The sequence below is a fragment of the Homo sapiens genome, chromosome 1, assembly GCF_000001405.40.
Source record: "Homo sapiens chromosome 1, GRCh38.p14 Primary Assembly".
Taxonomy (NCBI): domain Eukaryota; kingdom Metazoa; phylum Chordata; class Mammalia; order Primates; family Hominidae; genus Homo; species Homo sapiens.
Genome location: NC_000001.11, coordinates 157656810 through 157728898, shown reverse-complemented (window position 1 = coordinate 157728898; position 72089 = coordinate 157656810). Strand labels below are relative to the sequence as shown.

Genomic DNA, 72089 nt, shown 5'->3' with positions numbered 1-72089 from the left:
CCACCAACAGTGTAAAATTGTTCCTATTTCTCCACATCTCTCCAGCACCTGTTGTTTCCTGACATAGGACTTTTAGTTCTTTAAGAAATCTCCATACTGTTTTCCATAGAGGTTGTACTAATTTACATTCTCACCAGCAGTGTGTAAGTGTTCCCGTTTCACCACATCCATGCCAACATCTATTATTTTTTGACTTTTTAATAATGGCCATTCTTGCAAAAGTAAAGTGGCATCTCATTGTGGTTTTAATTTGCATTTTCCTGATGATTAGTGATGTTGATCATTGTTTCATATATTTGTTGGCCTTTTGCATATCTTCTTTTGAGAAATGTCTATACATGTCATTTGCTCACTTTTTCATGAGTTTTTTTTCTTGCTGATTTGTCTGAGTTCCTTGTAGTTCTAAATATTAGTCCTTTGTCAGACGGATAGTTTGCAAATATTTTCTCCCAGTCTGTGGGTTGTCTGTTTGCTCTGATGATTATTGCTTTTGCTGTGCAGAAGCTTTTTTAGTTTAATTAGGTCCCATTTATTTATCCTTGTTTTTGTTGCATTTGCTTTTGAGGTCTTAGTTATAAATTCTTTGCCTAGGTCAATGTCCAGAAGAGTTTTTCCAAGGTCATCTTCTAGAATTTTTATGGTTTCAGGTCTTAGATTAAGTCTTTGACTCATCCTAAGTTGATTTTTGTATGAGATGAGAGATAGGGATCCAGTTTTATTCTTCTACACGTGGCTAGCCAGTTTTCCCAGCACCATTTATTAAATAGGGTGTCCTCTCTCCAATTTATGTTTTTGTATGTTTTGTTGAACATCAGTTCGTTGTAAGCATTTGGCTTTATTTCTGGATTTTCTGTTCTGTTCCATTGGTTACGATATGCCTACTTTTATACCAGTGCCCATGCTGTTTTAGTAACTATAGCCTTGTAGTATAAATTCAAGTCTTGTAATACCTCCAGGTTTGTTCTTTTTGCTTAGGATTGCTTCGGCTATTTGGGCTTTTTTTGTTGTTGTTCCATATGAATTTTAAGATTTTTTTTAAGTCTGTGAAAAATGGTGATGGTATTTTGATATAATTTGCATGAAATCTGTAGGTGACTTTGGGCAATCACAAAATTGTGAAAATAACCATTCTTCCAATCCATGAGCATGGGATGTGTTTCCATCTATATGTGCCATCTATGATTTCTTTCAGTAGTATTTTGTAGTTCTCCTTGCAGAAATCTTCCACCTCCTTGGTTAAGTATATTACTAGGGTTTGTTGTTATTGTTGTTGTTTGTTTGTTTTTACAGCTATTATAAAAGGGATTCCATTTTTTATTTGATTCTCAGCTTGGTTGTTGTTGGTGTACAGCAGTGCTACGAATTTATGCCATTGACTTTGTAACCTGAGACTCTATGTCTTAAATTATACTAGTGCCCTGAAGATGTGGAAGCTGCAGTGAAAGTAATAAATACTGGAGATGCTGAACATGTGAAAAATGAAGAGCTCTTGGTAATGGGCAAGGCATATGTTGGAAAGTTCCTTGTGAGCATAAAATAAAGCATGGGTTATAGTGTTGTTGGGAAAGGTGTGGCTTTTGGGGATATATTAAATATGGGAGAAGGAATTTGAAAAAAAGCAGGGAAGTAGGGTATGGACGGGTGCCAAAAAACCCTCAGAATTACAGAGTGAAAAAAGATGATGTACTGCTCTGTGCTCACTTTTCATTCTTCTCTCGCTTGCAGCTTCATTCAGTGGACAATTTGCTATGTTTCCCTGCTGGTCCTTTCTCATAGATTTTCAGTAACACTGTCCTTCTGACCAGCTCAGGAGGCATATAGATGCTGTCTCAGACATGTGAGGTTGAGAACCCTCAGATATGCAAATGCTCGGTGGTTTCCTCAGGCCCTGATTGTTCTGCTTTCACATACACCTGCTCTGAAAATACACAGTTTTTCTGGTTGGGCAGACACTGTCTGGTCTTTTAAAGCCCTCTAATCGGCCGGGCGCGGTGGCTCAAGCCTGTAATCCCAGCACTTTGGGAGGCCGCGGCAGGCAGATCACGAGGTCAGGAGATCAAGACCATCTTGGCTAACACGGTGAAACCCCGTCTCTACTAAAAATACAAAAAAATTAGCCAGGTGTGGTGGGGGGTGCCTGTAGTCCCAGCTACTCTGGAGGCTGAGGCAGGAGAATGGCATAAACCCGGGGAGGCAGAGCTTGCAGCGACAGAGCGAGACTCCATCTCAAAAAATGAAATAAAATAAAATAAAATAAAAATGAAAGTAAAAAAGCCATCTAATCCTGTTTCAGCCCACAGATTTATTTTGTTTTACTTGCACTTTTTTTGCATTAACAAACTTACATTTGTTGACAAGATGGCTTCAGGCTCTTACTATTAAACTGTACCTTGGAAATACCAAATAAACAAGAGACAAACTTTTGCCTATCAAAAAACCTGTAAAATTGTCATAAATACATGAGGAAACAAACACAGGGAAGCAGAAGCTGCTTAGAGAGGAAGAGGCAAATTAGAGGTAAGAGAATGCTTTCTGAATGAGATCTTTTCTCTCCCCCAGATCTTTCCAAGCTGCTCATTTCCTATTCCAGCAGGGCAATTATTCTACCAACCAGTGGTAGTGGAGTAATTACTAGGATGGTATTAGAACCCAGCCACTGTGGGAAGCAGATAGCAATAGGCACAAATGTACTGCTCCCAAGAATTCCTGTCTCACCACCATACACAGTGGGGTGGGCAACTAGGGAATGACTGTGTCCAGCTAGAGCTCTAGAGGTTTTCTGCCCGAGACTAATCCTCAACACTCTCTCAACACACCAATTCATGACAAGTTAAATAACAGCCAACAAGAGATAATAAATATGAAAATTATAATTGTCAAAATAAGTACCTGACAGATGAATTGATTAGCATACAGAATAATACTAAAGAAAAAAACATAGTGAGCTGGAAGGCCAGGAAAAACTCTCCTAAAAATACCAAGAAGAGGTACAGAGAAGGAGAGTATACAAGTTAAGAAATATGAATGATGGCATAGGAAGTGTCAGTATCTGTATGATTCATGTACTGCATACAGGTACAAATAAGAGAAGAAAACTTATGGAAAAAATAATAACCCCAAATTTTACAAAATCAGAGAAAGACTAAAGATTTCACAATGAAAAGTATCATAATTTGCTAACTGAATTGATTTTAAAAACCTAAATATTAAAGTAAAATTTGGGAATATCAATGAACAAGGAAAAATTTTGAAATACTAAAGAACATAAAGCATTATCTATAAGTCACAGGAATGAGAATAGCCTAAGACTTCTTAACAATAACATTAAATGTAAGAAGTCAATGGAAAATGTTTTCAAAGTGTTCAAAGAAAAAAGGCAAACTTGTTATTTTATATCCATCTAGACTTTTATTTAATTGCGAGGGTGAATGAAGATTTTTTCTTTGGTATTACAGCCCTCAAAATCTTAAGACACACACGAACATGCACACACACACACACACACACACATGCAAACCACTAAAAACACTTTTAGAGGAAGTGCTACAGCAAGATGAAAAATAAATGCAGAAATAGGCCACAAGATAGGGAAAATGAGTTTGAATAAATAAAATAATAAAATTTTGTTCTTTAAACCATGAGAAACACACATGGAAAGAAGAAGTAAAATAAAATTCTATTATTTAAACTCAAGAATGATAATGTGATAGAAGAGTGGGGAGGAAGTTGTTTTGAAGACATGTAAATGAATGTTGTTATTCATCTTAGTAAGTGAGTAATTACCACCAGAAACAAGAATAGAATGACCTTCAAAGCAGCATAGGAAAATCCACCCCCTTACCCTGTTGAGCCTCCTGTGGCTGCCACTGAGCAGAATATGGCTGTCCCTCCCATGTACACTGATCTTGACAAATGTACCAGGGATGTCTTCACCAAGCGGTATAGATTAGGATTAATAAAGCTTCATTTGAAAACAAAATATGGGAATAGACTGGATGTTACAAGCTCAGGCTCAGCCAATCCTGAGGCCATCAAAGTGACAGGTAGTCTGGAAACCAAGAACAGATGGATCAAATGTGGCCTGACATTTACAGAGAAGTGGAACACTGACAAGACATTAGGTGCAGAGTTACTGGAGAAGATGAGCTTTTTACATGGACTAAAGTTGACCTGTGATTCAGCCTCCTCACCTAACACTGGGGGCAAAATGCTAAAATCAAGACAGGGTACAAGTGAGAGTACATCAACCTGGGCTGCAACGTGGATTTTGACATCTCCAGGACTTTCATCCAAGGTGCTCTCATGCTGAGTTACAAGGACTGGCTGGCTGGATACCAAATACATTTTGAGATCAAAGAGTCCCAGGTGACCTAAAATGACTTTTTGTGGTTGGCTTCAAGACTGATGAATTCCAGCATCACACTAATATAAATGACAGTGTTTGGCACCTCCACTTACCAGAAGGTGAGCAAGACTTTGGAGATCACTGTCAATCATGCATGGACATTAGGAAACAATAACACTTGCTTTGGAACAGCAGCCAAGTAGCACATAGATCCTGACAGCTTCTTCTCAGCTAAAGTGAACAACTCCCATGAGAGGATTAGGATACATTCAGACTCCAAGGCAGTTATCGAACTAATTCTGTGAGTCCTGAGAGATGACAAAAACGTCAGTGCTGGTCTAAAACGAGCTTGGTCTAAGACTGGATTTTTTTTTTTTTTTTTTTGGAGATGGAGTCTCGTTTTGTTGCCCAGGCTGGAGTGCAGTGACACTATCTCGGTTCACTACAACCTCCACCTCCTGGGTTCAAGCGATTATTGTGCCTCAGCCTCTCAAGTAGTTGGGATTACAGGCATGCACCACCATGCCCAGCTAATTTTTGTATTTTCAGTAGAGATAGGGTTTCACCATGTTGGTCAGGCTGGTCTTGAACTCCTGACCTCAGGTGATCTGCCACCTAGGCTTCCAAAACTGCTGAGATTACAGGCATGAGCCACCACACCAGCCTAAGACTGGAATTTTAAGCATAAATCAATACTGTATAATTATTTAATTTTAAAGTATTGTGCAGCATAGCTACCTTCAAAATTTAATGTACCCTCTTATGTTGTATGTCTAAGATTCAAGTATTGCTAGGTATCATGATAAATCTCTAGGTTAAAGATATTTGATCTTTAAGATGTCACCTTTTCAGAGGTATAGAAGGAACCTGATTCCCAAAAGGTCCTTTCAGTTAGAAATTTGGGAGGAATTGGTGGTCCCTCTAGAGATATCTGGTTTTTTTTTTCTTTTTTTTTTTCATTTAGAAACAGCTGCACGTGGAAACTGATAACATGCAGGCACTTTGTAAAATCATATTGAGTAAATGAACTTGTGACTTCTTGAGAATTGAACTTTGGTTTCCTATCCTAATGAGAGGCTCATTTCTTGAAGTCATGTACAAATATATCTGAGGGACACTTTTTTAGATGCATGTTTATGATCTATTTCCACTCTACTCTATCACCTCTTTTATACCAAAAGTAGTTTTCAGGGTGTGGTAAGTTATTTCCTTTGTGACATTTGTGGGCAGCAAGGGTGATGAAGCCAATAACTCAAGACTGATATGATTTAGATCTGTGTCCCCACAAAATCTCATGTCGGATTGTAATCCCTAGTGTTGGAGGTGGGGCCTAGTGGGAGGTGATCGGATAATGGGACAAAATGCTTATGAATGGTTCAGTAATATCCCCTTGGTACTATATAGTGAGTAAGTTCTCATGAGATATGGTTGTTTAAAAGTGGTGGCACCTTCCCTGCCTCTTTTTCTTGTTCCTGCTCTGGCCAAGTACAATATGCCTGCTTTCCCTTCACCTTCCTCCATGACTGAAAGTTTCCCGAGACCTCCCCAGAAGCAGAAGCTGCTATGCTTCCTGTACAGCCTGCAGAACCATGAGCCAATTAAATCTCTTTTCTTTATAAATTACTCAGTATCAAGTATTTCTTTATAGCAATGCAAGAATGGACTAATACAGAAAATTGGTACCGAGAAGTGGGGCATTGCTATAAAGATACCTGGAAATTTGGAAGCAGCTAATGGTAACTGACAGAGGTTAGAAGAGTGTGGAGGGCTCAAAAGAAGACTGAAAGATGAGGGAAAGTTCAGAACTTCCTAGAGACTTGTTAAATTGTTGTGACCAAAATGCTAATAGTGATATGGACAATGAAGTCCAGGCTGAGGAGGTCTCAGATGGAGGTAAGAAACTTATTGGGAACTGGAGAAAAGGTCACTTTTGTTATGCATTAGCAAAGAACCTGGAGGCATTGTGCCCCTGCCCTAGGGATCTGTGGAACTTTGAACTTGAGAGTGATGATTTAGGGTATCCAGCAGAAGAAATTTCTAAGAAGGAAAGTATTAAAAATGTGATCTGGCTGCTTCTAACAGCCTAATGTAAAACTGGGACTTATATTTAAAAGGGAAGCAGAACATGAAAGTTTGGAAAATTTGCAGCCTGGCCGTGTGGTAGAAAAGAAAAGCCCATTTTCAGGGGAGGAATTCAAGCAGGCTGCAGACATTTGTGTAAGTATAAAGGAGTCCAGGGCTGATAGCCAAGACAATGGGCAAAAAGCCTCCAAGACATTTCAGAGACCTTCTTGACAACACCTCCCATCACAGGCCCAGAGGCCTAGAAGGACTAAATGGTTTTGTGGCCTAGGGTCCAGACCCTGCTGCGCTGTGCAGCCTTGGGACATTGCTCTCTGCATCCCAGCCACTCCATCTTCAGCCATGGCTCAAAGGGCCCCAGATACAGCTTGGGCCACTGCCTCAGAAGGTGCAAACCATGAGACTATGCAGCTTCCACATGGTGTTAAGCCTGTGGGTACATTCTTCCAGAGTGCAAGACTTGAGTCATGGGTGCCTCCACCTAGATTTCAGAGGATTTTTGGAAAATCCTGGTGTTCAGGCAGAAGCCTGCTGTAGGGGTGGAGCCCTCATGGAGAGATTTTACTAGGGAGGAGAAATGTGGGGTTGGAGCCTCCACACAGGGTCCCCACTGGGGCACTGCCTAGTGGAGCTGTGAGAAGAGAGCCACCATCCTCCAGACTCTAGAATGGTAGATCCACTGACAGCTTACACCATGCTCCAGGTAAATCTGCAGGCACTCAATGCCGGTCCATAGAGTAGCTGTGGGGTCTGAACACTGCAAAGCCACAGGGGTAGAGCTGTCCAAGGCTTTGGGAGCACATTCCTTGCACCAACATGCCCTGGAGGTGAGGCATGCAGTCAAAATAGACTGTTTTGGAGCTTTAATATTTAATGACTTCCCTGATGGCTATAGCCCCTTTCTTTTGGCTAATTTATCCCTCTTGGAATGGGAGTATTTACCCAATGCCTATACCTCCCATTGTATCTTGAAAGTAACTAACTTGTTTCTTCTCTTACAGTCTCATAGGTGGAAGGGACTAGGCTTGTCTGAGATGAGAATTTGGACTTTGTACTTTTGAGTTAATGTGGGAATGAGTTATGACTTTGGGGGTCTGTTGGGAAGGTATGATTGTATTTTACAATGTGAGAAGGACATGAGATTTGGGAGGGACCAGGGGTGGAATTATACAGTTTTGATCTGTGTCTCGACCAAATCTCATGTTGAAATGTAATCCTCAATGCTGGAGGTGGGACCTGGTGGGAGGCAGTTGGATCATGGCAATGGTTTCTAACGGCTTAGTGGTTTAGCATCATCCCCCTAGTGTTGTTCTCGTGATTGAGTTCTCAGCATATCTGGTTGTTTAAAAGTGTGTAGTACCTCCCCTGTCTCTCTCTTCCTTCTGCTCTAACCATCTGCAACATCTCGCTCCCCCTTCACTGTCCATTATAATTGAAAGCCTCTTGAGGCCTCCCTGAAGCAGAAGCCATTATGCTTCCTGCAGAACTGTGAGCCAATTAAAGCTCTTTTCTTTATTAATTAGCCAGTCTTGGGCATTTCTTTATAGCAATGTGCAAACAGACTATGACAAAGACTTAATTTCCTCTCAAGTTGTAGTTTTATTGTCCTTGCATCAGATAATGAAATAGATTCCAAAAATACTAAATGCAAGCCTGGAAGAGTCTCTGTGGCATAATCACACTTAAAATCTAAAGTGGACTTCTGCTACATTCTCACTAACTTATATTCTTAACAGTTTAATGAGTACGGTTTACAGTCTTCCATTTTGTGTGGAATTAGATTCTCCCTTTCAAATGCTATAATTAATGTCACTTAAATAAAATTTAAATAAAATATTAAAAATTCGAAGTCTATAATAAAAACTGGTAGGCATAAGTAGACATTTTTAAATAGGTAAACAGAAATGACCAAATAAAGCAGCAGAAATTAGGTCCCATTAGCCTAGTAATTACAATACTGTAAATGAGTTAAACTTAACAATAATAAAGCATAGACTCTTAGATTGTATTTTCAGAAATCCAACAGTACATTGAGAAACATATCTATAACAACACTAAACAAACAAATAATATCAATTTCGTTTGATATAATTCAATTGAAATAATACTATTTGGGGTACTACTTCTAATTGAAGCTATTTTTGCCTCTCATTTTACCATAAAAATGAATGTCGTGGTAATAAAATTCTCTTTCTCCCAGAAATTTAAGCAAGTTCCATGGTTTTTCTTAGGTAATAGGTAAGGTAAATATTTAACTCTCAATTGGCTAATTAGGACATTAAGTTCAAGCCATTAACCAAAATTTGAAACTTCCTCTTCTTTCAGCCTAAGTTTATTTTATGCCAAAAACCTACAGTAAAAACAGAGTATGAAATGTGCTTAATTTCAGCTCTTTTCTCCATTTTGCCCCTCTAGCTGGCATCAACAATTTTTGGCATAGGAAGGCAGGATTAGAAAAGCTCAGGTTTCTGATGACATGACGTAGGCATACAAGTATTTAAAACTGTTGTCTTTCCTTTTTTTGGAGGCTCTAATTGGTAGAAAGCTCTCTCCCAGGCCCATCATCAAAACACTTAATCTGCCCTTTCTTTGCCTTTAGATTTCTCAGAAAGGAGTCAGATGAGAGTCCACTGTGCTCCTCTGAATACAAGAAACACATTTCAACTCTAAAGAGTATCAGACCCAAGGCAAGGGAAGTATCACCCCAAACCAGTCCTCTTGTAGTGGGGATAAGGGAAAGAAATCCAGTACAAAAACTCTGCCCAAGGAAGTACATTTAACAATCTCTTTTTTCTCTCTCTGAACCCTTTTATATTCCTTAAGCAGATGAGGAGTTTAGGAGTCATGGAACATATCAGAATATAATTTAAAAGTCCCATATGGATATTTGCCATCTTATTGTGAAAATTAACAGCTATTGAATCATGATATCGAATCAAAACTTTTATTTTAACCACTTGTTATACAGTTAAAACACCCAGAAAAGTTGAATAAAAAATATAAGGAACCAATATTCAAAGTAAATATTGGTCCAAAAAATATCATATATCATGCGTATATACTCATGTAACAATATAGTCTCCAAACATACAGTAACAAGTCAGAACTACAGGAGAAGAAAATTTAAATCAACAATTGTCGTTGAAGATTTTAATGTAACCCTTCTGGAAACCAATAGATAAAATAAAGCTAAACAAAACTATAGATATGAGTAATAAATTCAAATATAGATAAATTTATATGGAACCAAAAATTCACTTTGTTTAGGAGTACACATGGAGCATTCAAATGAGTCAATTATAAATTCAATAAAAAGCTAACAATATATGTTTTTAAACCATAATGCAATAAATTTAAAATTGATTAAAGAAGATAGTAAAAATAGTCTCATAACTGCAAAAGGAAAAAAATTACTCAAAATTATACTTTAATTAAAGAGGAAATCATAAAGAATATTATAAAATATAAGAGAATGATAATAAAAGTGTGATGTGAAAAAATATAGAATACAGCTAGAGCAAGACTTAGAGGAAATTTTATTGAATTAATTCACAATTATTTATTGAATTAATAAAAAAAGAAAAATTAAAGTCAAGAGACCTACCATTGAACTCAAAAAGCTTGTAAATGGAACTACAGAATTCTTCCCTCCAAAAAGGGATGGAATAGTAAAGAAATAACAAAAAATAATAGAATACTAAAAAAGAGCTCAAAAGGAGAACCAGCAAAACCAGTAGCTGTTTCTATAAAAAGACTAATAAAATTAACAAACACCTAGCAAGACTGATTAAGAGAAAAGAAAAAGAAAAAATGCAGGTAAAAATTACCCTTTAATAAAATATTAGAAATTTAATATTTAAAAATTAAAATTTGTAAAATGTAAAATGTAATATTAATATTAAAATTACCCTTTAGTAATATTAAAGGTTAGCTAGCTACAACATATAAAGATTTAACAAAAGATATAATAAATAATTGCATGTCAATAAATTTGAAAGTTTTACTGTTGAATATATTAGGAGGTACCCCTGGAGAGGTCCTGAATTCCAGGCTTTCTTCCAAGGTTTCTAAGCAGAGCCCAAAGTCATAGGTATGGGAAGAAAATGTTGGCAGTGGGTCATAAAAAAGACATGTCATAAGTTGTGTCCTACTTCACTCCTTAGTTCTCAAATCTAAGTATTCTGACTATGGGAGAAACAATAACATATATTGGAATAGACAAAATAACGCTGGTCTGTGTCTTAAAACATAATAATAAGTTCCCATGTAAACCTAGAAGGGAGAAATCTGAGGAAAAGAAAAACAAATCCACAACACCACAGTGGCCCAGCACTCTTATCAACAGTGCCTGGAGGCCCTTTCATTGCAGAAAGACAGGAAAAATAAACCAAAAATAAAGATTAAGCAAGAAGTAAAAGAACAAGTATTATTCACAAATAATATGAATGCAAATGTAGCAAATCCAAAAGAATATATAGATAAATTGTTGGAATTAACACAAAAGTTTAGAAAAATTGCTGAATAAAAACAATTAGTATATAAAAATCAGTAAGTGTCTTTATCACATCAACAAAAATGAAATGCACTATATATATATTATTTTTGATAGCATGCCTAAGAATAAGGAAAAGAAGAGACATTTTAGGCTTCTACAAAGGTAATTATAAAAGCATTAGAAAAAATTAAAGGAGACCTAGAAAATAGAGAAATATGTCATATTTAGCAGTTAAAGGTTTTAATATGATAATAGCAGTTAAAGGTTTAATATGATAATAACCTCAATTTTTCCCAAATTGCTGTATTAATTTAATGAAATCTCAATCTTAATCCTAGAAAGATTTTATTTGTTTATATTTTATGGAATTTAACAGTTAATTTTAAAATTGGTATGCATATACAAATGCAAAGGGCAAAGAATAGCAAGACATTTTTGAAAAAAAAGAGAAAGACAAAAGATTTCAGAATAAAATATATTTTGAAGCTATAAAAAGGGTGATACAGCCACAATGATAAATGAAACAATGTAATCATAGATAATTCAGAAACTGATCCATATATATGCATAAACTTCAGTTATAATAAACATAGTACAGAAGGAGGCAGAGGAAGATGAGCAAATAGAAATCTTCACCAATCATCCCTCCTGCAAATTTCAACAACTACACATGAACAAAAAATCAGGTGAGCAATCACAGTACCTAATTTAGCTTTATATTACTGAAACAGGCACTGAAGAGAGTAGGAAAGACAGTTTTGAATTGCCGACACCACCCCTCCCCGATTCCTTGGCAGCAGCTGGATGATACATAGAGAGAATTCGTGCAGTTGGGAGAGGGAAAGCACAGTGACTAGGGAACTTGGCATTAAACTCAGTGTGGCCCTGTCATAACACTGAGAGAAAAGCCATGCTGGGTTCAGCCAGTGCCCACCCATGGAGGGAACAGAATAGTGCATCCCAGTGGTCAGAACCTGAGTTTCTCAGCAAACCTTGTCACTGTGGGCTAAAGTGTTCTGGGGTTCTAGATAAGCCTGAAACGCAGTCTAGGACACAAGGACTGCAATTCCTAGGCAAGTCCTAGTGCTGGGCTGGGTTTAGAGCCAGTGAACTAGGGTAGCATGTGACCCAGAGAGACACCAGCCCAGTGGGCTAAGGGAGTGCTTGTGCCACCCCTTTCAAAACCCCAGGCAGAGCTGCTTGTAGCAAAGAAATTGACTCCTTTCTTCTGCTTGAGAGGATAGCGAAGAGTAAAGAGGACTTTGTCTTGCAGCTCAGCCACAGTAGGGTAGGGCATTGGGCAGAGTTGTAAGTCCCCCATTCCAAGACCTAGGTCTCAGATGACATTTCTAGACACATCATGGCCCAGAAGGGAATCTGCTGCCTTGAAGAGAAGGACCCAGTCCAGGCAAGATTCATCACCTGCTGACTAAAGAGCCGTTGGGCCCTCAATAACCAGCAGCAATACCCAGGTAGTACTGGGCTTTTGGTGAGACTCTGAGACATCCTGGCTTCAAGTGAGACCCAGTACACTCCCAGTTGTGGAGGCCATGGTGAAAGACTCCTTCTGCTTGAGAAAAGCAAAGAGAAAAGTAAAGGGGACTTTGTCTTGTACCCTAGGTACCAGCTCGGCCACAGTTGGGTAGATCACCAAGTGGGCTCCTGGGGACCCTAAGTCCAGGCCTGGGCTCTTAAACAGCATTTCTGAACCTGCCCTGGGCCAGAGAGAAGCCCACTGCCATGAAGGGTGAGTCCCAGGCCTGGCAGCTTTCACCACCCAGGCCTGGCTAAGTGAAGATCCCTGGGGCCTTAAGTGAATATTGGCAGTGGACTGACAGAATTACCCATGGGCCAGTGGTGGTGGTGGCCACTGAGAAAGGATCCTCTGCCTATGGAAAGGGCAGGGAAGAGCGGAAAGGACTTTGTCTTGTGGACCAAGGAACAGCTTAGCTTCAACAGAATAAAATACCAGGTACATTTCTAAGATTTTTGACTCCAGTCCCTGGCTCTCAGACAGCATCTGTGGGCATGACCGGGGCAAGAAAGGCACAAACCTGGCTGGCTTCCCAACTTGCTAACCGTAGAGCCCTAGGGCCTTAAGCGAACATTAGCAGTAGCCAGGTAGTGGTTACAGTGGGCCCTGAGTGAGGCCCAATGCTGGGCTGGCTTCAGATCTGACCCAGCACAGTCAGTGGTGGTGGCCCCAGGGGTGCTTGCATCACGACACCCCCAGATCCAGGCGGCACAGCACAAAGAGAGACTCCGTTTATTTAGGAGAACATAAGGGACGAGAACAAGAGTCTCTGCCTGGTAATCCAGGGAAGTCTTCCGGAACTTATCCAAGACCACTAAGTCAGTACGTCTATGAGTCTGCAGGAACCACAGCACTACTGGGGTTGGGTCTCAAGTTCCTTTGAATACCTGGAAAACCTTCCCAAGAAGGACAGGCACAAACAAGGCCAGACTGCAAAGAACCATAGTAAATACTTAACTCTTCAATGCCTAGACACTAAGGAACATCTATGAATATCAAGACCATCTCTCAAAACATGATTTCACCAAATGAACTGAATAAGGCACCTGGGACCAATACTGGAGAAGCAGAGATATGTTACCTTTCAGACAGATAATGCAAAATAGCAATTTTGAAAAAACGCAAAGAAATTCAAGATAACAAAGAGGAAGAATTCAGAATTCTATCAGGTACAGTTAACCTAGGGATTGAAATAATAAAAGAAAATCAAGCAGAAATTCTGGTGTTGAAAAATGCAATCAACATATGGAAGAATGCATCAGCATCTTTTAATAACAGAATAGATCAAACAGAGGAAAGAATGAGTGAGCTTTATAGGCAACTAATGCCAAAATGGACAAATTGGATCACATCAAATTAAAAAGCTTCAGCACAGGAAAGGAAATAATTCACAAAGTGAAGAGACTACCCACGGAATGGGAGAAAATATTTGCAAACTCCCATTCTGACAAGGTATTAACAACCAGAATATATAAGATCAGACAGCTCTGTAGAAAATAATCTAATAATCTAATCAAAAATAGGCAAGAGATCTGAACAGATATTTCTCAAAAGAAGACATACAAATGGCAAACAGGCATATGATCATCAGAGACACACAAATCAAAACTACAATGAGTTATCATCTCACCCCAGTTAAAATAGCTTATGTCCAACAGACAGGCAATAACAAATGCTAGTGAAGATGTGGAGAAAAGGGAACCCTCACACACTGTTGGTAGAACGTAGATTAGTACAAGCACTATGGAGAACAGTTTGGAGGTTCATCAGAAAACTAAACATAGAGCTACCATATGATCCAGCAATCCCACTGCCGGGTATATACCACCCCTAAAAGGAAATCAGTTTATTAAAGAGCTATCTACATTCCTATGTCTGTTGCAGCACTGTCTACAATAGCCAAGATCTGAAAGCAACCTAAGTGTTCATCACAGAGGAATGGATGAAGAAAATGTGATACCCATACGTAATGGAGTAGTATTCAGCCATAAAAGTGAATGAGATCCTGTCATTTGCAACAACATGGATGGAACTGGAAATCATTATGTTAAGTGAAATAAGCCAGGCACAGAAAGACAAACACATATTTTCACTTATTTGTGGAAGCTAAAAATCAAAACAATTGAACTCATGAAGATAGAGTAGAAAGATGGTTAGCAGAGGCTGGGAAGGATAGTAGAGGTATGAGGGGGAACTAGGGATGGTTAATGGGTACAAAAAAACAGAAGAATAAATAAGACCTAGTATTTGATAGCACAACAAGGTGACTATAGTCAAAAATAATTTAAATGTATATTTTTAAATAACTAAAATAGTATTATTGGGTTGTTTGTAACAGAAAGGATAAATGCTCAAAGTGATGGATACCCTATTTACCATGATGTGGTTATTACACATTGCATGTCTATATCAAAGTATCTCAGGTATCTCATAAAAATATACACTTACTATATACCCACAACAAATAAAAATTAAAAATTAAAAAAATAAATGTAGTACAGAGAAGAGAAGAACTTTCTATGATTGATCCTAGGATAATTAGATATCAAGATAGAGTAAAATAAATTTTAATCTCTTCATTATTACATATGCAAGCAACACAAAATAATTTCTAGTGAACTATAAAACTAAATGAGAAAAGAGAAAAGGTTTTTAAAACACAACTTAGTACTGTATCTTTATAAGTTAGAGTAGAGAAAATTTCTTAAACAAAACAGCAAAGATAAATGAAAAGATTGGTAAGTTTGACTACATTGAAATTAAGAACTTCTGTTTATCCAAAGACACAAGGAAGAAAGTGCAAAGCAGGGCCTCAGGGTGAGAGAAAATATTTACATTACATAATCCAAAACTACAAGTCATAAAGAACTACAGATTTATAAAGAAAAGACAAATAACAGAAAAATCACCACAAGACTTGAGCACTTTACAATAAAAGAAAATCCAAAGACAAAAAATCTGTAAAAATATGGTCAACCTCATTAATAATAAGAGAAATACAAAATAAAATCATGAGCTACTACTACACACCGATAGCAATGGCTAAATTTAAGTGGAGCAATGAGAACTAGGCTGAATGTAAATTGGTTCAACCACTTTGGAAAACTTTTTGGCATCATCTACTAAAGCTGACATGCATATATACTACCCTGTGACCCAACATTCAATTTCTGTATAAGTGTGTGCTTATATATACCAAAATGTTCACAATATCCATAATATCATTGTAATAATGCAAAAACTTGATACTACTCAAATGGCCATAAACAGTACAATGGACAAATAAAAGTGATGCATTCATACAATAGAATGAATTTAATAAAAAGTTAGAACACAGCAATAAAAATAAACTAGAATAAATGCATGAATAAATCTCACAAACATCATGTTGAATGAAACAAGCAAGATACAAAAGAATATAAATAATTTGATTAAATGAATATATAGCTCAGAAACAGGAAAAACTAATCAATATTGATTAGGAATGGGTAGAGCAAAGTGAAGTGATTACCATAAAAGCTAACACCCAGGAAGCAGGGAGTTGTGATGAGGAAGAGGCAGGCAAGGACTTCTGGAATCTTTGTAATATCCTATTTTATGATCTGGTGGTGATTATATGGGTGATTGCTTTACAATAATTTATTAAGCTAAACGCTTTTGTTATATATACTATGCTGTACATATATATTACATATGGAAAAAAGACTTAAAAAAGAATAGACTGGTAGTGAGAGATTGGAATAGGGCCATGACAATAAAAAGAGAAACTAAAGGAGTCAAGAGTAATTTTAGCAAACAGCAATGGTACAGCTGGGAATGATAATAGAAAAGAATCAAACATGATTTTCAGGTTTCTGACTTAAGCATCTGAGTGAATGGTGATGGTGACACCTGAGGGAGTACATGTAGTTAAAAAAAAAAAAAAAAGAGGCCAGGCGTGTTGGCTCACGCCTGTAAACCCAGCATTTTGGGAGGCCAAGGTGGGTGGATCACAAGGTCAGGAGATCGAGACCATCCTGGCCAACATAGTGAAACCCCATCTCTACTAAGAATACAAAAATTAGCCGGGCCTGGTGGTGCATGCCTGTAATCCCAGCTACTTGGGAGGCTGAGGCCGGAGAATTGCTTGAACCCAGGAGGCAGAGGTTGCAGTGAGACAAGATCACGCTACTGCACTCCAGCCTGGGTGACAGCAAGCCTCCGTGTCGGAAAAAAAAAAAAAAAAAAAAAAGATTGCTTCAATTTTGGATATGTTAATCTGGAGGTACCATTAAACACATGAATGATAATGTTCAGTGAATGTTGGCTATTTTGGTCTAGGCTCTAAAGAAAGAAATCTATTTAATGAAGGGAAAATCAAATGCTCTGAAAAACATCTGATCTCAAAATAATCCTACCACTGCACAGAGGTGTCAAGTGCCTCCACATTGTGTGTAATAAAACTAAATCTAATTTCACTTATGTAGATGTTCAAGGTTTTGCTTTTTAACCATTCTGTGCCCACTTTATGTGGGCTTGAAGTCAGATGTATTTTCTCTACCATTTGGACTCCCAAGGGACATTTGACCCTAAGGCAGAACTTAGCTACTTTCAAGTCTTTTCCAGAGCTTTGCAGTGAGTAAAACACAAAGCTGCAGTGCCTTTGCACTTGGGCTCTACATGTACATCCTGCTTTTTTGTCCCATCTGTGTGTGTCCTTCATACTGTATTTTAGCTCATTAATAGAACATTATGGCCAGCTGTCTGAATCAAAAAGGGCAATATAAAGGGAGAGGAAAATAAGAGGGAGGTGAAGTAGGGGAGAGAGAATTTTATTCTATTTGCATTTTATTCTATTGAGTGTTAAGCTTTCAAATGTTGTTAGGATCATAAAGCCGGGATGTCTCATTCTAAAATGAAGTACAAGTGAGGTTAGATCTCTACCCTATCTGGCCATGCAATGTCTATGACTTTCTTTTTTTTTTTTTTATTTTATTATTCCAGAGAAGTTAGTATTTGGGCCTTAAGCTTTTGAAAATAAAGTTTAGAAACATAGCATATGAATACCACTGTAATACACATGAAATATCCTATCAGACCCTAAAAATTAACATAAACTTTAACTTTCTCATAGTCAACAGAATAGTGGCTGGTTGCCAATTTTATTAGATAAGTTGGTTACAGCATTTTAATTATCATTTTATGTCTATCTAGGTGTAGCTGAAATTCAAAATGCACATCAAAGTAAAACTATATCACAACTCGATGCCATACTAAATGTACTTGGCCTCAGCAATAGTAGAATTCTACTCAGACTTCATTTTTTACTCCCTTCTTATGACCCAAGTGGCTTTAACAGGAATGCAGGACTTAGTGCTGATCATCACACCTCATACCCTTTCTTTTTAGAACCTCTACAAAATTTTGAGGGGAGATGGTTGCTTTAGCCCTGTGGAACAGCTCTTGCTTGATCACCTCAATAACACTGGGCCAGTATCTGTCCAGCAGAACCCACTGTGAAATAGTACAAGGTGCACAGCCCTTCACTGATTACAGGCAAGTGTTACAGTAGGCTAGCCATAAGGAAGGGGAGTTACATCATAGTACAAAATACAGTATAAAAGCGTTATTTAACATTCCACACTGAAGATTACTCTAATGCCTTCAAACAATCGTTTGGATGTTAGCCACTTAAACAAATACATCACTAAGATAAACAATATAAACATACCAAAACCCTGTATGGTTAAATACAATTTCCATGGTACAAAAATCAAAGCCTGGAGATGTTTCTACAGATTGCTTTTTACACAATGTCTTAAATTGCCAAATATTTACAACATTAAAGAGGAAACACATTGTGAGGCAGAGTAAAATTATCTGAAATGATTATTATAAAACCTCAATCTATCTATGTGAGGCACTCCTGAAGCAGGTGGCATTAGCCATGAGGTCCTTTGGTACAAGGCCCATTGCTTGAAGAACCACAGTAGCTGCTGTGTCTTTAGCATGCTTCTTATTAAGGCTGGCAAAGTTGGGCTGGTAAGCACTTCCATTTATCAATCCCTATTCAAGAAAAACATACAACTGGGCTGGTAAGGGCTTCCATTTCTCAATACCCTAAAGAGAAAACGTTTGCAATGATCAGGGCCACTATCATGGACCAATAGAAATTCAGGTGGTTGCCACCTTCTCTTATTTCAGATTTCCATCAAAGCAGACACAGGATGTTTGCCTGGCAGATCTTTCATTGCAGCAGAGAAGTTCCCAGACCTCTTTTTTGCTCTTTCTCCTACTGCAACAAGACCTTTTCGGTCTGTCTTAAAATCAACTAGGATGGGTTCCTTATTGCCTTCTTTGTTTTTTCCTAATCCTTCTCCTTCTCTCCAGCCCATTTTCCTCATCAAAACGGCTCCCGTTCCTCCAGTTACCGGGGCTGCTCTTAAGAACTGATCCTTTTTAATCCAGGTTGGGCACCAGTATTGGCCAACTGTTCTTGTGTCAAAACCTGTACTCCTGTACTTCCTGTGAACTGGCCAGGAATAGAGTTCAGCTGAGCCCAGGCATCAATCCTTTCCTGAGCTCTATTTAACATGCTCATGTCTTCAAGGTCAAATGCATTCTCACTGAGTCTTTTCTGAGCGAGTGCCCGTTCACTCATTGCTGTAGAGATGTCCACAGGCTCTGAGGGCAAATCGCTGCTGAAAACATTATCATCATCTTTGTTTTCTTCACCATTTTTCTCTACAGGAACTCATTCTCCATAAACACTATCTGCTTCTTTTTTCCAATGTTGAGATCCAGATGATACAGGGAATTCTTTTGTTAAGGTTACCTGGCTTTTTGGTGAAGCTGGTTTTGCTGCAGCAATATTCAGATTGAAAAAAATGGGTTTGGGTTCACTGAGTTTAAAGAGATGACGATAAAAAGGAGGTTCTTCTTCCTCTTCATCCAAAACATGAGGTTTATTCACTACTACATCATCATCTTCTTTACTCTGTGTGATCTGTTTACATTTCTCAGTTAGTTCTTCTATAGTAGGTCCTCTTGACTTTTTAGCAACTTTCTCTTCTATAGTAGGTGGAGGTGCAGGCTTTAGGTTTGGCGGGAAAGGGACACCAGCCTTAGCACACATGGCAGCTGCATTAGCTTTAGCTATTTCAAGTAATTGAGCCTTATCCAAATCTGTTAGACGTTTGGATGGTCTGCCTTGTTCAGAAGACTTGGATCTTTTACGACGGATGGGAGATCTGCTAAACCTTCTTCTCAAGGGTGTTCTTGATCGCCTTAATCTGATTGGTGAGATACTGAAGCTTCGTCTTCTTACCACAGACTTTGATCTTCTCTGGCGGCTGGGGGTGTGGCTCCGGCGGCTTGGGGAAAGGCTAAAGCTCCTTCTTCTACCCACAGAACTAGACCTTCGTCGACGACTTGGAGTATGACTCCGACTCTGACGACTTGGGTTTCGTGCAATGTCTATGACTTTCTTTCGTCTCTCCACTCATGTGGAACCTTTTCTTTGACATTTATATCATGTTACTACCTTGTTTAATAAGGTACTTATTTCATATTTGGTTTTCACATGGAAATTTGTGTATACAACTTTATCATATCTATCACTCTTCATAAAATCTTGTATACTTTCTTTTTTTAGGGATCCTATCTCATTTCTCTTTATATTGCCAACAGTAGCTATCAGAATTTCCGAAAGTTGTCACCCATGTTCACAAAGCTTCTCCCCAGGACAAACCCTGCCCTTGTGGGTATCCTCATGGGACCACTGGTGGGCAGTGGTGTAGAATTTTTCAAGAAAATTCAGAAACATATGTTAGCTATATAACACAAATATCTATTGGAATCCAAGGCTAAAATTTTGCTCTATATTTTTCATGCCAAATTAAGTCTGATAAGCAGTTCAGAGGTTCTGCAATAAGATTAAACAATGAGATCCTCCAATAGCAAAATTATAACAATGTCGAGATGCCACAAATTTTTACTACAAGCCTTTTTTTCCCCTTGTTAATATCCCTAGGAAGAAATTGAAGTTCAAAGATTAAATCGTTTTGTAGGAAAAATTCCAGACACAGTAAAATCCAAATAAACTAAAGCCTTAAATCAAATTGTCTTTAAGAACTTAAAGTAACCTCTGACCCCCAATTTATTATATTCTGCTTAATCTCAACTAAGTGTAAGTTCTCAATGTCTGGATGAAGCTAAGTTTGTTTAAGCAATTGCTGTCTGTACTGTCTCACAGCTGAATGGAATCATTTCTTTCAGAACCTTGGAGATTGTGTTGGTTCAGTGCCAAGACTCTCATGAGCCACAGTTTTAACAAGTTCAAAGGATTAATAGGGGATAAAAGATTATCACAGCACAGGCCCCGTAGCCACTGAATTCTAGAAAGCCAACCCCCAATTCTAGAGCAATAATACTAAGCAGGCTTACACTCTTAGAACCCTTATTTAATGTCTCTACAGACCCTGATGGAGATTCATTCACATATGAAGAAAGAAAAGTAGATAAAGAAATTCATTGTTTAGCTTCGCAGAATGCCAGTCAGTTGGTGCCAGTTGATGCCAGTGGACTCAGAGCCTTTAAACTTAAACTTAGTTGTGAGGAAACTCACAGCACTCACAAGGTTAACGTTGACACTAAAAGCATTTACTATTTTAAGGATGGGTGGGAACCATTAATTTTGTGCCTTTTTTTTAAGAACAGAAAGCATTTTTAGTTTAAGAATAAGTTTCACTTCAAAGATAGTAGTACACCTGTAAATTCTTACTGAAATCAAAAATTACATAGCAACAAAAAAATACTTATAGCCTGTCACAGGCTGATCACAAGCCTTTATAATAAAGTACACTATTCTTAGCTTTAATGTCCTGTATAAGCAAGCATCGCACATGAGGTAGCAGCATTCCTTCTCCTGCTTTCTGAGGATGCCCTACTTTGTAATTGAGTGGTTTCTTTTCTTTTTTCCCCAACTTTTATTTGAATTCCAGGGGTACATGTGTAGGATGTGCAAGTTTGTTACATAGGTAAACATGCATCATGGGAATTCGTTGTACAGATGATATCACCCAGGTATTAAGCCTAGTATTCATTAGTTATTTTTCCTGATGCTCTCTCTCTTCCCACCCCCCACCCTCCAACAGGCCCCAGTGTGTTCTGTTTCCCTCTATGTGTCCATGTGTTCTCATCATTCAGCTCTCACCTATAAGCAAGAACATGCAGTGTTTCGTTTGCTGTTCTTGCATTAGTTTGTTGAGAATAATGGCTTCCAACTCTATCTATGTCCCTGGAAAGGACATAATCTTGTTCCTTTTTATGGCTGCATAGTATTCCATGGTGTATATGTACCACATTTTCTTTATCCAGTCTATCATTGATGGGCATTTAGATTGATTCTATGTCTTTGCTATTGTGAATAGTGCTGCAATGAACATATGCATGCAAGTATCTTTATAATCAAATGATTTATGTTCCCTTGGGTATATACCCAGTAATGGGATTGCTGGATCAAATGGTATTTCTGCCTCTAGGTCTTGGAGGAATCACAACACTGTCTTCCACAATGATTGAACTAATATATACTCTCACCAGCAGGGTATAAGCTTTCCTTTTTCTCCACAACCTTGCCAGTATCTGTTGTTTTTTGACTTTTTGATAGTAGCCATTCTGACTGGTGTGAGATGGTATCTCATTGTAGCTTTGATTTGCATTGCTCTAATGATCAGTAGTGTTGAGCTTTTTTTCATGTGTTTGTTGGTCACATATATATCTTCTTTTGACAAGTGTCTGTCCATGTCCTTTACCCACTTTTTAATGAGGTTGTTTTTTATTTTTTTCCCTTGTAAATTTGTTTAAGTACCTTGTAGATGTTGGATGTTAGACCTTTGTCAGATGGTTAAATTGCAAATATTTTCTCCCATTCTGTAGGTTGTCTGGTCATTCTGATGATAGCTTCTTTTGCTGAGCAGAAGCTCATTAGTTTCATTAGATCTCACTTGTCAATTTTTGCTTTTGCTGCAATTGCTTTTGGTGTCTTTGTCATGAAATCTTTGCCTGCGCCTATGTCCTGAAGGGTATTGCTTAGATTTTCTTCTAGGGTTTTTATAGATTTGGGTTTTACATTTAAGTTCTTAATCCATCTTGAATTAATTTTTGTATATGGTGAAAGGAGGGGTCCAGTTTCAATTTTCTGCATATGGCTAGCCAGTTCTCCCAGCATCATTTATTAAATAGCGAATCCTTTCCCCATTGCTTGTTTTGGTCAGGTTTGTCAAAGATCAGATGGTTTTAGGTGTGTGGTCTTATTTCTGGGCTCTGTACTCTGTTCCATTGGTCTATGTATCTGTTCTTATACCAATACCTTGCTTTTTTGTCACTGTTGTCTTGTAGTATAATTTGAAGTCAGGTAGTGTGATATCTCCAGGTCTGTTCTTTTTGTTTAGGATTGTCCTGTCTATTTGGACTCTTTTTTGTTCCACACACATTAAAAAAATTTTTTTTTCTAATTCTGTGAAGAATGTCAATGGTAATTTAATGGGCATAGCATTGAATCTATAAATTGTTTTTTCATGATATCAGTTCTTCCTATCCATGAGGATGGAATGTTTTTCCATTTCTTTGTGTCATCTCTGCTATCCTTGAGTAGTGGTTTGTAGCTCTCCTTGAAGAGGTCCTTCACTTCCCTTGTTAGCTGTATTCCTAGGTATTTTATTCTTTTTGTGGCAATTGTGAGTAGGAATTCATTTATGATTTGGCTCTCTGCTTGTCTACTGTTGGTGTATAGAAATTCTCATGATTTTTGCACTTTGATTATGTACCGTGAGACTTTGCTGAAGTTGCTTATCAGCTTAAGAAGCTTTTGAGCTGAGATGATGGGGTTATCTAGATATAGGACCACGTTATCTGCTAACAAACATAGTGTGACTTACTCTCTTCCTGTTTGAATACCTTTATTTCTTTCTCTTGCCTGATTGCCCTGGCCAGAACTTCCAATCCTATGTTGAATAGGAGTGGTAAGAGAGGGTATCCTTGTCTTGGGCCGGTTTTCAAGGGGAATGCTTCCAGCTTTTGCTCATTCAGTATGATATTGGCTGTGGGTTTCTTATGCCCTAGGATGCAAGGTTCAACATATGCAAATCAATAAATGTGATTCATCCCATAAACAGAACTAAAGACAAAAGCCACATGATTATCTCAAATGCAGAAAAGGCCTTCAATAAAATTCAACATCTCTTCATGTTAAAACCTCTCAATAAACTAGACATTGAAGGAACCTATGTTAAAATAACATTTTGTGTCTTTCTTTTCCATTGAATCTATTCAAAGCATCTTGATTTTCACTTCCTCTTTGAGTGAAGTGCTCCTGACACCTCAGCTCTGAATTCAGTGAGGGACCTCTTATGTGACACAGCATCTACTCTCTCAAGTGAGCAGACCAACCTCTGCTTGATATGGAATTGTACTGGCCTAAGAAGACTGTCTCCTAGGGAATATTTTCACCTTGTACTTACATTTAGTTCAGTTAGAAAATATAACTGACCAGGTGTGTTTCCTCACACCTGGAGCCCCAGCACTTTGGGAGGCAGAGGTGGGTGGATTGTTTGAGTCTAGGAGTTCAGGACCAGTCTGGGGAGCACAGCCCCATCTGTATATGAAAGAATTAAAAAATTAAGCCACCTACAATAACTATGTAATCATGTCAGTAATTGTTTAAATGTTTTCCACCCTTGAGCCAAGAGAATGCCACATGAATTCAAGAGTAATCCATCCAGTTTGCTGCTTGGACCTGAAAGCAGGGTGAGATTTGGGGTGACTGAGACATGGGAAGCTTTTCTAGGCTTCATTCTAGCAATTTAAAACTAGATTCTCATTGGTGTTTTGTAGCATACAAGGAATCTTGGAGCCAAAAATATTATTCCAGTCACCAGTGCCTAAAAATGCTTTAGAGATTTCTATTTTTGCCCCTCCCTCCCCCCAAAAAAAACAAAACAAAAGACTATCTGCTTCAGCTATGACTACCTAGAAAATGTGACTGTGCCTACTGTGGGCCTCTGTTGAACCATCTTGCAGCCCCCAAAGTTCTGTTGCCAGGCAGCACTTGTGTCCTTCCAAGCACTTACTGCCCATACGTAAGCCCTTGCCTTGTCTGTCCCTGCTTACAAGGGCTTCGCAGCAATCTTGAAGGCCCTCACAAGTTTCTTGTGCCTTTTGCTTATTGACATTCATGGGTACAGTCCTGCCTCTATAGAAACAACCACTGACCTATGAACAAAGCCACCACAAGTCGTGTCACAAAACCATATGCCCTAAGACTGCAAGCATCTTGCCCAGGCTCAGTAGTTAAGTATAAAAGGTGGCTCAGAATAGGCCTCTACAATCTGGAAAATGCCCGTCTCTCTTACTAAACAAATCCCAAGGCTGAGAATGACAGGATCTCTTCCCACCAAAAGCCTCTCCTTGTAAATATATAGCTCTCATACATTTGTTCTTTTGTTTTTAGTTCTTTTACATCTAAACCCATGCCCCAATTGTTTGTGTCTCTGAAAATTTGCTCTGGAACTTTAGACTCCCTCACTCCCTCCCCACTTAAATCTCCACACAGGGGAAGGCGTATACTTGTTCATAAACCCTTCTGCCAGTAGAGTTGCATCCAGGGGGAAGAGCATGGAGTTAAGTTTAGCATGGGGCCAGGTGCGGTGGCTCATGCCTGTAATCCCTGCACTTTGGGAGGCCGAGTGGGTGGATCATGAGGTCAGGAGATCGAGACCATCCTGGCCAGCATGGTGAAACCCAGTATCTACTAAGAATACAAAAATTAGCTGGGCGTGGTGGCACGTGCCTATAGTCCCAGCTACTCGGGAGGCTGAGGCACCAGAATCGCTTGAATCCAGGATGCAGAGTTTGCAGTGAGCCGAGATTGTGCCACTGCACTCCAGCCTGGGCAACAAAGTGAGACTCTTTCTCAAAAAATTATAGTAATAATAATAATAAGTTTATCATGACTCAATTATTCTTCCCAAATTTACTGATCACATAAGGCACGTCACTTCTTCCAGGATGGAGTGAGTTAAGGAGCAGAAGGAGGAACAGGAGTAGGAGTTGCATGCACATGGAAGAAAATAGATGTCCCCCCAACACAACCATTCATTAATATATTCAGGCAAATGAAAAGTTATTCTGTTCAATTAGATTTGGCGTATTTAGCAAATAAAAATATGGGACTCCTAGTTACATTTGTATTTCAGATAAACAGTGACTACTTTTTAAATGCAATTATATCCTGATATGGCTCCATGTCTCCACCCAAATCTCATCTTGAACTGTACTCCCATAACTCCCATGTGTTGTGGGAGGGACCCAGTGAGAAATAATTGAATCCTGGGGACAGTTTTCTCCATACTGTTCTTCTGGTAGTGAGTAAATCTCACGAGATCTGATGGTTTGATAAGGGGAAACCCATTTCGCTTGGCTCTCATTCTCTCTTTGCCTGCTGCCATTCATGTAAGATGTGACTTGCTCCTCCTTGCCTTCTGCCATGATTGTGAGGCCTCCCCAGCCATGTGGAACTGTAAGTCCAATAAACCTCTTTATTTTGTAAATTGCCCAGTCTTGTTACGTCTTTATCAGCAGCATGAAAACGAACTCATACATATCCCAAGTATTGTATGGAACATAATTATAGTAAAAATTATTTGTTTTTTATTTGAAATACAAATTTAAATGAGACCCTTGCATTTTATCTGGCAATCCTCTACTGAGTGTTAGGCACTGTGCTAGGTGCTAGAATAATGTGAATATGACATAGTTCCTGTCTTCAGAGAGAGACGTAGAAAAATGTAACATTTTTGGCTACAGATGAGCAATTAAATTCAAAATACTCTTTTCTGAGCATATCTTTCCAACCACAGGAAACAATACTTCAGAGTCATCAACAACATCGTCACCTTTGAGCATGAAGTATATTTGAGGTTTATTCATATTTTGAATTAGTCTGAAATGACACACTGAATCTCGAAGCTATCCATATCCCACTGAACCTTCCTTTTGTTGATGAGCATGCTGTCCTCAGAGAAATAAAAAATAAGCCCTAACCGCTCCCTTCCCTAAAGATACTTAGATCATTGAGGAATACCATCAAAGGGACAGGATGTTTCAGTTCACTGTGATCGGTTCTGGAGTGAAGGAAATCCAAGTGTTATTGATGCACATGAGAGGAACACCCAGCCCAAATGTGGGAGGTCAGAGAATACCTCTCAGTAGATGTGGCACCATACTCTACAATTACAAGTTTACAAAGACCCTGTAGTGTGGATTAACTGGGTATAGTTTAAATAAATAATTTAATTTAATTTAAATAAATTGATATAACCAATATATCTTCTCCAGAATATTGGAGAAATCTCTAACCAGGAATGACTAAGCACACATTGAAACACATCCAATCCTCTTCTATTGTCATCCTGTTCCTTACTGTTTGTTGGTCGTTCATTTGGCAAGTCCTTATTGACAAATTGGTATGTGACAAGTGCTCTGTTAGGCATTGAAACAAAATGAAGAACAAACCAGGCTTGTTCCCAAACCTTGTAATACTATCTAATGAGAAAAATAGGCATTATACAATCACATAAACATATAGAGAATGATAAAATTTGGTGACTTCCATGGGAGAAAGAACATAATAATATTTGTTAAAAAAGAGGACCCTCTTTCCATTACCTGCCAAGGTTGGGCACCCTGAGGATGGGACATTTGATCTGAGATCATCTCCCATTTCTAATGTAAAGGTATCTGAATGATGACAACTTTATCCTGGTAGGTAGATTCCCAAGAATGGCTTACCTCTAAGTCTAAAACACGCCTTCCTAACAGAAGTTATATCACCTTCAAAGGGGCAAGAATTGACTCTTGGGAAGATGAAAAAAACTAATTTTTTAATGTATCAAACACAGCTATACATGCAGCACATAAACACATACATAGTATATTTGTGGTATTAAATTTTCATGGAAAAAGGGGGTGGCTAAAAACAAAATTGTCTAAAAAAGATCCTTAGGGGAGCAATAACGAAAAAATGGTTGAGAAACACTGGTTCAGAGTTTTTATTCAATAGTCCCTCAAATAATACTTACTAAAGGAATGCTTTCAAGAAAGAACAGTTAGAGGTGCGGGGGATATAAGGGGTAAGAAAAGGGGCCCTTAAATGTTAGTGGGAAAGAAGACACGAAAGCAAACAAGGAAATAGAGAAAATAATTGCAAATTGTTATAAACACTGTGAAAAAAACACAAAGGACCTGAAACAAAATAATGGGGTGGAACCTCTTTGATTGCAAAGCCCTTTCTGAGAAGGGCTTTGGCTTTAAAAACGGTGGTACGCTTGCTGATTTATCTCCTAATTTGCAGATCTGGGTGAGATTACGGGAAGTCCTTGATCTGTACATTTGTATTATTTTCCTGTTCAGAAGCCTCATAACAACTTATGTGAAAGTCAAAAAGGCATATGCTTGACACCTTGACTGTGTGATTCACACCACGCTCATTAAGCTTGCCTACATTAGGAGCTGCATGCAGAACCAAAGGCTGTGTGAAGACAAGGTAGTGAAGGGGTTTCCCATATGAAAAATACAGAAAGAATTATTTGAATACTAGCAAATACACAACTTGATATTTCTAGAGAACCCAGGCACAGTCTTGGAGACATTACTCCTGAGAGACTGCAGCTGATGGAAGATGAGCCCCAACTTCTAAAAATGTATCACTACCGGGATTGAGATACAAACAGCATTTAGGAAGGTAGCCACATTCACATTTTCAGAGCCCAAAGCAAAATATGACACTAAGCTCTTCTTCCCTTTTCTGATTCTTGCAGGTCTCATCTGAGTAGCAGCTTCCTGCCCTCCTTCTTGGAGATAAGTCGGGCTTTTGGTGAGACAGACTTTCCCAACCCTCTGCCCGGCCGGTGCCCATGCTTCTGTGGCTGCTGCTGCTGATCCTGAGTGAGTAGATGGGCTATAATGGGGCCACGGCCTCAGTTCCTAAAGGTGACCAGGGAAAAACTCAAGGAGCTTCTATCTCTGCTTCTACTTGGGGTTCAGAGACAGATAGCAAGGGATGGGAAGTGAGCAGAGCTGGGTTCCCTGGACAACCAAGAGGCTCCAAATGCAACCATCAGAGCAAGCCAGATATCCTGACCTTGGTTTCTCACCCACTGCTTTTCTCACCTCATAGGAAACTTGGATTTTTCCTTCTGCCAAACCACAACTCTATATCCCACCCTCCCTCTTAAGCCTCAGACTAAATAATTTTTCAGATGAGCAGTTACTTCTAAAAACCTAGGCACGTGAAGGAAGGTTTACTGAGAAACATCACTGTTTTCTAGAAGTTTTAAGCCAAAATTTAATCAGAGATTGAAAAAGTGAGGGGAACAATAGGAGCCCAAGGAACGAAAGGAGGATAAACCATTTCTGTAAGTCCTTGTCTGCCTCTGCACTCAGAGAAGAGAAGGAGAGAATAAAGTGTGCCGTGGCCAAGTAAATAATAGCAGAGATGAGGTCAGGCCTTGGACATAAGCCATCACGTTTGTAAAATACATTATATGACATTTTCTTTGTTGTTTAGGGGCTCTGGATGATATAAAAAGGGAGCAAAGAAATGATAAGGAAAAACAAAAGAAGTGGTTGTGGTTAGGTTGTTAGAAAATGTTTCGGAGAGTGTCTGATTGTCATTTTCTGCTCCCTCACAGCTCCTGGAAGAGAACAATCAGGTAAGTTTCTCCTTCTCTCTGCCCCTCTGGTCTCTGGATATTGGTCCCCTCAGCCCACACAGCCTGCCCTAACCCTTGCAGGCACGCATCCCATCAGCAATGCTAATGCTCTGGGGTCACATCTGCTACTATATTGGGTGAACAGAGCCTCCTCCGACTTTTTCAGTCTCTAGGTTTTTTTTTTTTTTTCTCCCTACATTACCGGTATTCCTCAGACTACAGGAAGGAAACACTTGCAGAGCAAAGGACAGAGGCAAGAGGCTGATGATGAAGGAATCTCATATGTGATCTCCATATTCTCTAGTACATCTCCCTCTGAATGTCCAAGCTAGTGCTGCTATCAAAGGACATAGAAATAGATCCCATCCACGGAGGAAGATGCTACAGCAGAATCCTTATAAATCTCCAAAAAGAGCTCATGCCACTGCCACACCTCACTTCCATGCCTGTCAGTCAGTTGCAATTCCATACACAAGTCTGACTTCTCAGGCAACCCATCCTCCTCCATTTAAATTCTTTATATCCCTCCATTGTTTACTGTGTCCAACTTAAATGGAGAGTAAAGTTGCCTTCCCCATAGACTTTCAAAGCTAAGAGAGATATAAAAGTAATACAAGTGAGAAAATCTTATTCATTTTAAGTGTTAACAAGTAGGAAGTAATTTTCTGGAGTCTAGAAACTACTTCTGAGGTATATACATCCCAGGTTCACCTTTATCTGGACAGAAATGTATAGGACAAGAGAATTTCAGGATCAGCCACATTCTGAGGCCTTCGCAGTTTTTGCCCAATGGCAAATCACATCTCCTGAGCTTTTCTGAGGCTATGCCAGGAAACTGAGACCTCTCCCCTATAATACCCTTCTGCCCACCTCCAGGAAATGGATGAGGAAGAACAGATTCTTTCCCAGGCATTTCCCTAGGTTATTTCTGCTCAATTTTCCACCCTGGTCCTGACTGGAAATTAGTCCAGGAAAACTCCTGACTGTAGGTTGGGCTCCCCATGTGCTGTGCCCACCTCCCATTGACCTTCCCCTGCCTTCATCTTTCTATTTCCTGTTTAGGGGTGGCCCCAAAAGCTGTACTTCTCCTCAATCCTCCATGGTCCACAGCCTTCAAAGGAGAAAAAGTGGCTCTCATATGCAGCAGCATATCACATTCCCTAGCCCAGGGAGACACATATTGGTATCACGATGAGAAGTTGTTGAAAATAAAACATGACAAGATCCAAATTACAGAGCCTGGAAATTACCAATGTAAGACCCGAGGATCCTCCCTCAGTGATGCCGTGCATGTGGAATTTTCACCTGGTGAGGAATGGAAGGGGAGTGTCTAAAGTCAAGCCACCAGGCAGAATGCCTGAGGGCCGGGTTAATGCAGGGATCCTAGGCAGAGTTGTAAGCAGACATGGGGATTGATGCACTGACCCCAGTGGGGAAAATAAAGAGATAGGGCAGCAGCATGATGCTGGATTGTCTATCCATCTACCTCCAAAGAATTGTGGGTGACCCAGGGGCCATCAGGCAAAAAGGGGTTCAAGTCTGGGATTCCTCTTTTGTGAAAAGACATGTGAAGATTTCTCAAGAACATTTTCTGGGAATTGGTTCACCCTTGTAGGGCAAGGAAGAATCAGGTATTTGGGGCCACATGGCAATGTGGGTGGGGGCCATTTGCAGGTGTGTATAGAACTGTGGCTCTTGCCTCATGGGTGGAAATGAAAGTGAAGGCAGAAACAGCAGGGGATAACCTGAGTGTGCTCCTGTGCTCTTTGCAGACTGGCTGATCCTGCAGGCTTTACATCCTGTCTTTGAAGGAGACAATGTCATTCTGAGATGTCAGGGGAAAGACAACAAAAACACTCATCAAAAGGTTTACTACAAGGATGGAAAACAGCTTCCTAATAGTTATAATTTAGAGAAGATCACAGTGAATTCAGTCTCCAGGGATAATAGCAAATATCATTGTACTGCTTATAGGAAGTTTTACATACTTGACATTGAAGTAACTTCAAAACCCCTAAATATCCAAGTTCAAGGTAATGGCTAGATTCCTGTGGATTACTGGGTTTGTTAGGGAAACTGGGGATAAAGGGAAGATGTTTATCAGTGGGAATTTCATAAAGAGTCTCCTATGGCTCAGCCATGGGAGGGAGATGGTTCCTTCTGCATGCTTCTCTATCTCCTGATGGCTGGTGCTGAGATGACAAATGCATCTCTCTAGGAACTCTGAGCCTCACCACCCTGGAGACTATGTTGTTTCTTTTCATTAGAGCTGTTTCTACATCCTGTGCTGAGAGCCAGCTCTTCCACGCCCATAGAGGGGAGTCCCATGACCCTGACCTGTGAGACCCAGCTCTCTCCACAGAGGCCAGATGTCCAGCTGCAATTCTCCCTCTTCAGAGATAGCCAGACCCTCGGATTGGGCTGGAGCAGGTCCCCCAGACTCCAGATCCCTGCCATGTGGACTGAAGACTCAGGGTCTTACTGGTGTGAGGTGGAGACAGTGACTCACAGCATCAAAAAAAGGAGCCTGAGATCTCAGATACGTGTACAGAGTGAGTGTCTAAGGGGCTGCTCTTCCAGAGTCAGAGCTGGGGAGAGGAAGGCCAGTGATATCTCCTGCACCCCTAGGATGGTGGACATAACAGAGAGGAGTGTCCAGCTATTCTGGTAATCTTCTCTCTTTAAGCTCAACGTTGGTCTAACAGCCCTAGAACATTTTCTTCCACTTGAGTCAGGTAATAGTAATTATTGATCAGTTACTGATTGCCCAACCCTATGGGGTTACAGAGATGTACAAGATCGGTTCTCTCATGAATCAAGAGACAACTAGAAGCACAACTGAACACATGCAGTTTTAAGAGGCCCCTGTGGTGCTTCCATTTGGTAACCTGAACTCACAACAAAATAGTCCGAAAAGGGGAAGATGAATATGAACTGTAATAGTCAGAGAAAGACATGGAGACATGGATGTAAATCTGGAGAAGTCTTGAAGAATAGGAGAAGGGTTTGGATTCTATTTTGATCTTCAAAACAGAGGATCTCCAGTGTTCTCTTTTATTTTGTGGTTTATTGATGCATCAAAGATTCCTTAGAGATAAATGCATATAAAATGTGACCAGAAAACATTGGATTTATGGAGATTATGGACTTGGTGCCCACATTTCTCAAGGATGGGAATGTTGTGGGAGTGAGAGGGATGTTGCTTCCTTTATAATCGTATACACAATTAATTTCTTATTTCCTACTTTGGGCTTCTGCCTGCTGCACCTGCTGCTATTGGCCTATTCATGGTAGCTCCAGCCTTCCCCTTGACCTTGATGTCCCTGCCATCAGGACCTTCACATGCCATCTTGTGTTCCCCCAGGAGTCCCTGTGTCTAATGTGAATCTAGAGATCCGGCCCACCGGAGGGCAGCTGATTGAAGGAGAAAATATGGTCCTTATTTGCTCAGTAGCCCAGGGTTCAGGGACTGTCACATTCTCCTGGCACAAAGAAGGAAGAGTAAGAAGCCTGGGTAGAAAGACCCAGCGTTCCCTGTTGGCAGAGCTGCATGTTCTCACCGTGAAGGAGAGTGATGCAGGGAGATACTACTGTGCAGCTGATAACGTTCACAGCCCCATCCTCAGCACGTGGATTCGAGTCACCGTGAGAAGTAAGTTCCGATTCCTTTCACACAGCCTCGAGTTGCAAGCCAGGGTTTAGGTTCTCTGTCAGCCACTAAGGTCTCCTAAAAGAGGCACGGGGAGGGAGGGAGGGGAGGGGGGTGGGGACAGAGAGAGAGAGAGGGGGAGAGAGAGAGAGAGAGATATTTAAAAGCTATCCAAGAAATGGAAAGATGGCAAAATAAGTTGAAGCACCTTACTTCTTGCGGGGAAGACTGAGTGGTGATGAAAACAAAACTACCCAAGATTACCTCTCACTGTTTTGGGGAAATGCTTCTGATTGTTAGATAAGAAAAATGTGATCAGTGGGGAAACAGAAACAATCAAGGGACAAGGGACATATCCATTGCTAGGCTCCTTGAGAGAGGTTGTGCATCTGTCACAACGTCAGAATCCTCTGACAGCCCTTTTGTCTCCTTCAGTTCCGGTATCTCACCCTGTCCTCACCTTCAGGGCTCCCAGGGCCCACACTGTGGTGGGGGACCTGCTGGAGCTTCACTGTGAGTCCCTGAGAGGCTCTCCCCCGATCCTGTACCGATTTTATCATGAGGATGTCACCCTGGGGAACAGCTCAGCCCCCTCTGGAGGAGGAGCCTCCTTCAACCTCTCTCTGACTGCAGAACATTCTGGAAACTACTCCTGTGATGCAGACAATGGCCTGGGGGCCCAGCACAGTCATGGAGTGAGTCTCAGGGTCACAGGTAAGCAAGATATACCCACAGCAGTTAACAGCCAATACAACAGATCATGTCTTCTCAGAAATAGCTCCACTGGGCTATTTGCTGGTTGATATCCCAATAGACTTCCCACTCTTTCTGACTCCACCTGGGAGTTCTGGGATTCTTCCTAGTGATTACACATTTAGTAACTTAGACCATTCCTTTTTTTAATTCCTCTGTAATTATCATCAACAGCCATCCATATACCCCATTCATTTTTTTTTCTGGTAGAGGCACGAAGGCTTACCAGAATACCAAACACGTGATGGGTCAGCAATTACTGACAAAGGAAAATGGCACAGAAAGCCTTTATTTCTGAATTCCTTTGCCCAGGAAAAAAATGACTGGATCATCCCTTGCCACAGTTTTCTGCCCCTATCTCAATCTAAATTCCCACTTGGCTCCCTGGATCATTAAAGTGTCTCTCTTCATGGATACCCACTTCTGTGGGTTCTCTGTCAGCCACTAGGATCACAGCAGCAGGCCTCTTTCATGGCCTCCAGATTCTAGTGACCTATCTAACCTTCTCACTTTTTTCAAATGCCTTCTGATTGGGTCTCATTTAATCTGATGTTCTCAGTATCCCCTAACAAAATTTTCCTTCAGCAGAGGCACCAGGGCATCTCGTATTTCCCATGTCCAGCCCCTAAGAACAATTAGCAATGTGCCCAATCATTTAGAAGAGAACCTCCAGTCCAAGTCATGGTTATCCCAAAGGGCTCAGCATTTGGAGGATGGGAGAGGGCACTGGGACCTAGGAGAAGATGGCAAAATAAGAGAGATATGGTAATAATTCCCAGTCACACAAACCCATACATTCTCTGGATTTTGCCATGGACTCTTGTTCTCCAATGATTCCAGACTATTAGAACACTTATGACATTTTGGTTAATAATAATCCTTCCTATAGGCCAAACTTGGGTAATGATTTAAGGAGGTATTAAAATCTGGGAATGCCAGACAGTGTGCTGAAACAGAGACTCGAGTCTTGAACAAGAAAATATCATTTGTTTAACCTTGAATAAGTCTTCTTACTAGTCTTGTGCTTATTTTCCTCCCTTATAAAGTAATTGAGTCAGCAAATCATGGGGGTATAAGAATTCTGGATCTCGCACCACTCTCCATCAAAAGTATTTAACACATACCCCACATATATGTATATTAATAACATATATTTGTGTGTTAATTATATACATGTACTACTGTATTAACTTAATGGGCACATTACAAAACAAACAGAAAAAATAGAAATTAAATAAGGGGCCGGGTGCAGTGGCTCATGCCTGTAATCCTAGCATTTTGGGAGGCCGAGGTGGGCAAATCACTTGAGCTTAGGAGTTTGAGACCAGCGTGGGCAATATGGAGAAACCCCTGTCTCTACAAAAAAATACAAAATTCAGTTGGGCATGGTGGCATGCGCCTGTACTCTCAGATACTTGGGAGGCTGAGGTGGGAGGACCACTTGAACCCAAGAGGTTGAGACTGCAGTGAGCCAAGATTGCACAACTGCACTCCAGCCTGGGCAACAGAGTGATACCATGTCAACGAAAGGAAGAAAGAAAGAAAGAGAGAGAGAGAGAGAGAAAGGAAGGAAGGAAGGGAGGAAGGAAGGAAGGAAGGAAGGAGAGAAAGAAAATGAAATAAACAATATTTTAAAATCTTTGATTTAGAATATTTGACTAAAATTATTATAATTGAATATGCTTCATTTACTTTGAAAATCTTAGTTTACTTATGGTGGTACAATTATTTGAGGTTTGGTTCTGAGTTTGGCCTTATTCCTATTAGTTTTAGTGTCTGTTACTGCTTAAAGCTTTATCTTACCAATATATCTACATCCAAGTGGAAGCAGATCATCACTGCTGCTCTTTCAATTCCATGATACTCATTTTTCAATCCCATAGTCTAACTATGCAAGGGTTTTCATTGAAATTTGGTTAATAAGTTTATGTTTTTGTTGATGTTCATTAGTTGTTCTTGTAAAGTAAGTAGGAAGTGCTGCATGTTGAATTTCCTTTTTTTTTTTTTTTTTTTTTGAGATGGAGTCTTACTCTGTTGCCCTGGCTGGAGTGCAGTTGCACTATCTCAGCTCACTGCAACCTCCACCTCCCAGGTTCAAGCGATTCTTCTGCCTCAGCCTCTCCAGTAGCTAGGATTACAGAGGCAGGCTACCACGCCCTGCAAATTTTGTATTTTTAGTAGAGACGGGTTTTCGTCATGTTGCCCAGGCTGGTCTCGAACTTCTGAGCTCAGGGAATCTACCCGCGACAGCCTCCCAAAGTGCTAGAATTACAGGCATGAGCCACCACGCCCAGCCACTGCATGTTGAATTTCTATCGAACATGTTTAAACTTTGGTTGCCATGTTCTGTTTCCATGGATTTTTAAAGGTGCAGATATAAATTTTTAAAGTTGACATACTTACATTTTCTGGTAATAAGACGACATAGAAATGTAAATATTTTTAAACAACTATTTTCCAAAATATTATCTCCATAGCATAAGTTTAGAAAAGCATTAGCAATATGAAATACTGTTAAAAGTCACTTTTTAAAGTGTTTGCTAAGTATTAACATTGTCAGTAGCCACTGATCACCAAAAAGTCAACAAAAATTAAATACTAATCTTTCTTCATGGAAAAACACGTAACGTATCTTTACATTTAATTCCTCTTTTTAGAACTTTGCCACAAAATAAGTGAACTTTCATGTGATACAAAAAGGTTTGAGGTCACTCCCCAATCTCATTACAAAGCATTGTAAATCTTTTATGATTTGGCCAGGCACAGTGGCTCATGCCTGTAATCCCAGCACTTTGGGAGGCCAAGGAAGGATTGCTTGAGCCCAAGAGTTTAGACCAGCCTGGGCAACATGGGGAAACCCTGTCTTTACTAAAAATACAAAAGAATAGCAAGGCGTGGTGGCATGATCCGGTAATCCCAGCTACTCTGGAGGCTGAAGAAGCAGGATCACTTGAGCCCAGGAGGTCAAGGCTTCAGTGAGTCATGATTGCACCACTGTACTCCAGGCTGGGCAACAGAGTGAGACCCTGTCTCAAAAAAACAAAAAAAGAATACAGAAATTAAATTAAAAAATAAAAAATATATTTTATGATTTAAATTAAAATAATCTGTAAAAACACTTAAGTAGCCAATTAAAAGGGCATTATGTTCCATATGCTGAGAGTTAACTAACAAGCCAAGGCACTGCTGTCCCACCCTCCGTGCCTGGGTGGCCCTGCCTTCATAAAAAACGCTGTCCTATCCCAATACACAGTGTGACATCTACCTGAGCAAGAGCACCACCATGAATATTAGTAAAGCTGAATATCTTTTTAAATTTCAAGCTCAAAAAGAAATACTCTTAAATGTTCTCATATTTTCTTCTTACACTTCAATCTGGTGTCTTATAGCCCATCTTGGAGACCACTTAAGTTGACAATAACCATGGTCTTTTTCAGTCTTCAAGTTCTTTGATTTTAGGGGAATATGCATTCAGAACCAGAGGTCCCATGAGCCCTAGAGGAGGGGATGCAAGAGGTTGGAAATCTCTCTTTCCAGAATACGAACACCCAGAGACATGAGTGAAAGGCACAGTGAGATCACAAAGCACCATACAAAAGACTCACCCCTGAGGCCCTCTGCATCCCGCCCAGGTCACTTCATATTTAGAGGCTATACAGAAGGGACAAATTCAAACCATCTGTTTCAATTTAGCAGGAACTCTACACTTCCAATATCAGGACTTGGCACCTCTATCCTGATGAGGCAGCTGGTGCTATCTTTCTTGCAGCCAGCAGATGGCTCATTTTCAAGTTTAATCATTGCCATTCAGTGAATAGTTTCCACATTCACACTCATTCCCTTTAGCCCATCTGCGATGGAAAGCAGAGCTTAAGATCCTTATCAAGTTACCCTTGCCAATAAAGCACACGGCTTATATCTAAAGCACTACACACAGATTGGTTCATCCAGTTTTCCTCACAACTTTGCAGAACCAGCAATCTTACAGTTAACATTCGATATTAAGGGCTTTCTATTCTTCCCACTATGCCATTTCTTTAATTGTTCATTAAAATAGAAATCATTGTTGCTAGAGCTATATCTGGATTTTTTTTGACAGTTTGGTTCACTTCAGTTTTCCATTCAATCATCAATTATTGAGCATAAATTTTATATGCCAGGCAAAGTTCCAACAGCTATAAATACAGCAACGAACAAACAGATAATTCTCCATCCTATTGGGGAATCATATAAAACAATGATGATAGATAGATACATACATACATACATACATACATACATACATACATAGACAGATGTCAGGTAGTGCTAAATGCTATGTAGAAAAATAAAGCAAGGTGATTAGGTAGAGAGTAATGGGTCCTGCCTTTAGATAGGTATGGAAGTCTCAGTCTTAGAGCTAAGATTCAGGTGTAGGAATTTTAGAAACCTTGATTTTAGCTATATTTTTATCAATAATAATAACCAATTTTTATAGTACTTTACATGCAATATGATTTTTATTACAATAGCTTGAGATATAATGTATCATTAACTCAGTTTTACAGAGGAATAAACTAAGACTTAGAGAAATTAAAAAGTTCTTAAAAAATCAAGCTTATAGAGCTAATAAAGGATAGAGACAGGATTGAAGCCCAGGTTCTCCAGAATCCAGGTGCATGTTCCCGCAACTCAACTATGCTGCATATTCCTTTATTAAGTTCTCTTGTATACCTACTTAAGTAAAACTGCCAGTGAACTATTTTTCCTCCCTCAGTTCCGGTGTCTCGCCCCGTCCTCACCCTCAGGGCTCCCGGGGCCCAGGCTGTGGTGGGGGACCTGCTGGAGCTTCACTGTGAGTCCCTGAGAGGCTCCTTCCCGATCCTGTACTGGTTTTATCACGAGGATGACACCTTGGGGAACATCTCGGCCCACTCTGGAGGAGGGGCATCCTTCAACCTCTCTCTGACTACAGAACATTCTGGAAACTACTCATGTGAGGCTGACAATGGCCTGGGGGCCCAGCACAGTAAAGTGGTGACACTCAATGTTACAGGTGTGTTAATAGTACCTGGGCTAGAGGTCACAGTTATGGTAAATAAAATAGTTATCTGACAGATTGTACAAATTCTACTAGCACCAAGGAGGTTTTGAACATGCACACGAAGGCTTGGGACTTCTGGAGATTGGTACTGATTTTATATGGGAGAGGGAAAGGAAATACATTTTAATCTTAGATGCTGGAGAATACCTTTCATATGCCATAGTTTTGAAAATTACAAATGATGCTACAGGAGGAATCAGAAACTGGAACACACTCACCCTACTTGCATGATTTTGTCTGTATCCAAAACCTGTGCCACTGAAACTCAAGTACAGCTCCCTCCACTCAGGAACTTCCAGGAACAGAACAGGCCTTACCGCTGCGGGAATCACGGGGCTGGTGCTCAGCATCCTCGTCCTTGCTGCTGCTGCTGCTCTGCTGCATTACGCCAGGGCCCGAAGGAAACCAGGTGGGTGTCTAGGTCCTACCTTGTGATGTGATTTTGCCGTTGCTATAATAATTTGAAGTTGTCTGGTGCACCCTATAAAGGTCAAGTATTCCCTTCCAAGTACTAGGCCCTCAGTTCCACTACTCACTGTCACTCTGTAGGCAATTGTAGCAAAAACAATAGAATAAACTTCTCAATAAAATTTTTACCTCATGTGTTTAATTTGAGATTTATATTAGGTAGCAGAGTTTTGCTTCCAATTAAAAATTAGAAAATTAATTAACTCATGTTCTATCTCCCTAAGAAAGTCCTTCATTTGTAACAAAAAATAAATAAATCATCATAGAGGTGACCATAAACTCCGAGATATATTTGAATGCCAGCTAAATGTAGTGAAATTGGATAAAATAAATAAAGAATGCCAAAAATGAGATTAAAAATTCAATTTCCGATTGTTGCTAGTGTATAGAAACACAACTAATTTTAATATTAATTTTATATCCTGAAATCTTGCTAGACTGACTTATTAGTTCAGTATCTCTTTTGCAGATTTCATCAGATGTTCTATATAGATGATCATGTTGTCTGCAAAGAAAGATAGTTTAACTCTTTCCTTTCCAATATTAATTTCTTTTACTTCTTGTTCTTGCTTAATTGCACTGGTTAGAACCTCCTGTACAATGCTGAGTGCAAGTGGTGAGAGAAAATATTCTTATCACATTCCAGATCTTAGGGGGAAAGTATTCAATCTCTCCCCATTACAGATTACTTTAGCCATGGGTTTTTTTCAATGCTGTTTATCTGGTGGAGGAAGTCCCTCCTATTCCTAATTTGCTGAGAGATTTTACACAAATAAATTTTTGTAAAATGATTTTTCTACATTTATTGAGATAGTAATGAGATTTTTTTTAGTCTATTGATAAGGTGAATTTTGAATGTCGAAGTAGCCTTATATTTCTGGGGTCAACCCAACTTGGTCATGACTGTTGATTTGATTTGCTAAAATTTTGCAAAGGATGTTTACGTCCATGTTTATGAGGAAAATTTGTTGTTAGCTTTCATTTCTAGAAATGTCTTTTTATGATTTGGTCTCAAAGGAATACTTACTCAGTTACCACTTCCAGAATTTTTCATTCCTTTTTATATAGCCATATTTTCACCTGGTATCAATTTTGTTCTGCCTGAAGGACCTTTTTTTTTTTTTTAACATTTCTTACAGTATGACTGCCTGCCAGTGAATTTGATTGATAATGTTTCTCAATTCCTCTATATCCTTACTGATTTTTTGTCTACCTGATCTATCAATTACTGAGATAGGGGAATTAAAATCTTTAACTGTAATTGTGAATTTATCCATTTCTTCTGCAATTCTATCAAGTTTTGCTTCCAGAATTTGGAATTGCTCATTATTAGGTGGATAAGTGTTAAGAATTTTCATGTTTTTGATGAATTATCCACTTTATCCTTATGAAATGACCCTCTGTATCCCTGGTTGAATCACTTACTGTGAAACAGTCTTTGTCTAATATTAATATGTTAATATAATTAGTGTTAGCATGTGATTTTTTTCCATCCTTTTGCTTTTAGCCTATTTGTACCCCTATATTTAAAGTTAATTTTTAATAGATAGCATGCAGCTAATTCTTGCCGGTTTTGTTTAGTTTAATATTGTAGTCTGCCTTTAAAATGAGGTGTTTAGACCATTTGCACTAGTGTAATTATTGATATGATTAGGTTTCATGTCTATTTTGCTATTTGCTTTCTATTTGTCACATCTATTTTTTGCTTTACTTTGACTTATTTTTGGAATAATTGATTTTTTAATTCTATTTTACTTCCTTTGTTAGTATAATAGCCATAACTTTTTAAAAATTTTCAACTTTTATTTTAGATGTAAGGGGTAAATGTGTGGATTGGTTACATGGTTATATTGCATGATATTGAGATTTGGGGTACAGATCCTGTCACCCAGATAGTAAGCATAGTACCCAATAGGTAGTTTTTCAACTCACACATTCCTCCCCATCTCCCCCATCTAGTAGTCCACAGTGTCTGTTGTTCCCATGTTTATGTCCATGTTTGCTCAATGTTTAGGTCCCACTTATAAGTGAGAACATGTGGTATTTGGTTTTCTGTTCTTGTGTTAGTTGGTTTATGATTATGGCCTCCAGTTAAATCTATGTTGCTGCAAAAGACATGATTTCATTTTTTTATGTCTGCGTAGTATTCCATGGTGTATATGTACCACATTTTCTTTATCCAGTCTACCACTGGTGGGCACCTAGATTGATACCATATCTTTGCTATTGTGAATAGTATGGCAATGAACATATGAGTGCATGTGTCTTTTTGACAGAATGATTTATTTTTTTGTGAGCGTATACCAATAACAGAATTACTAGGTTGAATGGTAGCTCTATTATAAGTTCTTTGAGAAATCTCCAAACCCCTTTCCACAGTGGTTAAACTAACTTAAATTCCCACCAACAGTGTATAAGCATTCCCTTTTCTCCTCAGCCTCACCAGCACCTATTGTTTTCTGACTTTTAAGTAATAGCCATTCTGACTGGTGTGAGATAGTATCTGATGGTGGTTTTGATTTCCATTTCTCTGGAGATTAGTGATGTTGAGCATTTTTTTATGTTTGTTGGCTGCTTGCTTGACTTCTTTTGAGAAGTGGCTGTTCATGTCCTTCACTTATATTTTAATGGGGTTATTTGGTTTTTGCTTGTTGATTTGTTTAAGTTCCTTACAGGTCTCAACATTAGACTTCTGTCAGATGCATAGTTTCCTAATATTTTCTCCCATTCTATAGGTTGCCTGTTTACTCTGTTGATAATTTCTTTTGCCGTGCAGAAGCTCTTTAGTTTAATTAAGTCACACTTGTCAATTTTTGTTTTTGTTGCAATTGCTTTGGGAACTTAGCCAAAAATTCTTGGCCAAAGCTGATGTCAAGGATTGTATTTCCTAGGTTTTCCTCTAGGAATTTTATAGTTTGGAGTCCTACATTTAAATCTTTGATCCATCCTGAATTAAGTTTTGTATATGGTGAAAAGTAGGGGTCTAGTTTCAGTTTTCTGAATATGGCTAGCAAGTTATCCCAGCACCATTTATTGAATAGACAGTCATTTCCCCATTGCTTCTTTTTGTTAGCCTTGGCAAAGATCAGATGGTTGTAGGTGTGAATCTTTATTTCTGAGTTTTCTATTCCATTCCGTTGGTCTATGTGTCTGTTTTTGTATCAGTACTATACTATTTTGATTACTGTAGGCTTATAGTATAGTTTGAAGTTGTGAGGTGTGATGCCTTCAGCTTTGCTGTCTTTGCTTAGGAATGCTTTGGCTATTTGGGCTCTTTTTTGGTTCCATATGAATTTTAAAATAGATTTTTCTAATTCTGTGAAGAATGATATTGGTAATTTGATAGGAATAATATTGAATCTGTAAATTTCTTTGGGCAGTATGGCCATTTTAACAATATTAATTCTTCCAATCTATGAGCATGCAATATTTTTCCATTTATTTGTGTTGTCTTTATTTCAGCATTTTTTTTTTTAATTTCTCGCAGAGATCTTTCACCTCCTTTGTTAGCTGTATTCCTAGGTATTTCATTTTCTTTGTGGCTATTCAAAATGGAATTGTACCATTGATTTAACTCTTTGCCTGACTTTGTTGATGTATAGAAATGCTACTGGTTTTTGTACCTTAATTTTGTGTCCTGAAACCTTACTCTTGGCAGAGTCTTGAGGGCTTTCAAGTTAGAGAGTCATGCAGTCAGTGAAAAGAGAAAGTGTGACTTATTTAGCTATTTGGGTGCTTTTTATTTCTTTCTCTTGCCTGGTTGCTCTGGCTAGGAATTTCAGGACTATCTTGAATAGGCGTAGTGATAGTGGACATGCATAGTTGTGTCCCTTTTTCATTAATTAAAAAAAATTTTTTTATTTATGCATTAATTTTTATCTTTACCCAGGAGTTATTCAGGAGTAAGTTGTCTAATTTCCATGTATTTGTTAGTTTTGAGAGATCTTCTTGATATTTATTTCTATTTTTATTGCACTGTAGTCTAAGAGTGTACTTGGTATGATTTTTTAAAAAAATTTATTGATATCTGCTTTATGGCCCAGCATATGGCTGATCCTAGGATATGTTCCACATGCAGGTGAGAAGAATGTATATTCCATAGTTGCCGGATAGAATATTCTGTAGATGTGTGTTAGGTCTATTTGGTCAAGTGTCAAGTTTCTTTGTCAGTTTTCTGACAAAGTCCAGAGTTTCTTTGTCAGTTTTCTGCCTCGATGATCTGTCTAACTCTGTCAGTGGGATATTGAAATCTCCCACTATTATTGTGTGACTGTCCAGGTTTTTTTGTAGATCAAGAGGAACTTGTTTTATGATTCTGGGTGCTGCAATGTTGGGTGCATATATATTTAGAATAGTTAAGTTTTCTTGTTGGAAGCAATAATTATTTGTTTTGTTACTCTGGTGATTGCTTTAGGGCTTATAGTATACATCTTCAACTTATTGCTGTTTTCAAGTGAAATTATATTACTTATAGAAGGCTAGTCACACCTCCTACTTCCAAAATTACTTTTCTTTTTTTCCTCTCATTGTTTATCTGGGATGCCATTTTCTAATCTATAACATACTAAAAGAAGACATTTGAATCTCAGTGTTGAGGTTGTCAGTCAGCACAGCACCAGGAGAGAAAACTGACAATCATTTCACATGATCCATGTGAACAGAAGCCCAGGTGGTCTGTCCCCCAGACTTAGGGGAAGTGTTATTTTAAATAACAAACTCACTAAGGAATTAGGACAGTTCACCAAGCAGAGGGTCTGTGCTCTTCTTTTCTCAAAATCTTGCTTATTGTACCTCCTCATAGCAAAGTCTCCCTTCTCACCATTGACAAGACTTCTCAGGAAGAAGCTCAGACCTTCTACATTTTTCTAAAAGTTAAGGGCTCTGCTCCTTGCCTGAGTGAATCACTCCTAAAAGGAATGATAGGTTTTTTGACTCTATAGTAAATCTGGCTGTGTTGAAATTCCAGTAACAAAACTTGCCAACTTGATATTGGGCAAATAAGTTAAACTCACTAAACTCAGTTTCTTCATCTATGAAGTGGTTATAATAATAACAGTATCTACCTTTTAGGTACTATGACACAACCTAGGTAAACTGCTTAGCACCGTGCTGGCCCATATGTCTTCAAGGAATATTAGCTTGTATAATAAATAGCCACCTGTCTAGGTCTCAGTTTTCTCTTTTACAGATAAGGAGATAGACTGACTCCCAGATGCATTCTAGGTCGGAGCTAACCACCCACAGAAAAGATACTGGTTATTGACTGATGTGGATTGTGATTGCTCTGAGGAGATTCAGGACCAGATCCTGATCATACCCCTCTAGCTTAACTCAGGAGTCCCACTCCCTGAGGAACAGGGAGTTACTCAGTTATTTTTCATGAGAGTCAAGGCTGGTATGTTTATTTTGAGCAACGACTTGCATTCTCTAAGCCAATGAGACCGATTAGAGCCACAGATTTTAAAAAGGCAAAGGACAAGGATGGGAACCTGGATAAGGCTTGTATTGGGGCAAGCCTGAAAGATTCAATATTTCGGTGATGACGGAAACTTGCCATATTTTTAAGTCTGATAGATTTGGCTTCAAGGATAGACTTCTAACAGGCAATCTCCTTTTAGAAAATTGTCAATTTGTTATTTTTAAGTCCTCAAAGTAAATACTTTGTTCAGTTGTTTAACACATCTTTGTTGAATATTTTTAACTGCTAAGCATGATATTAGGAATACAAAAAAATTTAAGATGAGGTTTACAGCCTCAAGTAGCACACCCTTTCATGAAAGAGAGAAATAGAGGCAAATAGAAATAAATAATTACGAAACAATATAGTAATTTTAATATTACATGGTCTTATGTGCATGGAGACAGTTTACTTAATCCAGCCTGTTGGCATCAGGGACAGCTCTGGAAGAAAGATAAATCGGAGCTAGCCAAGTGAAAGAGAAGGAGAGAAGAGGTGTGGAAAAGCCATTACATACCCACATGATTTGCAGTTCAGTGTTGCTGGAATAGACTTGCAGGGGTGAGGGGTCACAGTTAGAGAAAGAGAAGGTAGAGCTTATCATGGTAGTCCCATTGATTCATATTAGTGAAGGAATTCTGTATCCATTTTGAGCATCCCTTGGCCCCTCTAGGCCTCAGTCTCCTTGTCTCCACTTTGTAGGGCTGCAGTCAGGATGAAGAAGTGGGTTTGAGGGGAGCACCTGACCCAGGTTGTGACCTACTCAGTCACAACTACTTAGAGTTGCTATTCACCTATTACTGATTGAAAAATGATTCAGAATGAGTGTGACTCTGGGCAAATGCCTTTCAAGACCCCACCTTCCTGACCTATAACATAACATAGGGGGAGTAAGGAGGGTGGAGCTGGATAATCCTTGAGTTTTTCCGTAGCTTAGATCTAGAATGAATCTGATTTCTAGGAAAAAATGTTCTAACAGAGAGTTCATTATTTACACAGCTCACTTACCACCAACCTTCCTTTGTTTGTTTTGCAGGAGGACTTTCTGCCACTGGAACATCTAGGTGAGGTCTCTGCTTCTTGTGCTGCCAACATTTTCATGATTTATTTATATGCACGAGACTTGTTTATGTTTTTTTTTAAATTTCAATGGATTTCCTAGTAGCATTTTTACGTTCTTACAAAATAAAAAAGTAGATATAAGTGAATGTCACTTTCACTTATATTTGTGAACGATATTCACTGTCTCTACTTAAACACAATACATGTTATTGGCTATCTATGTTAATTTATCTACTTCCTTAAATGTGTTCCAGCAGAGACTTGACCACTAATGTCTTAATGGCATTACCTTTCATAGGGCTACAGTGCATTCATTTCCTTCTTCCTCATTCTTCCACTCATTTGGGAAATTATTATTGAATGCTGGCAATGTTCAATTCACAATATTAACTGCAGAAGGAAATGAAATTGGAAAAAAATCCACTTTACTTGAAGAGCTCGCATGGCATCTTGCAGGAAAGGTAGATTATTGTAATATGAGGTGTAAAACTGAAAGGGACCTTTTAAAAAAGACAAGGTTTAAGTTCTGTAAGAATGCAGAGGTCTTTGTGTATCAGTGTTTAATCATTTACATCTTCAAAAATAACATTTAAAATTAGTCAAATATGAGTTTTTGCCTTTCAAAGAGGCCCTGAGGCTGCTGGCCCTCTGGCCTTGCCTTGGCTGTCCTGTTTTGTAATGCTTCCCTGGGCTTCACCTTGTGCCATAAGTCTTCTGATACTTTATTAATAAATGGTGCTGGGAAAACTGGCTAACCATATGTAGAAAGCTGAAACTGGATCCCTTCCTTACACCTTATACAAAAATTAATTCAAGATGGATTAAAGACTTAAATGTTAGACCTAAAACCATAAAAACCCTAGAAGAAAACCTAGGCAATACCATTCAGGACATAGGCATGGGCAAGGACTTCGTGTCTAAAACACCAAAAGCAATGGCAACAAAAGCCAAAATTGACAAATGGGATCTAATTAAACTAAAGAGCTTCTGCACAGCAAAAGAAATTACCATCAGAGTGAACAGGCAACCCACAAAATGGGAGAAAATTTTCGCAACCTACTCATCTGACAAACGGCTAATATCCGGAATCTACGATGAACTCAAACAAATTTACAAGAAAAAAACAAACAACCCCATCAAAAAGTGGGCAAAGGATATGAACAGACACTTCTCAAAAGAAGACATTTATGCAGCCAAAAAACACATGAAAAAATGCTCATCATCACTGGCCATCAGAGAAATGCAAATCAAAACCACAATGAGATACCATCTCACACCAGTTAGAATGGCGATCATTAAAAAGTCAGGAAACAACAGGTGCTGGAGAAGATGTGGAGAAATAGGAACACTTTTACACTGTTGGTGGGACTGTAAACTAGTTCAACCATTGTGGAAGTCAGTGTGGCGATTCCTCAGGGATCTAGAAGTAGAAATACCATTTGACCCAGCCATCCCATTACTGAGTATATACCCAAAGGATTATAAATCATCCTGCTATAAAGACACATGCATACATATGTTTATTGTGGCACTATTCACAATAGCAAAGACTTGGAACCAACCCAAATGTCCAACAACAATAGACTGGATTAAGAAAATGTGGCACATATACACCATGGAATACTATGCAGCTGTAAAAAATGATGAGTTCATGTCCTTTGTAGGAACATGGATGAAACTGGAAACCATCATTCTCAGCAAACTATCGCAAGAACAAAAAACCAAACACCGCATGTTCTCACTCATAGGTGGGAATTGAATAATGAGAACACATGGACACAGGAAGGGGAACATCACACTCTGGGGACTGTTTTGGGGTGGGGGGAGGGGAGAGGGATAGCATTAGGAGATATACCTAATTCTAAATGACGAGTTAATGGGTGCAGGACACCAGCATGGCACATATATACATATGTAACAAACCTGCACATTGTGCAGATGTACCCTAAAACTTAAAGTATAATAATAATAAAATTAAAAAAAAAGACCCAAGCAGAAGCAGACACAATATTTTTACTTGAATCATGCTGGACTGGAGGACTTCCAGAATATTGATTTCCCTGAAATTCTGTGTAACCCACAGATACTTTTTAATCCATTCTCTCCCCCTCTGTCACAGTCACAGTCCTAGTGAGTGTCAGGAGCCTTCCTCGTCCAGGCCTTCCAGGATAGACCCTCAAGAGCCCACTCACTCTAAACCACTAGCCCCAATGGAGCTGGAGCCAATGTACAGCAATGGTGAGGACTCCCTAGGGGGCAGAAGGCTCTAGGGAGGAGCCAGGGAGGGAAGAGGGATTGAGCGACAGCCCATGGCCCTGTCACAAATTTAAAAATGACATTCCTAGCATTACACTGGGAATAGAAGTTGGTTATGAATTTGGTGATTGGGAAGTAGAGTCTAGAATATGAGCTCTTGACTGCAACCAACTATGATATCTTCTCTCACAGTAAATCCTGGAGATAGCAACCCGATTTATTCCCAGATCTGGAGCATCCAGCATACAAAAGAAAACTCAGGTAAGATGCCTTTCAGGCAAATAGAGGTGAGGTGGCAGTGTTTTATTGAAACGGGCAAGGGGTCTTTGATCAGAGTTATTTCAAATACAAGCCCAACACGCAAGGCATTACTTGCCTCCCATAGTGTCAGCTGTAGAATCTATCCATTTCTTCTTACCTTTACATACTGCCACCATGATCCCATAAATTCTTTGAGGACAGACACTGTGACTTTTTCACTAATGTATTCACAGCATTTAGCTCAATGCTTGGAAAACTGTAGGCCCCCTAAAATATTGTTTGAATTAATGAGTGAATAATCAAATGTGGAGACAATTGTCATTCTTTTAACTGGTCTCTTTATTTCTACTACTGTTCTCCTCCAGCCTTCCCAAAATCTATTTCCAGCATGATCCCTTTGAGGTGCTCTATTGTTCACATCAGTGCCTAGATTAACTGCCCTCAATGACACCCATTCCAAAGCATGATCTTTGCCTTCTGCACGCTGGCTCCTCCTGCAAGCTTTGCCTAATGTTCTTCCTCTAGCCATACTGAACTCTTGGCACCTTTATGCTTGGTGCTCATGTTTCTTACTGGTCTTGAAATGTCCTTTCCTCTAGTCTACTTGGTGACCCCTACTCATATTTCAAGACATAGATCAGGTAACAGTGAAACTCACACTGATGCCAACTACCCTTTCCATATTCTAATCTGGGAGGAGACATTTATTCTTTATGGTAACAACATAGTTCAATATGTATTTCTGTCTTGGTGCCCATAATGCTTGTTGCATTTATTTCTATGTCCATTTCTCCCCTTCAAAATTATAGGATTCTTGATCACATGAACTGAGTTTCTGTCATTTTTTTTTTTTTTTTTTTTTTTTTTTTTTGTGAGATGGGGTCTCGTTCTGTCGCCCAGGCTGGAGTGCAGCAGTGCGATCTTGGCTCATTTCAACTTCTGCCTCCTGGGTTCAAGGGATTCTCCTGCCTTAGCTTCCTAAGTAGCCGGGATTACAGGCATGCATCACCATGCCCAGCTAAATTTTGTATTTTTAGTAGAGACAGGGTTTCACTATGTTGTCCAGGAGTTTCTGTCATTTCTATCTCCTTATACCTTACCTAATGCCTAATAGAAGGCATTGCTTATTGGCTGCACAAATAAATAAAAGAGATACAAACAGCCCCTTGGAAAGGTAGAAAACATACACACACACTAAATTTTCTCAATGCTCCAATGCAACTCTTTGGCTTCCTGGGAAATTGTCATGTGGCCTTAGAATGCCAATCTCCTCTCTGGTCTCTTCCAATTTCCCTGTGCAAGTGAAGTGACTCATATCTGCCTCCTTCTCCCAGAGGATCAATACAGCCATAGAAGTCTGCAGTGGATTGGGGGTGGGTGCCCCTCTGGGGTTATAATGAGCAGAGGAGCAAGAAGGAAATTGTCATGAAAATAGTTCTGGGCATTTGGTGGGCAGAGGAAAGTCTTTATTAGTGTTTGTGCTTGGGGCAGTACTTTTTCTATTTGGGTTTGGAAGAATCCAACAGAGGAAACAGTCAAGAGATCAAGCAAATCAAGAAGATTGGCTTGGAGTACTTTTTCTATGTGGGTTTGGAAGAATCCAGCAGAGGAAACAGCAAGAGATCAAGCAAATCAAGAAGATTGGTTTGGAATGCAGTGTGCGTACGTTGTAAGTTGGAATATATTGCCCACAGTTTAATACTTTTCTTTGCTACTCCTACCCAACAGCTAATTGTCCAATGATGCATCAAGAGCATGAGGTGAGTCACATTTCTTGGCTTTCTTTCCTCTCTGGCCTTCCTCTCCTGTATTTAGGTACTTACCTTTTGTGTTTTTTTCTACCAGGAACTTACAGTCCTCTATTCAGAACTGAAGAAGACACACCCAGACGACTCTGCAGGGGAGGCTAGCAGCAGAGGCAGGGCCCATGAAGAAGATGATGAAGAAAACTATGAGAATGTACCACGTGTATTACTGGCCTCAGACCACTAGCCCCTTACCCAGAGTGGCCCACAGGAAACAGCCTGCACCATTTTTTTTTCTGTTCTCTCCAACCACACATCATCCATCTCTCCAGACTCTGCCTCCTACGAGGCTGGGCTGCAGGGTATGTGAGGCTGAGCAAAAGGTCTGCAAATCTCCCCTGTGCCTGATCTGTGTGTTCCCCAGGAAGAGAGCAGGCAGCCTCTGAGCAAGCACTGTGTTATTTTCACAGTGGAGACACGTGGCAAGGCAGGAGGGCCCTCAGCTCCTAGGGCTGTCGAATAGAGGAGGAGAGAGAAATGGTCTAGCCAGGGTTACAAGGGCACAATCATGACCATTTGATCCAAGTGTGATCGAAAGCTGTTAATGTGCTCTCTGTATAAACAATTTGCTCCAAATATTTTGTTTCCCTTTTTTGTGTGGCTGGTAGTGGCATTGCTGATGTTTTGGTGTATATGCTGTATCCTTGCTACCATATTGGGAACAGCCAAAAGAAGTTATAGAACAAGAATTTAAGGTGACTCTATCTGAAGTGTATTTTTGTACTTACAGGGTGACATTCCCAACCAAATTACCCTAGTTATGATGAAAAATAACTTCAGCATTTCATTAAAGACTCTGCTAGTTTAATATGTGACTTGTATCCCCACTGCAAAGACCTTATGTGTGAAGAATCACATTAATTGTAATTTTTGCTTCATGACATAGTCTCATCATTTGCCATACATGATAGATTTCTAGTCAGTCAGTTTTATTCTTATAAGCACCCATTAACCCCGAGACAATAACCTACTATATCTATGTGGCTTCTCCCATTCTCTTCCTCTACCTCACTCCATCTGATAAAAAACCATTCTAAATCTCATGTTCATTATTCCCATGCTCTCCTATTTCTATCATATTAATGTATCTACATGTTTTCCTTAAATATGTTTTTATATTAGTTTTAACTATAAGTTAAAGACCATATTGTTGTAGATAATTTTTTTTAGTACTTTCTCTTCATGTTGTATTTCTAAGATTCATCCATATTGTTGCGTGTTGCTATAGTTCATTTGTTTTTATTGCTGTTTAGTATTTACTTGTGTAAAATATCTGGCTTAATGTTTTCCTAGCTATCACCATCAAAAACTCTTTCCACAGTGTGTTGAATTTTTAATATGACAAAAATGAAAATGTACCAACAATTTTCAGTGACTTCACCTCCATTCTGAAATCCTGATGTTTCCAAATATCTCTGAACACCTCAAGTCCTAGGGACAACTGAGATTATATTAACATTAATCTCTGAATGTTGCCAATTCTAGGCCTTCACTTGGTTCATGTAGGAACACCAAGTCCCTTTCAAAGCACCACATCTTCCTCTAATCAATATTTCTTGGAGTCCCTAGGGAATGTCTTACATGCATTCAAACAATCACCATTTCTGGAGATACACTACAGGGTCACCATAAACTCTGCTACCCTTAGGTTCCATCACTATGGAAGCTGAGTTTCACCAGAAGGCACTTTTGTCCTCCATTACGACCAGCAAAGCCAGCTAAGCCACAGCTGCTGGCCTCAAAAAATGTGATGATCAATCCACACTGCTCCCACTGGCCTCTGTTACCCTTATCCTGGCCTTTGAGTGCAGGGCATGATGTCCTGCCCGTACTGAGATGCTGATCTCTGCCAGTTCATGTTCATATTGGCATTAAAATTTTAAGGTCCCTTGAAGAGGGAGGAGGCAAATGTCTCTGTCTTCTATGTGATACATTCTGCTGTTTTTTTCTCTATGGTGAAAATATGTAAACCGGTTTTGGGTACCAACCACCAGGCTGTATATGGAGGCTCTCCTCCTTTCTAACCCTGCTGCTGATTTGGAATTACCTTGCCAAGCCCCTTTGTGCCTTATAGTGAACTTTCTCTAAGGGACCTGTCATCTCTTATCATTGTTTATCCATTTTCTAGATTCTGAACCCAAGAAAGAACAAAGTTCAAGATTTTCCATGTCTTTGTAACACTTAGCCCTGTGCAAATCAGAGTATGTGAGTGGAAGAAGGGGTGAGTCCTAACTGTACATCTCGGATATAACAAATGTGCAAATTCTGATTGATTGCCCTGTAAAATGAATTATTCTCATGCAGTGCTCTACTTGACTTTTATCTTTGAATTCACAACTAAAAACCCATAGCCCAGAAATCTAAAAAAAGTAATTTTAGTGGAGCCTTTGAAAATAAAAGACCATTGGAAAAAGTACCAGTTTCCACTGTCTTTCTCACACTTACCCTTTTAGTATATCTTTACATCAGAGCCTATTCTCACTCATGGTTTACCAAATAGAAAGCCACATGAGAAGCTTAGGTTTTGTCACTAACGTATATTAAAAAGATTATTTTAATTTTATCAAGATCAGATTTGGGTGGGGACACAGAGTGAAACCATATCATTCTGCCTCGACCTCTTCCAAATCCCATGTTTTCACATTTCAAAATACAATCATGACTTCCCAACAGTCCCTTAAAGTCTTAACTCATTCCAGCCTTAATACAAAAAGCCAAGTCCAAAGTCTCATCTGAGACAAGGCAAGTCCCTTCCAACTAGGAGCCTGTGAAATTAAAAGCAAGTCAGTTACTTCCAAGATACAATGGGGATACAGGCATTGGATAAATGCTTCCATTTTAAATGGGAGAAATTGGCCAAAACAAAGAGGCTACAGGCCCCATGCAGGTCCAAAATTCAGTGGGGCAGTCATTACATCTTAAAGCTCCAACATAATCTCCTTTGACTCCACGTCTCACATCCAGGGCACACTGATGCAAAGAGTGGGCTTGCATGGCCTTGGGCAGCTCTGCCTTTGTGGCTTTGCAGGGTACAGCCCCCATCCCAGCTGCTTTCATGACTGTCATTGAGTGTCTGCAGCTTTTCCAGGTGCACGATGCAAGCTGTGAGTGGACCTACCATTCTGGGGTCTAGAGGATGCTGGGCTTCTTCTCACAGCCCCACTAGGCAGTACCCCAGTAGGGATTCTGTGTGGGGGCTCCAACCCCACATTTCCCTTCTGCACTGCACTAGCAGAGCTTCTCCATGGGTACTTCATCCCTGCAGCAGACTTCTGCCTGGACATCCAGGAGTTTCCATACATCCTCTGACATCTAGGGAGAGGTTCCCAAACCTCAATTCTTAACTTCTGTGCACCTGCAGGCCCAAGACCACATGGAAGCCACTAAGGGTTGGGGCTTGCACCCTTTGAAGCAATGCTCTTAGCTGTATGTTGGCCCCTTTAGCCATAGCTGGGATGCAGGACACCAACTTCTGAGACTGCACAAATCAGCAAGGCCCCGGGCCTGTCCTGTGAAACCATCTTTTCCTCATAGGCCTACCAGACTGTGATGAGAGGGGCTTCTCTGAAGACCTCTGACAGCCCTGGAGACATTTTCCCCTTTGTCTTGGCAATTAACATTTGGATCCTCATTACTTGTGCAAATTTCTGCCTCTGACTTGAATTTCTCCCCAGAAAATAAGTTTGTCTTGTTTGTCACATGGTCAGAAGGCAAATTCTCCAAACTTTTATGCTCTATCACCTCTTGAACAGTTTTCTGCTTAGAAATTTCTTCCAGCACATACCCTAAATCATCTCTCTCAAGTTTAAAGTTCCCAAGATCTGTAGGGCAGGGGCAAAATGCCACTAGCCATTTTGCTAAAGCAGAGAAAGAGTGACTTTTACTCCAATACCCAATAAGTTCCTCATCTGCATCTAAGACCACCTCAGCCTGGACTTCATTGTCCACATCACTAACAGCATTTTTGTCAAAATCATTCAACAAGTCTCTAGAAAATTCCAAACTTTCCCACATCTTCTTGTCTCCTTCTGAGTCCTCCAAACTGTTCCAATCTCTGCCCATTACCCAATTCCAAAGTTGCTTCCACATTTTTGGGTATTTTTATAGCAGTGCCCCACTCCCAGTACCAACTTAATACATTAGTCCATTTTCACACTGCTATGAAGACATACCCAAGACTGGGTAATTTATTTAAAAAAGAGGTTTACTTGATTCACAGCTCCACATGGCTGGGAAGGCCTCAGGAAACTTACAGTCATGGAAGAAGATGTAAGAAAAGCAAAGACCTTCACACGGCAGCAGGAAACAGCGAGTTAGCAAGAGCTGGGAAGACTGCCTTACAAAACCATCAAATCTTGTGAGAACTCACTCACTATCACGAGAACAGCATGGGAGAAACTGCCCGCATAATCCAATCACCTCCCAACAGGTCCCTCCCTTGACACATGGGAATTATGGGGATTACAATTCAAGATGAGACTTGAGTTTGAGAGCAAAACTATATCAATGGCTTTGCATCACATAATTTATTACAGGTGTGTTCTGGAATAGTTTCTATAAATTGATCCATTCTTGTAAAAAAAATTAAAAGGGATTTGAATAAATATATAGATGTGGCTATAAATATAAATTTAGATACTCATCAAACTGTTGAAAGTGGTTATTTCTGGTTGATAATGAACAGTATTTATTATTATCTATTCAAACTTTGATTTCTTATAGTGCTATGTTGACAAAAGTTTTGGGAAACAGACAGTTACTCACTCTGCAGGTGGAAGAGTAATTACTAAGTCTTTTTTGGCAATCAGCAACAATATTCTTAAATGTGCATCCCTTTAGCCCTTTAATTCTACCCAAGATTGTTGATAATAAAGAAAAAGTTGGTTCTGTATAAATTATATCAGCGGAAAATTGGTTAAATAAATTATGGTACATCCATAATATGTAGACTGTTATCACTATATAATTATATAACTAGAAAGTCCAAAAAAGTCAAACAAAAAGGTTAAAGTGTTGAAAAGTGTTGATAAACTAATAAAAATTAATTATATCCATACATGCCAGTTGTAAGTTGTAGGAAATTCAATTGCTTTTAAAAAGGAGATAACATTTATGACAATAATAAAGATGATTACATTTCTAGAAGTTCATATACAGAAAATAAACAATAAATAATAACATCCAAAAATAAGAAATAAAGGAAACCCTGAACTAAGATAGAAAAATATCTCAGTTATTTTAAAAAGAAGACCTACACATGGCCAATGAACATATAAAAGTGTTAGACATCACTAATCATTAAAGAAATGCAAATCAAAACCACCATGAGATACCACCTCACCCTAGGCAGAATGGCTATTAATAAAAAATCAAAAAATAACAGATGCTGGTGAGGTTGTGGAAAAAAGAAAATGCTTATACACTGCTGGTGGAAATGTAAATTAGTTCAGCCATTGTGGAAAGCAGTTTGGTAATTTCTCAAATAACTTAGAACAGAATTACCATTTGAACAAGCAGTCCCATTACTGGGTATATACCCAAAGGAATATAAATCATTCCACCAGAAAGACACATGCACATGTATGTTCACTGCAGCACTATACACAATAACAAAGACATGGAATCAACCTAAATGCCCATCAACAGTAGACTGGATAAAAATAAAAATGTGGTACATATAATAATGGAATACTATGCACCCATAAAAAAGAATGAGATCATGTCGTTTGTAGCAACATGGATGGAGCTGGAGGTCATTATCCTGGGTAAACAAACACAGGAAGAGAAAACCAAATACCACCTGTTCTCACTTATAAGTGGGGGCTAAATTTTGAGTACATATGGACACAAAGAAGGGAAAAACAGACACCAGGGCCCACTTGAGGTTGGAGGTTGGGAGGAGGCTGAGGATTGAAAAAGAACCTGTTGGGTACTATGCTTATCACCTAAGTGACAAAATAATCTGTATTCCAAATCCCTAAGACATGCAATTTACCTATATAGCAGACCTGTGCATGTACCCCTGAACCTGAAATAAAAGTTAGAAAAAATATGAAGCTAAAAAAAATTTAAAGAACAAAATATATCCTGGTTCTTACCTGAGATAATTAATGATAACAAAATGTCTTCATCTCATATATTTAATATAGCTGAAATTGATATTAGAAATTAAAAAATAAGATTTCAAAGGGAAATAAACATATAAACAGAGCCATTCTGTTATTCAAGCAATATTCCCAAGACTTTCTATTTTTTCCAAGACGCTTGACTGAGAAGAGGGTGTCCAGAGTTGCCAACACAACTCCTCTGTTCATTGGGAAAAAATTCTCAATTATACTTGAAAAGGATAGTTCTTTTGGCTGGGCACAGTGGCTCACGTCTGTAATCCCCGAACTTTGGGAGGCAGAGTTGGGCAGATCACCTGAGGTCAGGAGTTCAAGACCAGCCTGGCCAATACAGTGAAACCCCGTCTCTATAATAATACAAAAATTAGCCGGGCGTGGTGGTGGGAGCCTGTAATCCCAGCTACTCTGGAGGCTGAGGCAGGAGAACTGCTTGAACCCAGGAGGCAGAGGTTGTAATGAGTCAAGATCTTGCCACTGCATTCCAGCCTGGGCAGCAAGAGCAAAACTCCATCAAAAAAAAAAGAAAAGAAAAGAAAAGAAAAAGAATAGTTCTTTCTATAAATTAGTCTATCATGAATTTTACTCCACACAATCTGGTCATTTTTCTCTGAATGGATAAAGCCAAGCCCCAAATCTACCAAAGTTGAGCACACACTATGAGTCATGTACTATATTGAGTTTTTATATACATAAGTGCTGTGAATATAGTCCATGACTCATAGACTCACAAAAGATTCCAAGAGTTCAGTATTATAATACCTATTTAAAGATGAGACTGAGGCTCAGGTAGTTTAAATAGTTCAACCAATAGTTTATCATATGCAAAGTAAAGCAAAATCCAAACCCATATTTGACCAACTCTGAAATCTGTGCTCTACGTTGTCACACTACATTGCCTTCTAGTTACAAGGATGATACTAGAATTCAAAAGGACCAAACGATTTTATGGAAGGAGAACGTTATGCAGTTTACTAAACAACTGGCTTAAGCATGTGTAAATGATATTCAAGATTGTTCTATTATGAACCTCTAACCCTTCCCAATAAACACAATGCAGGTTCTCTTCTTTCATTGTCTTGGTTTTGCATTGTTCATTGATCCTTTATTTCTTCCCTCAGTGATCATTTTGTATGCAATTTGCATCAAAATGACTTTTCCCTTCTGTCAGGATTTTAATGTTACTTGCAAAACAAATTCTTATTCACTGTGTTTAAAATTGCTCAAAGTACAGAAACTTTATCAAGTCTGTTTTTAGAGGTTTGCTTTCCTGAGATGTCAATGTTAGTAGAAATATTGGTGTCTCTGCAGTAATTTGTGTCTCTGTTTATCAACATATATACTATTTCTTCATTAAATATACATCACAACCAACAAGTTTTTAAAAAATAATTCTATTTAATGGAGAGTGAGCTTCTAAGTAGTCTGATTAAATAAACACATAGATATGTAGGTGATAGATGATTAATGATAAAGAAGATAGATGATGATGATGATGATGAAGATAGATAGATAGATAGATAGATAGATAGATAGATAGATAGATACATGCATACATACATACATACATACGTACATACAGGTAGATCTGCACAAAAGTTGTGGTCTCTGAAATATCTCCTCTGTCACAGGATCAATCATTTCCCCCCACCTGTAGCATCTCAGTTTTATTCCTTAACTTCAGCACTCACTATTTGAAAGCTACTGAAGCATCAGCACTAAGCTGGCAGGAGATGTATAGATGCAAAACATCAACCAATAGGCTCAAAAAAAGACATTCTTCCCATTGCTCAAAAGACTCCTCATCTATTCTTCAATTGACTGACGTACATTGAGTAACTAGCATTGAAAAGATAAATAAAACAAAATCCCCCTCTGTGCTTAAGTTTTGGGAAAATGGACAGAATTACTTTTATTTATAATTTCCTCTGAGGTAGAAAGGAATAACTGAAATTGTTAGCCTGTATCACTTGATATCACACTAAATTTTTTTTAGCTTTGAGAAAAATGAATCTTAAGAAGCTAATAAGTTCACTGATGACCAATAAACATCAACTGATACAATTTATCAACATCACTCATTTTACATCAGCCATTGTTCATGACTTTATGTAAACAACACTAGAATGCTTTGAAAACCTTAAAAATAATTCAAATATTGAAGTATGAAGTGTATTTCAAATTTTATGGCTTTTCTATTTGGTATCAATAGCTTAGACAACAGAAAGTATAATGCATATAAAAATGCAATCTACTTTGAAGTTTTTAATATTAGGCAAATGAATTCAACTAGCAAACTAATTCACTGAGGAAAAATTTACTTCTTCTTAAAAAGGAAAATATATATATATTTTAATTTTATAATAGGGCCCCATATGTCTTGTTTCCAGATTGAAAGGTGGAAAATACAATCCAGAAATGTGGGTGTGGCCTTTAGAAGGATTAAGGAATTCAAGTGGAATCTATATGTGCTTCAAATTTGCTCCAAACTTTTTCCTCCTGGAGGCCCCAGGAAAGATAAAGCTATTTTATAACAATAGCCCATCAGCGTGGACTCCCTGAAAGGTCCTTTGAAGGACAGGCACAAACAAAGCCAGACTGCAAAGACTAAAATGAATACCCAGTATATCAATGTGCAGATATCATCACACTTCCATAAAGATAAAAAACATTCTGGGAAGTATGACCTCACCAAATAGATAAAATAAGGTGCCAGAGACTGACCTAAAGTGATGGAGATGTGTGATCTCTCAAAGAAACAATTCAAAATAGCTAATTTAATAAAGCTCCAAAAACTTCCGGAAAACAGAGAATTGACTCAGTAACTCATCAGAGAAATTTAACAGAGTAATTGAAATAATTTTAAAAAATCAAACAGAAATTATAGAGCTGAAAACTACAACAAATTAAATAAAAAATGCTATAGGGAGCATCAACAGCAGAATTAGTCAAACAGAAGAAAGAATTAGTGAGCTTGAAAACAGACTATTTGAAAATAGAAGAGAAAAAAGAAAAAAACAATGACCAAAACTTAAAGGAGCTTTGAGACCAAATCAAAAAAGCAAATATTCAGGTTATTGGAGTGAAGGAGGGAACTGAGAAAACAAAGAGGCAGAAAGTTTATTGAAATAAATAATAACAGAAAACTTTCCAAACTTGGAGAAAGATATAAATATCAGGTACAGGATGTTCAAAGATCACAAACCAGATTCAACTCAAATAAGAATACCCCAAGACATATTATAATCAAATTCTCAAAGGTCAAAGACAAAGAGAGAATCCTGAAAGCAGTAAAAGAAAAGAAGCAAATAGCATATGAGGGAGAAGCAACATGTCTGGCAGGGAACTTCCTCAGCAAAAATCATACAGGACAGGATAAAGTGGGACCTTATAGTCAAAGTGCTGAGAGAAAAAAGTTGCCAACCAAGAATCCTGTACCCAGCAAAGTTATCAATAAGAAATGAAAGAGAAGGCCAAGCATGGTGGCTCACAGCTGTAATCCCAGCACTTTGGGAGGCCAAGGTGGGCGGATCACAAGGTCAGGAGTTCGAGACCAGCCTGGCCAATATGGGGAAACCCTGTCTCTAATAAAAATACAAAAATTAGCCAGGCACGGTGGCATGCGCCTGTAGTCCCAGCTACTCAGGAGGCTGAGTCAGGAGAATTGCTTGAACTAGGGAGGCAGAGGTTGCAGTGAGCCAAGATCGCACCACTGCACTCCAGCCTGGACAACAGAGTGAGACACTACCGCAAAAAAAAAAAAAGCAATATAAAAGAAAAGAAATGAAAGAGCAACACTTTCTCAAACAAACAAAAACTGAGGAAAGTTATCAGTATCAGAACTGTCTACAAAAAAAAATGCTTCAGAGAGTTCTTTAAACCAAAAGAAAAGGATGCTAATGTGATTGCTATGCTAATACAATTGTTGTATTTGAACAACGTGTATACTTAGTAAGAGACTAAAAGACAAAACCGTTAAGAATAATAACTTTAACAATCATATAAGAGATATGCAATATAAAAAATGTAAGATGTACATCAAAAAACCAAAATGTGGGGGCAAGAAGGGAGTTAATGTGTATAGATTTTTTTGTTTCTTTCTTTTATCTTTTTGGTGATCAAAGTTAAGTTGATATCAGTCTTAAATATTTGCTGTAACTGTGGGATGTTTTTTGCAAGCCCCATGGTAACCATAAAGCAAAAACCTGTAATAGATATATTAAAAATAAAAAGCAATGAATGAAAACATGCTGCCATGGAAAATCATTTAAGCACAAAGGAATACTGTATAAAAGAAAAGAAGGAAGGGAGGAGTTAGAAAACAAGTAACAACATGGCAGTAATAAGTCCTTACCTATCAATAATAACATTAAATATAAGCGAGATGTACATTAAATGTAATTGGAGAATTAAATGTAATTCTCCAATTATAAAACATAGAGTTGCTGAGTGGATTAAAAAGGAAGTGACTTTCACTTTTATATGTGACCTTCAAGAAACTCATTTCACCTATAGATTGAAAGTGAGAAGACGTAAAAAGATATTCCATGCAAATTAAAACAAAAAAAAGGCAGGAGTAGTTACACTTATATGAGATATAGTAGACTTTAACTTAAATACTGTAAAAAGAGAAAAGGGTGGTCACTATATAATGAAAAAATGGTCAATTCCACAAGAGGATATAAAAATTATAAACATCTAGGCACCCAACACTGGAGCTCCCGAGTACATAAAGCAGACAACAATAGATCTAAAGGGAGAAATAGACTTCAATATATTAGCAGTAGAGGACATTAACACTCCAATTTCAGTAGTGAACAGATTATCCAAACAGAAAATCAACAAAGAAACATCAGAGTAAAACTACACACTAGACATAATAATAGGCCCAACTGACATTTACAGAACATTTCACCACCTGCTACAGAATACAAATTCTTTTCATCAGTTCCTGGAACATCCTCCAGAATAGACCATTTCTTAGGCCAGAAAATAAGTTTTTTTGTTTTTTTTTTTTTTTTTGAGATGGAGTCTCGCTGTCGCCCAGGCTGGAGTGCAGTGGCGCGATCTCGGCTCACTGCAGGCTCCGCCCCCTGGGGTTCACGCCATTCTCCTGCCTCAGCCTCCCGAGTAGCTGGGACTACAGGCGCCCGCCACCTCGCCCGGCTAATTTTTTGTATTTTTAGTAGAGACGGGGTTTCACCGTGTTAGCTAGGATGGTCTCGATCTCCTGACCTCGTGATCCACCCGCCTTGGCCTCCCAAAGTGCTGGGATTACAGGCGTGAGCCACCGTGCCCGGCCCAGAAAATAAGTTTTAACAAATTCAAAAAAGCAGAAATTATATCAAACATATTTTATGACCACAATGGAATAAAACTAGAAATCAATAACAAGAGAAATCTTGAAAACTTCACAAACACATGGAAATTAAACAATAAGCTCTTCAATGACCAGTGAAGAAATTAAGAAGAAAATTTTAAAATTTCTTGAAATAAATTAAAGTGGAAATGCAACATACGAAAGTCCATGGAATACAGCAAAAGCTATATTAAGAAGGAAGTTTATATAAAGAAATACTTACATCAAAAAACTTGAGACTTCAAATAAAAAACTAACAATGCATGTAAAGATACGAGAAAAGCAAGAACAAACCAAACACAAAATTAGTGAAGAAAAGAAACAATAAAGATCAAAGGAGAAATAAATGAAATTGATACTAAAAAAATACAGAAGATTAACAAAATCAAAAGTTATCTTTTTGGGTTTTTTTTTTTTTTTTTTTTTTTTTTTTGCTTTTTGTTTTCTTTCTGAAACAAGGTCTTGCTTTGATGACCAGGCAACAAAGTGCAGTGGTCCAGTCACAGCTCACTGTCGCCTATATCTGCTGGGCTCGAGAGCCTCTCACCTTGGCCTCCCAAGTAGCTGGGACCAGAGGTATGAGCCACCACACTTGACTATTATTATTTTTCTTTTAGAGATGGGGTCTCAATATGTTGCCCAGGCTGGTCTCAAACTCCTGGGCTCTAGTGATCCTTCCACCTCAGCGTCTCAAAGTGTTGGGATTACAGGCATGAACCACCATGCCTGGACACCTTTCTGAAAAGATAAACAAAAAAAGATAAACCTTTACCTAGACTAAAAAAAAGAGAAAATACCCAAAAGAGTAAAATCAGAAATTAAAAAGGAGACATAACAATTGAGACCAAAAAATACCAAGTATTGTTAGAGACTATTATGTACAACCACATATCAACAAATTGGAAAACCTATAAAAAAACAGACGAATTTCTGGACACGTACAACCTACCAATACAGAACCATGAAAAAATAGAAAATCAAATAAGCCAATAATGAGTAATGAGATTGAAGTCATAATAGTCTCCCATCGAAGAAAAGCTCAGGACCCGATGGCTTCATTGCTGAATTCTACCAAATACTTAAAGAAAAACTAATATCAATTTTATTCAAACTCTTCAAAAAAATTAAAGAGGACAGAATACTTTCAAACTCATTCTACAAGGCCAGTATTACCCCAATGCCAAAACCAGACAAGAACACAGCAAAAAAGAAAACTACAGGCCAATATCTCTGATGAAAATAGATGTGAAAATTCTCCACAAAATAATAACAAACAGAATTCAGCAACACATTAGAAAGATAATTCACCATCATTAAATTGGATTTGTCCTAGAGATGCAAGGATGGTTCAACATACAAAAATCAATAAATGTGATATCAAATTAATAGAGTCAAGAACAAAAACCATAAGATTATCTCAATAGATGCAGAAAAAGGATTTGAAAAAATTCAACATTACTTTTTTATAAAAGCTCTTATAAAACAAAATATAGAAGAATATATCTCAAACTAATAAAGGCCACATGTGACAAACCAGCAACTAACACTGTACTGAACTGGGAAAAATTAAAAGCCTTTTGTCTAAGATCTAGAACAAGACAAGAATGCCCACTTTTACCACTTTTATTTAACATGTACCAGAAGTCCTGTCGGAGTAATTAGTCAAGAGAAAAAAAGGAAAAAAAAAGAAAGGAAGAAAGGAAGGAAGGAAGGAAGGGGAAAAGAAAAGGAAGGAAAGAAAGAAAGAAGGAAAGAAAGAAAGAAAGAAAGAAAGAAAGAAAGAAAGAAAGAAAGAAAGAAAGAAAGAAAGAAAGAGAAAGAAAGAAAAGAAAGAAAGAAAACTGTTATAGCCGATAAATGAATTCAGTAAAGTTACAGGATATAAAACCAACACAGAAATATTAGAAAAGTAGCATTGCTATATGCCAACAGCAAACAATCTAAAAAAGAAATCAAGAAAGAAATCAAATTTACAATAGGTACAAAGAATATAAAACATATAAAAATCAATTTAGCCAAATAAGTAAAAGATCTATACAAAGAAAACTAAAAAATATTTTATTGAGGTTTTTTGCGTCGATGTTCATCAGGAATATTGGCCTGAAATTTTCTTTTTTGTCGTGTCTCTGCCAGGTTTTTGTATCAGGTTGATGCTGGCCTCATAAAATGAGTTAGGGAGGAGTCCCTCTTTTTCTATTGTTTGGAATAATTTCAGAAGGAAACCAGCTCCCCTTTGACTTCTGGTAGAATTCGGCTGTGAATCCGTCTTGTCCTGAGCTTTTTTTGGTTGGTAGGCTATTAATTACTGCCTCAATTTCAGAACTTGTTGTTGGTCTATTCAGGGATTTGGCTTCTTCCTGGTTTAGTCTTGGGAGGGTGTATGTGTCCAGGAGTTTATCCATTTCTTCTAGATTTTCTAGTTTATTTGCATAGAGGTGTTTATAGTTTTCTCTGACGGTAGTTTGCATATCTGTGGGATCAGTGGTGATATCCCCTTTATCATTTTTTATTGTGTCTATTTGATTGTTCTCTCTTTTCTTCTTTATTAGTCTGGCTAGCAGTCTATCTATTTTGTTAATCTTTTAAAAAAGCCAGATCCTGGATTCATTGATTTTTTTAAGGGTTTTTCATGTTTCTAGCTCCTTCAGTTCTGCTCTGATCTGAGTTACTTCTTGTCTTCTGCTAGCTTTTGAATCTGTTTGCTCTTGCTTCTCTAGTTCTTTTAATTATGATGTTAGGGTGTTGATTTTAGATCTTTCCCACTTTCTCCTGTGGACTTTTAGTGCCAGAGATTCTGGTATGTTGTGTCATTGTTCTCATTGTTTTCAAAGAACTTATTTATTTCTGCATTAATTTCATTATTTACCCAACTGTCATTAAGGAGCAGGTGGTTCGGTTTCCATATAGTTGTGTGGTTTTGAGTGAGTTTCTTAATCCTGAGTTCTAATTTGATTGCACTGTGGTCTGAGAGACTGTTTGCTATGATTTCCATTCTTTTGCATTTGGTGAGGAGTGTTTTACTTCCAATTATGTGGTCAATTTTGGAATAAGTGTGATGTGGTGCTGAGAAGAATGTATATTCTGTCAGTTTGGAGTGGAGTGTTCTGTAGATGTCTATTAGGTCCCCTTGGTCCAGAGCTGAGTTCAAGTCCTGAATATCTTTGTTAACTTTCTGTCTCGTTGGTCTGTCTAATATTGACAGTGGGGTGTTAAAGTCTCCCACCATTATTGTGTAGGAATCTAAGTCTCTTTATAGTTCTCTAAGAACTTGTTTTATGAATCTGTGTGCTCCTGTATTGGGTGCATATATATTTAGGATAGTTAGCTCTTCTTGTTGCATTGACCCCTTTACCACTATGTAATGCCCTTCTCTGTCTTTTTTGATCTTTGTTGATTTAAAGTCTGTTTTGTCAGAGACTAGGATTGCAACCCTTGTTTTTTTTTGTTGTTGTTGTTGTTGTTTTTTGTTGTTTTCCATTTGCTTGGTAAATTTTCCTCCATCCCTTTATTTTGAGCCTATGTGTGGTCTTTGCATGTGAGATGGGTCTCTTGAATACAGCACACCAATGGGCCTTGACTATCCAATTTGCCAGTCTGTGTCTTTTAACTGGGGCATTTGACCTATTTACATTTAAGGTTAATATTGTTATGTGTGAATTTGATCCTGTCATTATGATGCTAGCTGGTTATTTTGCCCATTATTTTGCACTTTCTTCATAGTGTCAATGGTCTTTACAATTTGATATGTTTTTGCTGTGGCTGGTACCGGTTTTTCCTTTCTGTACTTAGTGCTTCCTTCAGGAGCTCTTATAAGGCAGGCCTGGGGGTGACAAAATCTCTCAGCATTTGCTTGTCTGTAAAGGATTTTATTTCTCCTTCATTTATGAAGCTTAGTTTGACTGGATATGAAATTCTGGGTTGAAAATTCTTTTCTTTAAGAATGTTGAATATTGGCCCCCACTCTCTTCTATCTTGTAGGGTTTCTGCAGACAGATCTACTGTTAGTCTGATGGGCTTCCCTTTGTGGGTAACCCAATCTTTCTCTCTGGCTGCGCTTAACATTTTTTCCTTCATTTCAACCTTGGTGAATCTGACAATTATGTGTCTTGGGGTTGCTCTTCTCGAGGAGTATCTTACTGGTGTTCTCTGTATTTCCTGAATTTGAATGTTGGCCTGTCTTGCTAGATTGGGGAAGTTCCCCTGGATAAGAGTGTTTTCAAACTTGGTTCCATTCTCCCTGTCACTTTCAGTTACACCAATCAAATGTAGGTTTGGTGTTTTCATATAGTCCCATATTACTTGGAGGCTTCATTTGTTCCTTTTCATTCTTTTTTCTCTAATCTTGTCTTCATGCTTTATTTCATTAAGTTGATCTTCAATCTCTGATTGAATTTCTTTCTTCGGCTGGATCGATTCAGCTATTGATACTTGTGTATGCATCATGAAGTTCTCGTGCTGTGTTTTTCAGCTCCATCAGGTCATTTATGTTCTTCTCTAAACTGGTTATTTGAGTTAGCAATTCCCCTAACCTTTTTTCCAGGGTTCTTAGCTTCCTTTCATTGGGTTAGAACATGCTCCTTTAGCTCGGAGGAGTTTGTTATTACCCATCTTCTGAAGCCTACCTCTGTCAATTCGTCAAACTCATTTGCCATCTAGTTTTGTTCCCTTGGTGGTGAGGAGTTATGATCCTTTGGAGGAGAAGAGGCATTCTACTTTTTTGAATTTTCAGCTTTTTGCTCTGGTTTTTCCTCGTCTTCATGGATTGATCTATCTTTGATCTCTATCTCCGGTGTTGGTGACCTTAGGATGGGGTTTCGGTGTGGAAGTTCTTTCTGTTGATGTTGATGCTATTCCTTTTTATTTGTTAGTTTTCCTTCTAACAGTCAGACCCCTCTGTTGCAGGTCTGTTGGAGTTTGCTGGAGGTCCACTCCAGACCCTGTTTGCCTGGGTATCACCAGCAGAGGCTGCAGAAGAGCAACGATTGCTGCCTGTTTCTTCCTCTGGAAGCTTTGTTCCAGAGGAGCACCCACCAGATGAAAGCTGGAGCTCTCCTGTAGGAGGTGTCTGTTGACCCCTGCTGGGAGCTTTCTCCCAGTCAGGAGGCACAGGGGTCAGACTGCCATCTGAGGAGGCACTGTGCTGGGAGATCCACTGCTCTCTTCAGAGCCAGCAGGCAAGAACAAGTCTGCCAAAGCTGTGCCCACAGCCGCCCCTTCCCCCAGGTGCTCTGCCCCAGGGAGATGGGAGTTATATCTATAAGCCCTTGACTGGAAATACTGATGAATAAAATTGAAAAGGACACAAAAATGAAAAAAAAACTCATTATCAGTTGGAAGAATTGATACTATCAGAATGACAATACTACCCCCAAACAATTTATAGATTCAATGCAATCCCTATCAAAATACCAATGACATTCTTCACAGAAATTTTTAAAAGTCTTACAATTTATGTGGAACCATAAAAGACCCTAATTAGCTGAAGCAATTCTGAGAAAAAAGAACAAATCTGGAGGCATCACACTGTATAACTTTAAAATTTATGACAAAGCTATAGTAACCAAATCAGCATGGTACTGGCACAAGAATAGACACACAGACCAATGGAGTAGAACAGAAAATTCATTTATGAATCCACACATTTATAGCAAATTCATCTTCAACAAATGTGCTAAGAAGGACCACCTCTTTAATAAATGGTGCTGGGAAATTTGGTTAACTATAGTCAAAAGAATGAACCTTAGATCTAAATCTCTTACCATCCACAAACAAAAATAGATTAAAGGTTTAAATCTAAGACCTGAAACTGTGAAACTACTAGAAGAAAGCATTGGGAAAATGCTCCAGGACATTGGTCTAGGCAAAAATTTTCTGTGTAAAACCTCACAAGCACAATCAATCAAAGCAAGAAATAGACAAATGTTATTCCATCAAGCTAAGAAGCTTCTGCACAGCAAAGGAAACAATCAGCAAGCGAAGGAAGACACAACCTATAGAATAGGAGAAAATATTTGCAAACTACCAACCTGACAAGGGATTAATAAACCAGAGTTTATAAGGAGCTCAAAAAACTCAGTAGAAAAAAAACCCAGCAAATAATTTAATTAAAAAATGCACAAAAGACCTGAATAGACATTTCTCAAAAGAAGACATACAATGGCCAACAAATATATGAAAAATATGCTCAACATCACTAATCATCAGGAGAATGCAAATCAAAATTACAGTGAGGTATTATCTTACTCCAGATAAAATTGCTTTTATCAAAAAGACAGGAAATAACAGGTGCTGGCGATGATGTGGAGAAAGGGGAACCCTCATACACTTTTGGTGGGAATATAAATTAGGAAAGTCACAATGGAGAATAGTATGGAGATTCCTCAAAAAACTAAAAATAGAACTGCTCTACCATCCAGGAATCCTGCTACTGTGTATATCCAAAAGAAAGAAAATCAATATATTGAAGGGATACCGACACTCCCATGTTTATCACAGCATTATGAACAATAGAAAAGATATAGAATAAACCTAAGTACCCATCAACAAATGAATGGAGAAAATGTGGTACATATACACAATGGAATATTATACAGCCATAAGAAAGAATGAAATCCTGTCATTTGCAGCAACATGGATGGAAGTGGAGGTCATCATATCAAGCTAAATAAGCCAGGCACAGAAAAACAGTTATTGCATGTTCTCACTCATATGTGGGAGCCAAAAACTGGATTTCATGAAGAGAGAGTGGAATGATAGTTACCAGAGGCTTGGAAGGGAAGGGGAGAGAGAGGTATGAAGAGAAGTTGGTTAATGTGTGCAAAAATACAGTTAGCTAGAAAGAATAAATTCTAGTATTCAATAGCAAAGTGGGGAAATTTTAGTTAAATAATAAACTATATATTTAAAAATAAAATAATATATTGTACATTTTAAAATATCCAGAAGAAATATAATGTTTCCAACATGAAGCAAGATAAATGTTTGAGGTGATGGATATCCCAATCACACTTGTTTGATTATTACACAATGTATACATGTATCAAATATTACACATACCCCCAAAAATGTACAACTATGATGTATTAATTTAAAACACACAAAAAATTCCTTTGTCTGTTTTCTAGAAATATTATATTTTCACTTTTACACTTAAATCTATAATCCACATAAAGTGATTTTTTTCATGTTGCGTATAGTGAGAAAAAAAAGTTTGTTTGTTTTTCTTATAAGTACCCTGTTGTTCCAACACTATTTACTGAATAAACTTTATTTTGCCTCTTGTTAATTTGGGTTGTCTTCTTAGTATGTGGTTGCAGGAGTTATTTTTGGTGATGGTCAGTCTGGTCAACCACAAGGGAGACACAGAGGAGGCAAAGGAAAAAACAAGTTTCTTATACTCAAGGTCCTAGAGGGACAGAGTCACTGCATGCTGACAGGGAGTGATGTGGAAAAGAGCACCAAGGAAAAAGGCTCAGCCAAGCAAGTGGGGAGCAGAGAGCGGGCAAACACCAGAAGGTAAGTGCCTTTATTGGAACTCAGGTTGAGACACACAAGAAAAGGGATACACAAGAAAAATTTTACTGGTGTGTTGAAATGTTACTAGGTTATGGTCAGGAGAGGTTGGGAAAGGAAACTTGTGGCAGGGGCCAATCTTACCACACTGTTGCACCTGGTTGTCTGGGTAGGATGCTCTCAGCCTGTTTGTGGGTTGTTGAGGAAGCAAGAAAATATGAAGTTTTAAAATATACAATACAATATAACTTTGTCAGATAAATGCCTACCAAGTATTTTCTCCCATTTGGTGACTTGCCTTTACAGTTTCTTAACCGTAATTTGTAATTTCAAATTTTTTCGTTTAATGGAATTTATCATTTTTTTCTTGTAGTTCATGCCTTATGTGTCCTGTTTAGAACTATTTCTCTGACCAAATGTCATAAAGATTTTCTTATGAAATGTAATATTTTTAGCTCTTGTGTTTAGCTATGTAAGGCATCCTAAGTAAATTTTTATCACGGCATGAGGTCAGGGTTGATGTCATTTTTTCTCCCCTGCAAATATCCAATGATCTTAGCACTCTGTTTTGAAGATTACCTGTTTTTTGTTTTTCCTTTGAATTACCTTGTCATTGTTGTCAACAACCAATTACCTATATAAATGTGGGTGTACTTCTGTATTATTCTCTTCCATTTATGCTAAAGCAGGGAACCCACTTAGAGATGTTTCTTTCCCAGGCTGCAGTGCAATGGCGTAATCTTGGCTCACTGCAACCTCAGCATCCTGGGTTCAAGCGATTCTCCAGCCTCAGCCTCCCGAGTAGCTGGTATTACAGGCGTCCACCATCCTGCCTGGCTAATTTTTACATTTTTAGTAGAGACGGGGTTTCACCATGTTGGCTAGGCTGGTCTCAAACTCCTGACCGCCAGTGATCCACCAGCCTTGGCCTCCCAAAGTGCTGGGATTACAGGCGTGAGCCACCGCTCCCGGCCTATTTGTAGTTTTTTTGAAAAACCTTCATACTCTTTTCAATAGTGGATATACTAATTTATATTCTCACCAATAGTTCCTTTTTCTTTGCATCCTCACCAGCATTTGTTACTTTTTGTCCTTTTCATAACAGCCATTCTAACTGGAGTGACATGATGTCTCATTGTGGTTTTGGCTTGCATTTCTCTGATAATTAATGATGTTGAGAATTTTTTCATATGCTGGTTTGGTCATGTGCATGTCTTCTTTTGAGAAATGTGTATTCAGATTTTTGTCCATTTTTAAATCAGATTGTTTTTGTTTGGTTCATTTTTGCTGTTGAGTTGTTTGAGTTCCTTGTATATCCTGTATATTGATCATTTGACAGACGAATAGTTTGTCTCTTTATTCTGTTGAGTGTTTCCTTTGCTGTGCAGAAGCTTTTTAGTTTGATAAAATCCCATTTGCCTATTTTTGCTTTTGTGGCCTTTGTTTTTAATGCCTCATTCATAAAATTTTTGCCTGGACAAATGTCCTGAAGTATTTTCCCTTTGTTTTTTTTTTCCCAGTAGTTTTAGTTTCAGGTCTTACATTTAAGTCTTTAATCATTTTGAGTTGTTTATTGTATATGGTGAGAGATAGGTGTCTAGTTTCATTCTTCTGCATATAAGCATTAAAAGCTATCAGTTTTCCTCCTAATGCTCATTTAGCTGTGTCTCACAAATATTGTCCTCATTGATATGGTTAGATTTAGGCCTTCCATCTTATTATTTGTTTCTTGTTTTCCTCTGATTTTTATTTTTTTTTCTTTTCCCTTCCAGCATTCTTCTAGATTACTTGTACATATTTTAGTATTTCATTCAGTGCCAAATAGTTTCTAATACTCATTTTTTCTTCAACACATTGCTGTTTTAAAATATGTTGTTAATTCTCAAGTATTTGAGATTTTCCTGAATATCTTATTGGTACTGACTTATAATTTAATTACTTTGTGGTTGGAGAACATAATATTATTTCAGTCCTTTCAGATTTATCAGCACTTGTTTTATGGCCTGGCATATGGTCTCTCTTGGTGACATACATGTGCACTTGAAAATAATGTATATTCTACAGTTTCGGAATAGAGTGTTCTATAAATATCAATTAATTAAATCAAGAAAGTGGTGAGTGTTGTTCAAATTTTTTGTGCTTTTATCTCATTTTACCAACGGCTGAGAAAGCAATGTTAAAAATTTTTTACCATGATTGTAGAATTATTCTATTTCTGTTTTTATACCACAAATTTTTGCTTCATATATTTTGAGACCCTAGTAAGAAATGCACACACGTTAGTAATGTCTTCCTGAAATAGTCCCTTTTGTTAAAATAAAACACCTTATTTTTGTCTAATAATATTGTTTGTCTTAAAGTTTATTAATTCAGTAGTAATGTAACCTCTTCAGCTCTCTTATGTTTACTGTTTAAATAACATATCATTTTCCATCTTTTTTACTTTCAATCTGTTTGTGTTTTTATTTTTCAAGTGAGCTTCTTGTAAGCATCATATACTTTGGCCTTACTTTTTAAAATCTATTTAGATAATCTTTTCCTTCAGTTAAAATTCTTATACTATTCATAGTTAAGGTAATTATTAATATGGTTGAATTTAAAAAATTTTTATTTTCCATTTGCTCCACCATTTTTTGTTCATTTTTTCTCCTTTTTCTCTTTCGAATCATTTGAAATTTTAGTATTCCATCTTAATGTATCTGTTTTCTTTTTAGTAATACATCCTTGTATTGTTTTCAAAGGTTGATCTAGAGGTTACAATATACATTCTTAATCTTTCATGGCCTACTTAAAATTGATACTCTGCCTCTCCACTGAAAATGTAGAATCTTGAAATTGATAGGTATATATATGTCCACCCCTTCAATCATTTATAAGATGGTTGTCCTATCCTTTCATTTATATCCCATAAGTGTCCAATCATTTATAGGATGGATGTATAGGCATTATATCAATGTATGTTTTAAAAATCCCACGAAAAATTGTTATAATTTGTTAAGTACTTATATTTTAGATAACTTAAACAGAAAAATGCAGTCTTTTCTATTTTTCCCTAGATATTTACCACTTACAATGTCGTTAATTTTTTCTAATG

At 38.4% G+C, this 72089-nt stretch overlaps 1 protein-coding gene, 2 long non-coding RNA genes and 2 pseudogenes across 10 annotated transcripts in view; 3 read left to right on the top strand and 2 right to left on the bottom strand.

Moving 5' to 3' along the window:
* VDAC1P9 (voltage dependent anion channel 1 pseudogene 9) lies at positions 3873-4699 on the top strand (annotated as a pseudogene).
* SONP1 (SON pseudogene 1) lies at positions 17431-19615 on the bottom strand (annotated as a pseudogene).
* Positions 27943-52418, top strand: FCRL3 (Fc receptor like 3). Of its 7 annotated transcripts, none has more exons than NR_135216.2 (16): positions 28130-28237; positions 28314-28440; positions 29187-29207; positions 30270-30515; positions 30980-31240; positions 31570-31759; positions 32572-32859; positions 33292-33570; positions 38366-38644; positions 38982-39101; positions 45655-45682; positions 47800-47918; positions 48129-48197; positions 49926-49957; positions 50043-50304; positions 52131-52418. NR_135216.2 is itself a non-coding variant. In NM_001320333.2 (16 exons), exons 2-16 carry the CDS (start codon positions 28410-28412, stop codon positions 52185-52187), a joined length of 2229 nt encoding a protein of 742 aa, NP_001307262.1. In that variant the 5' UTR covers positions 28130-28237; positions 28314-28409; the 3' UTR covers positions 52188-52418. The 7 variants fall into 7 exon arrangements, 3 of the variants coding, with proteins under 3 accessions (XP_006711208.1, NP_001307262.1, NP_443171.2); NR_135215.2 differs by having other exon boundaries at positions 31475-31759; NR_135214.2 differs by having other exon boundaries at positions 31475-31759; positions 33274-33570.
* On the bottom strand, positions 32255-33470 carry FCRL3-AS1 (FCRL3 antisense RNA 1). Its single transcript, NR_199044.1, has 2 exons — positions 33317-33470; positions 32255-32934 (listed from the first exon to the last, which is right to left on the bottom strand). It is a non-coding gene; the product is annotated as an FCRL3 antisense RNA 1 (long non-coding RNA).
* The window catches only part of LOC105371457 (uncharacterized), a 7914-nt gene continuing 4626 nt past the window's right edge, over positions 68802-72089 (top strand). For both annotated transcript variants that reach the window (XR_922184.3, XR_001738255.2), the window contains exon 1: positions 68802-68998. This is a non-coding gene — a long non-coding RNA (uncharacterized LOC105371457). The remainder of the gene's footprint in view (positions 68999-72089) is intronic.

Excerpts from the sequence above, each read along its gene's own strand:
- FCRL3 (NM_001320333.2), top strand. The coding sequence starts at position 28,410 with ATGCTTCTGTGGCTGCTGCTGCTGATCCTGA. Across the intron at positions 38,645-38,981 it reads GGTGACACTCAATGTTACAG|GAACTTCCAGGAACAGAACA; the intron begins GTGTGTTAATAG and ends CCCTCCACTCAG. Across the intron at positions 47,919-48,128 it reads GGAGCCAATGTACAGCAATG|TAAATCCTGGAGATAGCAAC; the intron begins GTGAGGACTCCC and ends CTTCTCTCACAG.